The sequence below is a fragment of the Gigantopelta aegis genome, chromosome 7, assembly GCF_016097555.1.
Source record: "Gigantopelta aegis isolate Gae_Host chromosome 7, Gae_host_genome, whole genome shotgun sequence".
NCBI lineage: Eukaryota > Metazoa > Mollusca > Gastropoda > Neomphalida > Peltospiridae > Gigantopelta > Gigantopelta aegis.
The window spans coordinates 39,609,258-39,681,346 of NC_054705.1; the positions used below are offsets into that span (position 1 = coordinate 39,609,258).

At 39.8% G+C, this 72,089-nt stretch overlaps 5 protein-coding genes and 1 long non-coding RNA gene across 9 annotated transcripts in view; 3 read left to right on the forward strand and 3 right to left on the reverse strand.

The window, feature by feature from the left end:
- LOC121376742 (phospholipase ABHD3-like) overlaps positions 1 to 2,190 on the reverse strand; it is a 21,855-nt gene extending 19,665 nt beyond the window's left edge. Inside the window, exon 1 of the mRNA XM_041504508.1 lies at positions 2,058 to 2,190. Coding sequence (XP_041360442.1) covers positions 2,058 to 2,159 — 102 coding nt within the window. The 5' untranslated portion in view covers positions 2,160 to 2,190. The remainder of the gene's footprint in view (positions 1 to 2,057) is intronic.
- A 5,440-nt stretch (positions 2,191 to 7,630) lies between these two features.
- Positions 7,631 to 20,524, forward strand: LOC121376915 (proteasomal ubiquitin receptor ADRM1-like). Its single transcript, XM_041504709.1, has 9 exons — positions 7,631 to 7,857; positions 11,048 to 11,164; positions 11,932 to 12,052; positions 13,446 to 13,590; positions 14,770 to 15,002; positions 16,075 to 16,098; positions 17,941 to 18,101; positions 18,536 to 18,638; positions 19,697 to 20,524. Exons 1-9 carry the CDS (start codon positions 7,663 to 7,665, stop codon positions 19,792 to 19,794), a joined length of 1,197 nt encoding a protein of 398 aa, XP_041360643.1. The 5' UTR covers positions 7,631 to 7,662; the 3' UTR covers positions 19,795 to 20,524.
- Positions 17,002 to 31,688, reverse strand: LOC121376916. 4 transcript variants are annotated; one of them, XR_005958556.1, is made up of 7 exons: positions 31,559 to 31,688; positions 29,587 to 29,703; positions 27,312 to 28,315; positions 25,222 to 25,359; positions 22,873 to 23,154; positions 20,912 to 20,947; positions 17,002 to 17,601 (listed from the first exon to the last, which is right to left on the reverse strand). XR_005958556.1 is itself a non-coding variant. In XM_041504712.1 (5 exons), exons 2-4 carry the CDS (start codon positions 27,517 to 27,519, stop codon positions 22,901 to 22,903), a joined length of 600 nt encoding a protein of 199 aa, XP_041360646.1. In that variant the 5' UTR covers positions 27,520 to 28,315; positions 31,559 to 31,686; the 3' UTR covers positions 17,002 to 17,601; positions 22,873 to 22,900. The 4 variants fall into 4 exon arrangements, 2 of the variants coding, with proteins under 2 accessions (XP_041360646.1, XP_041360644.1); XR_005958555.1 differs by lacking the exon at positions 29,587 to 29,703 and having other exon boundaries at positions 31,559 to 31,686; XM_041504712.1 differs by lacking the exons at positions 20,912 to 20,947; positions 29,587 to 29,703 and having other exon boundaries at positions 31,559 to 31,686.
- A 1,723-nt stretch (positions 31,689 to 33,411) lies between these two features.
- Positions 33,412 to 38,703, forward strand: LOC121377086. Its single transcript, XM_041504957.1, has 3 exons — positions 33,412 to 34,232; positions 35,051 to 35,191; positions 37,719 to 38,703. The coding sequence occupies exons 1-3, from the start codon at positions 34,004 to 34,006 to the stop codon at positions 37,895 to 37,897; spliced, it is 549 nt and encodes a 182-aa protein (XP_041360891.1). The 5' UTR covers positions 33,412 to 34,003; the 3' UTR covers positions 37,898 to 38,703.
- A 7,483-nt stretch (positions 38,704 to 46,186) lies between these two features.
- Positions 46,187 to 53,725, forward strand: LOC121377357 (AAC-rich mRNA clone AAC4 protein-like; the record flags this gene model as incomplete). Its single annotated transcript, XM_041505318.1, has 3 exons — positions 46,187 to 46,582; positions 50,322 to 50,484; positions 52,636 to 53,725. Coding segments are annotated over 3 exons (750 nt in total), but the record flags the coding sequence as incomplete, so codon positions are not given.
- Positions 53,726 to 64,828: 11,103 nt separating this feature from the next.
- The window catches only part of LOC121377565, a 12,847-nt gene continuing 5,586 nt past the window's right edge, over positions 64,829 to 72,089 (reverse strand). Inside the window, exons 2-3 of the long non-coding RNA XR_005958631.1 lie at positions 68,557 to 68,720; positions 64,829 to 65,090 (exon numbers count right to left, since the gene is read on the reverse strand). This is a non-coding gene — a long non-coding RNA (uncharacterized LOC121377565). The remainder of the gene's footprint in view (positions 65,091 to 68,556; positions 68,721 to 72,089) is intronic.

Consider the following 72,089-nt stretch of genomic DNA (forward strand, 5'->3'; position numbering starts at 1 on the left):
TACTGTATGTATTCAACTGGAACATTAATGAAAGTGGGTGCTGTAAGGTTTCTTTATGTAGTGTGTGTATTAGTGATTATATTTTAATTAGTTTTTATCAGGGAGCTCGAAAATTATTGATGTAAAGGTATTTAACATCAAACATAGGATTGTTGTTTTCTCCCATCCCTAGCTATGCAAGACAGACCCATTCCATGACGTCAGCCCACATGCAATAAATCTGTCTTGCATGGGCTATGAGGTCATTGAATTAAACATTGGGAGTATTAATGGCATTGGTAACATATCATGTCATATTAATGCGAGTTGGTTAGTTTTAGAATGATATTTTGTTGTTAAAACCTTCATTATAAAAGCTGTCTTGTGTAATGTGTAGTGTTAACTTGTATTTAACACATTTAACACATGAAACAAACACGGCAAATATGATAGTGAAATTTATTTATGATAAAACGGTCAAATAAAGAAGTTACTTTTTCAGACATTTTTGTTTGTTCATGTAAAATAATGATTTATTTATCGAATGAATGGGGGGGGGGGGGGGGAGACTCCATCATATGCAGTTGTGTGGGATAGAAAAAGTAGACCCTCGGTGGTGGAAATTTCGACCACATCAGGGGTACTTTTTCTATCCCACATGACCACATATGATGGTGTCTATTAGTATTACAGCGGGAATATTTGACTACCGTTTGGTAGACAGTGATGACTACCACAGAATTTATACAGATTTGTCTCCCGATGGTGAGAGAGCATTGATAATTGTCCCTATGTCCGTCTAACTCTCTTACGGTCAGAATACTCGGGTTAGAAACAGGGCAGATCAAGGGGTGTCTGTGGAGCACATTACAGGTTCTTGAACAAACTTTCATGGAATTTTTATTGTCTGTCACTGTCAGGTACAGTTAAAAGTTTGTTTTGTTTAATGACACCACTTGAGCTCATTGATTAATTAATCCTCAGTTATTCAGGGCTAGCTCTGGCACTCGCCAAATTCGCCAATTGCGAATTTTTAAAACAGTTGGCAACTTTTATTTTCATTTGGCGAAATTATTTTTTGTAATAACTGAATTTTTTTTGTAAATAACTGTTGATTTCTGCAATTTTTGAAGTTTAATGGACAAGTTGGTGAAATATTTTGCTCACCCAGAGATAGCCCTGGTTATTGGATGTCAAATATTTGGTAATTGTGACTTGTAGTCATCGGAGGAAACCCACTACATTTTGTTCTAATGCAGCAAGGGATCTTTTATATGCACTTTCCCACAGACAGGAAAGCACATACCACGCGTCCTTTGTCCAGTTTTGGTGCACTGGTTGGAACGACTGTCAGGTACAGAGGTGCAGAAAAAAATATATATATCACTCGTCCATTGGACCAGAACACCCTAAAGATTATCAGTTCACCAGAATTTTGACTAGTCCATTATATAAACTGCAGGGCGAGACATAGCCCAGTGGTAAAATGCTCGCCGTATGCACGGTTGGTCTAGGAGTGATCCCAGTCAGTGGCTATTTCTCAAACTGAAGCTTGTGTTAATTTTATATTAATACTAGTACTAGTTTAAAATAAGTGAACAAATAATTTGTTAAAATAACAAAACTAAAAATGCATCTTTTTTTTTCTGGTCATGTCAGGTCATAGGGCTTAGTGTGCACATTCTGAGCAAGCTGTTGTAGCACACGCCTGCCATGCCAACTCCTCCGTCCAGGACTGTTTTGGGGCCTTAAATAGAGGCATTGCCCCCCCCCCCCCCCCCCCCCCATCACAACCTCTCCTACGTTCCTAAGGTATTGTTGCCCCCAAATTACATATGGTTCTAGTATGGAACTCTTTTATTAACATTTAATTTTGCATTCAAAAGAACTGTTTAAAACAAAATGTAAAAAAAATATATAAATAATCCCCGATTTGAGGGTTCATTTTCAACACGAACACACACACACCCCCCCCCCCCCCCCCCAAAAAAAAAAAAAAAACCCACACACAAAAACGCGTTTATGTCAAACCAACCCTTACAATGTCGGTGTACGAGACTCGGATTTTTTGTTTTTACCTTGACAACATTTAAAAGATAATACGCCAAGTATATCCCTCCTAGGGCACCCGCGACAGGAAGGGTGGGGGTTGTCTTGAAAAACTCAAATAATCGAGACATAACGATCGTCCCTCCCTTGTCAGTTCCAGCGTCTTCTGCGTTCAACAGTAGATGACCAAGGTCCGCGGTCGGATTCAACCAATCAGTTTACTGTTATCTGCCCGAGACGGTGACAAGGAAGTAATTAACTCAATCCGTTCCGTTACCCATGATTCGCTTTTCACGTCCGTTCGGTCTAAATCGCCCTGACTGGACGATGTGATAGGGTGTCCATTTATTTGATGCACATTATCATATACATGTTTATCAAAATGTCGTTAAGCTTTCATTCATGCATTCATTCATATGGGATTATCAATCAATCTGAAATCATTTATTTCCGTATATGAATTATACAGACATGACCAATAATATTGACAGCAAGAAAAGACAAAAAAGACATGTTACAATGGTTACAATATCCTAGCACAATTATAATGTATATACTATTATCCTGTTCAATTATTTAGACCCAAAGTTTTTTGCAAATGTTACGTTTATGTCCTATTCGATATTTGTTTTCTTTGCATTTACATGAAAACAAACCCAAACTCCGACAGGTTTTATATACAAATCATCATATAAAATGCACGAAGTTTACTTAATTCCACTTTTTAAAAATCTCTGTGTCTTTTGAATGCACGTTATTTCTCCTATAAATAACTACGGTCATTTGCATATCAAAAGCATCATTCTATAGTGCATTTCAAACTAATGTTCGGTTCTATCGTCCTATCCGCACAAATCGTAGTATGACCTATATTTAAGAAAATATCTGTAAACATGAAGCAGGCGCGGATTCAGGTGGGGAGTTCAAATGACAAAACCTCAGTTTGAAAAAAAAATATGTATCAAATATTATAATTATATTGTGGAATACACAAGCGCGCGCGCTGAAGGGAGAGACAGACAGAGAGAGAGAGAGAGAGAGAGAGAGAGAGAGAGAGAGAGAGAGAGAGAGAGAGAGAGAGAGAGAGAGAGAGAGAGAGAGAGAGAGAGAGACGTCATTTATGTAACGACGCACTCAACATATTTTAATCTATGGTTATATGGTTATAGGGAGAGAGAGAGAAGAATATGGTATGCATGCGATTGGTGGATGTGTGACCCTCTGCACAACCCCAACCCCACTTAAGGCTTTTTTTGTATATGGAGCGGGACGTAGCTCAGAGGTAAAGCGTTCGCTCATGGTAGGTCGACTGATCGATCCCACATGGTGGTCCCATTGGGTTGTGTCTAGTTCCAGCCTGTGCACCACAACTGATGTATAAAGGCTGTGGTATGTGCTATCCTGTCTATGGGATGGTGCATATAAAACGTCCCTTATTGCTTATCGGAAACATTGGCCCATGTGGCGGTAGCGAGTTTATTTCTCACTGTCATAATGCTCCTTAACCGTTTTGTCTGACGCCACATAAACGTATATCAAATGCGTTGAGTGTGTCGTTAAATAAACATTTCTCTCGTATGTATGTGTAGTCTATATGCATTTCTAGTCGATTAGTTTATAGGTTGTTAGGTTGTTTGATAGTGAATGATATGGAAATAAATAGTTTTTGGTGTTAAAGAGTTCATGCATACATTAAAGTAATACTCCTGATGGGTATGGAGAAATAACTTAATCAGTCGACGAACTCATTTCTTCATCACTATCTTCGTTAAGGGGGACTATCACAGGGGGTATTTTATTTCTTATAAAACTATTTTGTTTTCTAAAATCTTCTTCGATCTTTATTACATGTTTAACTGCGTCAGAGAAGTGTGTAGGTGTGACAGAGTTCAATGCATGTGCAAGTTCTATCCACACCGTGGTCATTTTACCATCATTATGACGAGCTATGTGCCCTTTGACTTCACTCCAGATCAGTTCTATCGGATTGAGTTCAGAATGTCTTGGCGGCAGTCTTAGACACAAGTGCCCATGGCGTTCAGCAATATCATCAGTAACAAATTGCTTTGCACATTTGTTACTTTTCACAAGTTCATAAAGAACTGGCTTTGTCATGTTACTCTCAAAAGGTATATTTTTGTTTCGTAGCCACGACTGAATTTCTTCCTTTTAGCGTTTAGTGCAGGACATCGTGTAATCTCAGTTAATTTGTTGTGGTACTTGCGTTATCCATGATGATAACAGAAGGTTCTGGAAGAGAAGGCATAAGTTGTTCTTCAAAACATTTGATGAAATTGTCATGATTCATCTCACCATGATAGTCTCCGTCTGTTTTTTTACCCTCAAAGATCAATTCACAGCCATCTATCAATCCATATTTATCACAGCCAGCATGACAAATAATAAGTCTTTTTCCCTTCCCAGTCACCGAACAGAGTTTAGGAACTCGATCAGCAGCGTCTGATTTCGGCAGGTGATTGGCGGTACTTGTGCCCGTGGGGATATCTGTCCAGTGGTGGGATGTTGTGTGGTTGACATTCACCCAGGTCTCATCTTGATACACTATTAAATACCCCTGTTCTCGTAAACTGGATATTTCATGGAGATAGGACAGTCTTCTGTTTGATATATTGGCGTCCTCTAAAATCACTTCTCCGGTTGTAGACATATGTTGGTATTTAAAATCGAGGTCATGGAGTGTTCTTCGTAAAGTTGATATGGATATGTTGATTCCACATTCCTCCCTTAAAGCCACGTTAATCTTATGTAATGTAGGTAATTCGCCCTCTCTATAAAATCTGTATACTCGTCGTCTAATAACATCTTTATCAAATAAATCGATGAGTTTTCGGTCGCGTTTTTTAACAGTGATTTCTGTGCTTGGATTCGTAGAGCTTAGATTTTTCACAGTTCTTTTTTATTGTTGAAATCGAAACTTTAAGTGCAGCGGCAACTCGATCGACAATTCGATAAGAAGCATACCTAGGTCTACCGCGCTGATATTAATCTTCAAAATAATCGAAAACGTTCTTAATACACGATTTTACATCAACTGAAGTGTTTTTCGATTTACCCATATTTTTCCTCAAATAACAATAACAAGAATGTCGACTAATAAATTTTCAATGAATTTATATACTCTACCTAACTTGTATTTTACGTGGTTTACACATTGCTACAATAGCACGTGCAGTCATAGATCGAAATAATGATGTTATTGACCAAGCAATGCTATCGTATTTTGAACATTCAGGGCTGTCTGCGGGATGAAAAAGTGGTTGAACCCATACGAGTCCGAACAATAGCCCTTTGGTTTTTCGCATTACAAATGTAACACCCAATCCCCAAACCCCAGCCCCTAGCACCACCCTAAATACTATATATATATATATATATATATATATATATATATATATATATATATATATATATATACACGTATGAGTTCCCAATTTAGAGGCAAATTAAATAACATTTTAATTATTATTTGATGTTGGTGGCCTTTGACATTTTATCCCCCCCCCCCCGGTCTTCTGGGTCCGGCCCTGCATTAAATTTATTTATAAATTTGGAAAGCACATTCCTGCGGTGTGTGAGGTGATTTGTGTTTATTACTGTGCTACACCTCAGTTGTGTTAGGTTAGGTATGGTATGCTAATATATAATTGATATAATAAAATAAAAATACATAATAATTTAGCTAAATTTATTAAATATAATGCACCTACAAGAAAGGGTTACATGTTCTGTTTGTTTACATCTATGTTTAACGTAAAGATTAGACAATGCTGTTACACACTACAAAACAATAATAACCTTGATTTAGTGAAACAAGCTATAATGGCCTTCACGTAGCCTCAGATCCCAATGTGTTGATATGCAAATGACCTTAGTTATTTATAGGAGAAATAACGTGCATTCAAAAGACACAGAGATTTTTAAAAAGTGGAATTAAGTAAACTTCGTGCATTTTATATGATGATTTGTATATAAAACCTGTCGGGGTTTGGGTTTGTTTTCACGTAAATGCAAAGAAAACAAATATCGAATAGGACATAAACGTAACATTTGCAGAAACCTTTGGGTCTAAATAATTGAACAGGATAATAGTAACAATATTTAACAAGTGACAATGTTATTAGGTAGGAAGTCTAGAATTAAAGTAGAAGACGGGATGGCAATAAGACTTTTAATTTAAGCCTAACTCCAGGGTAGGAAAAATTTTAAAGTTCGTTTTGGTTAACGACACAACTAGAACACGTTGATTTATTTATCATCGGCTATTGGATGTTAAACAGTTGGTAATTCTGACATAGTTTTAGAGAGGAAACCCGCTATATTTTTACATTAGTATAGCAATTAAGGGATCTTTTATATGCACCATTTGATTTGTCACATAATGACAGTAAACAGGGTGTTCACTTTCGATTCTTTTTGGACTTGCCATGTCGTACGAGTCCTGTCAGCACTTTAATACAATGTAACAAATGCGCGAAATTTCGGTCGCCAGACGGGCGACTGACGATAATGTTTTGACTTGCCCGACGTTCCTTTCACTCTACTCGCCTGGGGCGACCGGGCGACCGTAAAATGCACACCCTGCAATAACTGATTGTCATTTCAATTGATTTCAAGGATGTTATATAAACACGACAGATTAAGACCGCAAAAAGCCGAAAAATATTTGTAATGGCTATTCTGACCCCACCATTTCAGCACTTGTGGAAGATATGGAGGATACGCCCCGAGTGTCTTGTCGTATCATAATTTATTAGCACAAGTTGATAAAGATAAAAGTATGAAAACCGAGGCTTGCCGAGGATTTTTATACTTTTATCAAAGAGTGCTGATAAATTATGATATCACAAGAAACGAGGGGGTACGTATTCTTTTTATCATTTATGTTCATTCTTTTCATTTACGACCATTGTAAACAATGTCAGTAATGTGGTTTGAAGGAAGGAAATGTTTTATTTAACGACGCAGTCAACACATTTTATTTACGGTTATATGGCGTCAGACATATGGTATACATGTATAAGGATTTGTTGTTTAAAATTGCTGTCCTTATAAGGACCACACAGATATTGAGAGAGGAAACCCGCTGTCGCCATTTCATGGGCTACTCTTTTCGATTAGCAGCAAGTGATCTTTTATATGCACCATCCCACAGACAAGATAGTACATACCACGGCCTTTGTTACACCAGACCGACCGCGCATCAAGCGAAAGCTTTACCACTGGGCTACGTCCCGCCCCTTAATGTCGGTTGAATGTCACTTTGGCAGCGTAGACTCTTTAACTGGCAGAACGACAGTGGCGTAAAGTCATTAATGATAGCTTTAGCACTGAAAATTACACAGTGACTTAATAAAAATAGGAAAATATCGCAAATTATAGTGCCAGCGATATCTCCTACAAAAGCCTTTAATAGATGATAAATATACCTCACGGAAATGAAATACATTTTGTTTAATTTAAAATAAAATGACAACAAAATATTGGTCAGGTCGGCCTTGCTGCTTCCTACGGGTGTAACAGCGAGTCTAAAACAAAAATTAAGGTCTTGACGTCAGAAGACTCACAGGGTGCTCGTTAGATTCGTGAGGAATTTAACTAGCAACGGCAACTAACATGGCTGCACTTTTCGGGTCTTCGACTAATCGCTCCCAAAGTAAAAATTTGGTTGAATTTAGAGCTGGGAAAATGCACATGAAAGGAAACATGGTGCATCCTGACAAGAGAAAGGGTTTGGTTTATGTTTATCAGTCTGATGACTCGTTGATGCATTTCTGCTGGAAAGATCGCACGAGTGGGAACGTTGATGACGTAAGCATAAACTGGTGTTATATATTTGTTGCGCCTGTAATGATTTTTGTGCTGTTTGAAATATGAACAACAGTGTATCAGTTTATTTAAGTTTTTGCAGTCTCATTGTTATAGAATTTAAATACTTCTCCATCAACACTTTTTTATTTTTAATATGTTATTTAGAGTAAACAGAGATAAACAAATGAGACACGTTTACACTATGGGAGATAAAACTTTAGATTGGCTGTACAATCATATTGGAATCAAAGAAAGGTTAGTTCAGTCACCTCCACTCCAGTCTCCAGCCCTCCACTTACTGATATGTAGGGAAAGTAGCTTGAGTCATCTCCAGCCCTCCCCTTATTGATATGTAGGGGAAGGGTAGAGGAAACTCTTTCGTAATGCTTTGGCAATCGTTGACAACCAAATGGTCACAAGCTACTGTGTATAAAGTGCACATTTACCCCTAAATGTGATGCCTCAGAGCTTTAGTTTGATTATTCTCGAGTCTAGTCATGATATTAAACTTACATGTTGTTAACCAGTACCAAAGCTACACAAAGAATCCCGACACCTCTATCAGGGCAAGCTCTGGCACTCGCCAAATTCGCCAATTGCAAATTTAAAAAACAACTGGCAAATTTTATTTTAATTTGGCGAAATAATTTCATGTAATAATTGATATTTTGTTAGAAAATAACTGGGGTTTTGCAGTTTTAACAGATAATTTGACAAAATTTTCTGCTGACCCAGAACTAGCCCTGCTTTATGCAAAACGAACCAGTGCTGTACTTTCTTGTGGTTACATACAGCAAAGTGTGTGCCCATGTGACATGCTACTGATTAATCTTCTGATTACTGCAGGAAAAATATCTCGCCCGACGTTGACATACTGTACACTGTATACAGTGTGTTTCCCTATTCATATTTCCCACTGTTTTGCACACAACACTCACCGGAAACAATTATGTAACAGGAAATAGAAGACAACTCAATTTCCTGTATCTTTAGGTTTTCATTTTTCAGTGGAAAATAGCTTGGATTTTGAGTGCAAAAAGTGGTGTTTGGCAAGTATTTTTGCTTGACAACAATGGCGGCATGTCGCAGTCATTTTCAGGGACCGATAGCTGATTGTGACAGCTAATTTGATAACAAATTTGATCGTTTTACTAACAATGAAAATCACCAAATATTGGGGCATGATTCAGTTCTTTTTCTTTTTTCTTAATTCTGGTCAGAAAACCACTGTTAATGTTATTGGGAATAAGGCCGAAAAAAAAAGAGTTACTTGTTTCCTATTACAATTTACATGCTGGGAAAATATAGGGTAGGTAGGTAGGAAAAACATTTTATTTTGGAAAATATTTTTATTTATGGCTATTAAATAGAGTTGTTGACTATCGTTATCCAAATTAACCTCTGCATGTATACAAGTACATTACGCAAACCAACAATACCATTCATCATTGTCCTTTGAATCTGACTGGACAATCAAGAGGAAAAAGAATTTTTTTTTCCCGTCTTCGTGGTGTGGTGGTAATGCTATGGGCTTAAGACTGAGTAGATACTAGGTTCAAATTCCACACATTGGAAATGGGATTTTTAATCGCTGTACCTGCTCTAAAGCTAGTGAGTGTTTCACAAACCTCAATGGATAGGTGTAACCATTTACACCGACCAGTGTCAACAAGTTGTTTTGCAAAGGCTGTGGTATGTACTGTCCTATCTGAGGGAGAATGCATATAAAAGGTCCCTTGCTGTTTAGTAATAGGCAGCAGGTTTTCTCTCATACTAACACTAACTTCTGTCCTGGGTAGGCAGTCTGTCCAGGACAGACATGCTTGAACCTTAATTGGATAGAAGCATGTAAATAAGTTATAATGAATTTTTTTTTAAATGAAAACTAAAAAAGAAGGGTTCGATATTTATCTGTCCAATAATAACATTTAAAAAAAATTGTTATGAATATGCTCTTTCCTAGTGTATCTAAGAAATGGTAGATTTACAGAAACTTACTTAGATGAAACCAGCGAAGTTCCCAGTGACCAGTTAACAAAAATAATGAAACGACTGAGATTTTACTGACATATTTAATAATTTGATTTAGCAGTAAACTTCATCAGTATCGGTAAACTCCCCCTCCCCTAGCTTATAAGAAGGTCCCTAAATTTCTACTGGCCATCGCATAATTTTGTGAAGAAAATGTTCGTACAATCAGAACCCGAAAGTTACCGAACTTGTATTTCAGTTTGAAGGGAAGTAACTCAGTCAATCAATTGTTAGAATAAAACGATTGCGTGGCTAGTAAACAAAATTAATATAGAACAATTTGATTTATAACAACACCAAATTAGTGCTTGTGCTAGTTTTGGAATGTTTTTATGGAAATCGTTGTTATATTAAAAAACTATTTTGGACATACAAAAAAAGATTTAGGGTCAGCAGGTTCAAATTAGGGTCGGTCGGGTAACCGGAAACAAACAATATTTTATGATACGCCTAATGGACATAAATACTGGACAGCTGGCCACAAATGCCCATAAGTAAATGTGACTTTTTCAGCATTTTTGCCTAATTTTAATCAACATTAACTGATCTAAAATATATAAATTAGATAAACCCATGAAAATAATACTTATCGATTCAAATATGAACTTTATTTTATGTATACAACATTTAAGTGAATAGAGTAAAAGTTATAAACTTGAGCCCACTCAACGTGATTTTTGTCCAAATTTAATCCAGTAACTAGTCTAAAGATTTAATGTCATGACTGGACTCAAGAATAATCCACTGTCCTAGACAGACAACCCAGATAGCTGAGGTGTGTGCCCAGGACAGCATGCTTGAACCTTAATTGGATATAAGCACGGAAATAAGTTGAAATGAAATCAAGAATAATAAAACTAAAGTAAAGCTCTGTGACATTGGATTTAGGGGGTGAGAAAAGTATTTTAGACATAGTAGCTTGCACCCATTTGCTTGTTGTCGTTTGCCAAATAATTACGTAGAGTTTCCTGTAGCCTTCCCCTACATATTAATATCAATAATAGGGTTGGAGGTGACTCAGGCTAAGAAAGTTATGTGCATATTACCTGTTATATAATTCAGGGAACACTTTCAACTTCAGTATCGCAACACAAGTTTCAGAGATCGCTGCTCAATATTAACACATTAAAGTTAAACAGTTTGATTTTATTGTTTTCAGGATCTGATTATCTTTCCCGATGACATCGAGTTCAAGAGCGTCAAGCAATGTAAGACCGGCCGAGTGTTTGTCCTCAAGTTCAAGTCATCTACAAGAAAATTCTTCTTCTGGATGCAGGTACGAGATTCATTCTGGTCTCACAAATTTGTAAAGTCAGGTGCGCTGTTCATACTGGTCCCATAAATCTTGTAAAGTCAGGCACACAGACAGGGTAGTACATACCATGGCCTTTGATAATACCAGTCGTGGTGCACTGGCTGGAACGGGAAATAGAAGAAGTCGAAGTCACCGTAAGATTTTGGACCTAATCTGATTTCAAAAACGAAATCACACAACAGACGTCAAGATTCCGACTTGTTTATTGTCATAGCTCACTTGGCACCTTGTCGCCATATGTCGGACAGTGTTTTTAATTTAACGCCAGATTGTATCCTCGAGTAACCTGCATATTAATGGGAAATGGTTTTTGCGCACGCATATTGTAAGTGCGATTGATTTGATGAAATGTTTTACCTTCTTCAATTTATTATCAAAATCAACCCACAAATGTTAATACTCATGCCAGTTTCTGCTGTGAATAGATTAAATACATATTGCCGTCTAATGTTGACATTCTTCAGATACACCCGTAAAACAGGCTGTAGTTTTTCAAAGTGATGCGTGTCGCGTAGTGTGCTGTGACCAGTCAAGCGTTGTTAATCCTTAATAAATGTGCTCTAGTGGTGATGTTAAACAAAACAAACATTCTTTTCTTTGAGATTAAACAAACATTCCTTTCTCTGTTTTACTAGGAGCCAAATTCGGACAAAATATGACATATATGCAGTTTAAATGTGTTAGGGAGATGGGAGATTAACCAAACATTCCTTCCTTTGCTTTGCCAGGAGCCAAAGTTGGACAAGGATGAGGATTACTGTAAGAAGGTGAACGAATTTCTCAACAATCCGCCGACACCGGGATCAAACCGCAGTGGCGCCTCCCTCCCCTCGGAACTCTCGGGGCTAGGTAACTTAGACTGCCTTTTACTGCAGGTCATAGGGGCTCCTTCATTAACCTTCATTAGGCCTATAAAACAAATATATGTGTTTCCGGTTTCCTGACCTACCATTTATAACTGTAATGACCCTGAAATTTTATGAAGCAAAAAAAAAAATATATATATATTTTTTTTTTTTTTTTTTTTTTTTTTTTTTTTATGGATTCTCAGTTGCATTCAATTTTTCAAAAAAAAAAGAAAAAAGTCCTACCTACCCGATTTTTTTTTTCAAGGATGATGTCTGAAACACACATTTTGTTTAGGCTTTATTACCCAAAGAAAGCGGCATTAAAAATTCTCAATTTCTGTCCTAAAAATTCCCAATATATTTAATTATGTCTGTTCTAATAACTTAATTTAACACTGGTATACTGCATAATTCAGTGGCCTAAAACTTTTTTTTATCCCAAGTACGATTTATTTACACTAATGTTCCCAATCCTATCAAATATAGGACCCTGGCAAAAAATCCTGGATGAATCCCTGTAGCAGGTTTCCAGCCTTTCTCCGTTTGTCTCTCAACCAAGCTCGCTCAATGCGCAGTCGGTCTGTGATCGATTCCCATCGGTGGGCCCATTGGGCTATTTCTCGTTCCAGCCAGTGCACCACGACTGGTATATCAAAGGCTGTGATATATACTACCCTGTCTGTGAGATGGTGCGTATAAAAGATCCCTTGCTGCTAAGAGTAGCTCATGAAGTGGTGACAGCGGGTTTCCTCTCTCAATATCTGTGTGGTCCTTAACCATATGTCTGAAGCCATATAACCATAAATAAAATGTGTTGAGTGCGTTGTTAAATAAAACATTTCCTTCCTTCCTTCTCAACCAAGTGTCAAAATAACTCTTTTGGACACCATATAGTCCTGGTTTGAAATGTGCTGAGGTGTTGCTTATGATTTACATTCAATAGGCAGGGCTTGAAATAGCGGGCTGCAAAAAGCCATCCATTTTATAGACCAAGCAGGTGGAATAAAAATTCACCTGCTAAAACTACCCAAAAATCGAAGGTCATTTTTCAAGATCCAGAGGGTAAAACAGGTATGGCGCCATACCCAAAATTTCCTGCAGGTTTTTGTTTTTGAGTTAACCTTTTGTCAAAATTAATTACTCTTATCATTATTGCATGATTTTCTTAACCCTAACCCATAATGCTCTTTAAATGCATATCCGATGTCCTCATTTTTCATACACTACCCCCCTCACCCACACCTTACTTCATGCTATCTTAAATTCCAGCAGGCCATATGTTTTTTCTTAGCAGGATATATTTCCCTTGGCCTGCCATTTGTAAGACACAACAGCAGGGCGTATTTCACTTCCTATTTCAAGCCCTAATGTCATGTATAACGTCTGTGTTTCAGGTGACTCGGACCTGCAGAACATCCTGGGGGGGATGAGTCAACAACAGCTGATGCAGCTCCTGGGGGGTATGGGGATGAGCGGACCAGGGAGTCTCTCGTCTCTGATGGGACGTCCCGGCAGCGCCCAGTCAACTGTGTCTGAACCGTAAGTGTTTAATAATACAACCCAGTCAACCGTGTGTGAACCGTATGTAACAAATCAACAGTGTGTGAACTGTATGTAACAAATCAACTGAGTGAACCGTATGTAGCAAGTCAGCGTGTGTGAACCGTATGTAGCAAGTCAGCGTGTGTGAACTGTATGTAGCAAGTCGACCGTGTGTGAACCGTATGTAACAAGTCAACCGTGTGTGAACCATATGTAACAAGTCGACGCGTGTGAACCGTATGTAACAAGTCGACATATGTAACAAGTCAACCATGTGTGAACCGTATGTAACAAGTCAACCATGTGTGAACTGTATGTAACAAGTCAACCATGTGTAAACCATATGTAACAAGTCACTGTGTTTGAACCTTAGGGAATCGATCCCAAACCCACCGCGTGTCAAGCTAGTGCTTTACCAGTGTTTTACAAATCCATTAGTCTGACACCCGGGCTAGTGCATTTTAACACAGGGCTAGTGACAAATACAAGACGAGTAGCAGTGTATAAAAGGCTGTGGTATGTGCTATCATGTCTGTGGGATAGTGCATATAAAAGATCCCATGCTGATAATTGAAAAAGAGTAGGGAATGAAGTGGTGACAGCGGGTTTCCTCTCTCAGTATATGTGTGGTCCTTAACCATGTCCGACACCATATAACCATAAATAAAAGGGTATACATGTTTGTTTTGGTCTTAAATGCCTAAATATAAAATTTTAGCTTCATCGGACCAATACTTTTGGAAATATGACCCTTCTAAATTTTACGTGTTTGGTCAAAATGGACGTGACTGCCAATCTTTAGACCCCAATATTTCAGCAACCAGTAGGCCAATCTTCCTAATGTTGGTATTGCTGGAAAGGGAATTCCATAAGGAATTTTTGTATAGGACCATGTCAAGGGTTCATGACCTTTTGGCCTTTTGTTTGACCTTGTAGATCACATGACCTTGAAATCACCTTTAGTTCAGCCTTTTATAAAGTTTGTTGTAATTGATAAAAAAAAATTCAGGCTTGTGCTTTATTTTGTCAGGCTAGTGGAATTTAAAAACTCACTAGCCCTGAGCCACAGTGGCTAGCCACTTTTCAAACAAATTCTCATACCCTGGTTTTCCAACTGGGCTATGTGCCGCTCTGTGCCGATGCCGTCTGTAAGACAAACATTCCTTTCTTTTGCAGCCCACTGAGAGCTCAGACGACGACCGGAACCCGCACCACCAACTCAGGGGAGGTAACTCCCACACAGCCGAGACCGGTGACAGCGGCTGCTCTCCCCTCCCAGCCCGGCAGTACAACAACGACGGCAGTCACCACGTCTACTACCACGCCCACGCCGACTGCGCAGGCAGCAGCCGCCACCACGCCCCGCATACAGCTTAGTGACCTGCAGAACATTCTGTCCACCATGAACGGTAGGTCACGGTCAAATGATCTGCATTATATTCGAAATAAAACAACAATATGTGTGGTTCTGGTTACATGTAAAAAGGAACAGGATGTAGCTTAGTTGTAAAGCGCTCGCTTAATGGGCGGTCGATCTAGGATCGATCCCTGTCCGTGAGCCCATTGGGTTATTTCTCGTTCCAGCCAGTGCACCACGACTGGTATATCAAAGGCCGTGGTATGTGCGATCCTCTCTGTGGGATGGTACATTTAAAAGATCCCTTGCTACTAATGGAAAAATGTAGTGGGTTTTTTTCGAAGACTATGCCAGAATTACCAAATGTTTGACATCCCATAGCCAATGATTAATAAATCAAGGTGCTCTATTCGTGTCGTTGAACAAAAAAACAAAAAGAAAAGTGAAATAAATTAATCTTAGGAATCTATATGTACGTATTATTTGTATCGTTTGTTTAACGACACCACTTGAGCATCTTGATGAATTGAATAATCATCGGCAATTGGATTTCAAATATTTGGTCATTCTGACATGTAGTCATCAGAGAAAACCTGCTACATTTTTCCATTAGTAGCAAGGGATCTTTTATATGCACAACCCCACAGATAGGAAAGCACATACCATGGCCTTTGTCCAGTTGTGGTGCACTAGTTGGAATGAAAAAACCCACAATCAGTTGAATGCTTCCACATGAAAGCGCATCGGTTAATTTCTATATAAACTGGTTTTTTCGTACCACGCACTACATACATACGGATGCATCGCTTTAGGGTAGGTAGTTAGGCTATAACTTTTTATTCTATTCTATTGTTTTATTCCCAAAATCTGTCAAACTGGTCTTGACAAACAAATGTTACGTTCTGTAACTGTTTCGAAGTGCCGTGGAGAATGAAAAATTCTACGGCATTGTCCATTACCATGAGTAATTGCAGGGTTTGCCTAGTGATTTTCTCGAACAGATATCAAGCACTGGATAGGGAGGTAAAAGTTCAGTTTTAAAAGCATCATTCATTGTTAATCTTTCTTTTTTTTATGGTGAGTTGAGCCATTCATATTCGTGAATTTTTCTGTTTACTTTTCAGTTCCGTCGGACGCCCCAAAAGAAAGTAAGTACATGTATCGTCTATATGTAACACAGCATGAACCAGTAAGAGAAGTAACTGAGTGTCTGATACCGATGTTGTTGTTGTTTTCTGGGGGGTGGGGTGGGGGTTTATCCCACTGCCCCCTTTCGTTTCTCTCCTTGTGAACTCCAGCTCATTTGTTCCGGATCTGGCAACTCCTATCTTTCAACTTCTTTCACTGTCCACCTCCACATTTCAGGGTTTGTAGAATTTTCCAAAAATCCACTAGCCATGGTTAGAAATCAGCTAGTTCTACCTGTAATGTGGGGTGGACTGTGTCTCAGTGGTAGATTGGGCGCGTGAGGAGTGATGGACAGCAGGATCGATCACCGGTAGTGGACCCGGGGTTTATCTCATCCTAACCAATGCCCCACGACTGGTACATTAAAGACTTGTATTTACGTGGCCTCGTTTATGAAAAGGTCATATAAAAGATCTCTTGTTGCATTATTAATAGGAGTAACCCAACTGACTCTGTTGAACAAATGTAGAAATAACCATATGTTAGGCTAGTGTCAGACTACCAACTGCCAGCACAAAGTTAGCCATCTTTCTGCTCTCACAACTGTTCAGTTGCTAGTTTGAGCACTCTTAGAATGCTATTCTCTAGTGCTGCAATGATATACCAGTATACCGTGATAATTGATCAGCTCGATACGAACCGCAGTACTGTTTTGTGTATCGCGATTTTTACATGCTATTTTTTCTTTGTATCTTATTTGACTTGAAATAAGTAAACAAACAAACAAACAAAAACACCATTTTATTAATTGGTGATGACAGGAAATGTTAGAATCACATCAAGCGTAGTCGGCTTACTTTTTGGCATACGAAGTGATAGGTCGTTATACTTGATTCTAACTTCTAAACAAAACGTGTTAAAAGTCCAATAAAAATAACAAGTTAACGATAATTACAAATAAATGTTTTGTTACTTACACATTATTATTCATTGTTCATTTACATTGGAATACGGCTATCGTTTTTAAACAAAATCAACCAACAAGTGAGAATCACACTTCACTGTTTTTTCCCGAACTCTGAATACTTTGGCCGATCGTTCAGAACACCTCGTCCAATAACCGCTGGCTCGGTTGATGTGCCGAAATATTGCGACTCAATATGTACATTTCCGTGTCAAGCGAGCAGCAATGGAAAAGCCCAATAGTAAGGATTTCCAAATGTGACAATTTATAAATAGTTTGATATCGTCACACTGGTGTTCTAGTATTGTGTTAAAAAATTAAAATGACATTATGCTACTAATATATGTCGTGGTTTATATAATCATGTAGGTCAGTTTTCCATTCTCTCCCGGTTAGCAAGGAAACGGTTGTGTATTCCAGTAACATCGGTACCATCAGAACGTGTATTCAGTACAGCTGTGGACATTGTAACAGCACAGAGGGCCGCACTCAATCCTGAAGTAGTAGATATGCTGATATTCTTGAAGAAAAATATGGCCTAAAACATTTAGCCTGACAGCTGAAAATAATAAAGATCATTCAAACATTTACGTCTTCTGCTTTCATTAAAAAACCCACAACCCATAAATGTTAAATTTAAATAATATCAGCTATATTGCAATACGATTTCTTATATCGCAGTACGGTTTTGACCGTATAGTTAAACCCCTACTATTCTCACCCGTTGTAAGTTGTGAGTTGGGGAAATTACAACGCAACCGTCGAGGTGGCCAACTTAGTCATAACAGTTGACAGTCTGAGCCTAGCATTAAAGATATACACCAAATAGCCGTAGTTTATAATATGCTGAGAGTTGTTGTTAAACTGACATTCCTTTGTTTTCTCTCTAATTTTCCAGGCATTGACTTGTCTGTAGCACTAAGTCCGGAGTCAATGATTCCCATTCTGGCTAACTCGGAGATCCAGGCCAAGTTGATTCCCTTTTTACCCGAGGGGGAGTCGCTACCAAAGACCGAGGCGGAACTACGCAACACCATCCAGTCACCCCAGTTCCAGCAGGTAACCATGGAAACCATTACCTCGAAGCAGTGACAATAATACGTGTGTGAATTCGTTGAGATCATGCTGTGGATCTCACTGCATTAGTATCGGGCTTGCTGTGTGAAGTTGAAGGGTTTTTTTGTTGTTGTTTAATGACACCACTAGAGCACATTGATTTATTAATCATCGGCTATTGCACATGCATTTGGTAGTTCTGACATAAAAGCAGGCCTTACGGATTCTGTTTGACTGGCTCTAAGCTATGTGCCATTGTGGTGTCTGTAAACAATGTTTGAATCTTTGACAGGCTTTAATCTGTGCTATAGTTGTGTCTGTAAACAAGACTTCAACTCTTTGACAGGCTTTAATACAGTGTTTTAACTCCTTTACAGGCTTTAATACAATGTTTAACTCTTGACAGGCTTTAATACAATGTTTAACTCTTTCGACAGGCTCTAACGTCATTCAGCGCTGCGCTCCAGTCAGGTCAGCTCGGACCGCTAATGAATCAGTTCAACCTAGGGGAGGACGTCGCCAACTCGGCAGCCCAGGGCGGTACGTATAAAGAGGATTTGTCACGAGTATTTTTTAATATGGAAAATATCAACCGAGTCTACGTTAATTGGTATTTGTCAAGGCTGTCCCGCGACAAAGACCGATTAACTAGACGAGGTTGATATTTTACATGTTAAAAAACATGAGTAGTGAATTCTGTTTATCCTATAACACTTCTAAAATAACTTTTTAATTCAGTGTTCATGAATTCAAAGTTCTTAAGTCACCTCACCAGTGACTTGACTCCTCGCGATTACCACAAATGCAGATTAACATCCGCACTTTTGCTAAATCTCATCGGAACGTTACACCCTGGTTACAGTCCTATTGGCTGTAAACAAATGACCCATTGACAGCAAAATATTATGAACAGAGTTAATAATGGAAATTATTACCCATATGATTAAAACTATCGTGGTACATATCAAAGTGATATGTCCCAGTAGAACGCCAAGTGGGATGTAACACTTCGACATCTCACGATGATGTCATCAATTGGCACACTACAACCTTACAGGAACGTCAAACAAGTTAAGTGATATAAATTAAGATCGGTTTCGGGTAATAAATAGGATATTAAACTTGCTACCATTTCGTATCATATTTATTTTCCTTGTGAAATAATTTTCAGTCTCTCGCTAAAGCTTGTGACAGTAGAAACTATTTCACTTCGGACATAAACATGGTTAGAAATGGAAGCTCAATCTTTTAAATGTGACATCCCATAGACAGGATAGTACATACCATGGCCTTTGTTCCACCAGTTGTAACGAGAAATAGTCCAAAGCAAAGGTGTTGGGGCTTCCATTTTTGAAAAGGGGGCAGGCTGATTTTTGCCCGAATATGATGAAAATGCCAGAATCTGGATTTAACATTTATTTATATTAGCATCACTGTCAAACAGCTATATAGGTTTCAATTTTTTTTCACATGAATTATAACGAAATACTGTGGTTAGAATGATGGAAATACATGGTGAAAACGTTTCAGGCTAGCTCATTTTGACATGGATATTATAGGTAAGTTACAGGATAAATATTATTATATTTTTATTTCAGATCTTGAAGCCTTTGTTAAAGCTATGCAAGAGGAGATGAAGAAAGAGGGCAGTAAGAAAGAGAAAGCCGACACTGACGATGAAAAGATGGAGCATTAATACACAGCACTTAACAAGTTAACCAGATGGAACAACATTAATACTAAACTTGATGAAAATTGATCGCTAATAATATTTTAAAGTTTAAATAGATAAAAAAATTTGTGTGAAGATGGCATGTTAATATTCACTAGTTGAAATGACGAAACATTAATATCAATAAGTTTACAAGACGATAAAATTTAGTTTGAAGAGGGAACATTAAGTTTAAAAGCTGGGACTTTATATTCTAATATTAACCAAATTGAACATTAATATCTTTAAGTTAAGAGGATGGAAAAGTAATTTTATTCGTTGATAAAGTGAAAAATCAACTTTTTAAAAGTTGACAATGAAATATTCATTAAACTTTTCTGAAGATAAAATATTAGCCTGGTTTTTGTGTTGTATATTTGTTTTAATGGAACATTACTTCATCAAAAGAAACAATTTAAAATAATGGAACAATTAATAAATGTTATTGGATAAAAACAGAATAATTAAAAATAACATCAAATTAATATTAAAATGTTACAAAATTAAAAACAGAAGAGTTTGATTTCTGGATTGATTTTTTTTCAGCGATATAGTAAAAGCTGAGTTGGATTTGCTTGTTTGTCTCGTGATGACACCATTAACACTGGTTATTTCCTGTTGATATTAACACACTAGTAACTCAGTCTTAAATTTCATTCACTTTTGCTTCTTTGTGGTTTGGTTTATGAATGGAGAATAAACGTTTTTCTTTTCATACATGAGTTTTGTCTCATTTGTGGTTCAGACCACTGGTGTGACCATCATCTCATCAATAGAAGAAAGGAAGGCAATGTTTTATTTAACGATGCACTCAACACATTTTATTTACGGTTATATGGCGTCGGACATGTAGTATAGGACCACACAGATATTGAGAGGAAACCTGCTGTTTCCACTTCATGGGCTACCCTTTTCGATTAGAAGCAAGGGATCTTTTATATGCACCATTCCACACACAGGATAACACATACCACCGCCTTTGATATACCAGTCGTGGAGCACTAGCTGGAGTGAGAAATAGCCCAGAGGGCATATCAAGCGAACGCTTTACTATCAGTTATGCAAGCATGTCTTAATTTATACAAGCTTGCTACATACATACCTTCAACTATGCAACCTTCCTACAAGCAGTTCATCCCTTGTGGAAAGAAAGAAAGAAATGTATTATTTAATGACACACTCAACACATTTTATTTACGGTTATATGGCGTCAGACATGGTCAAGGACCACACAGATTTTGAGAGGAAACCCGCTGTTGCCACATAGGCTACTCTTTTATGACGCAGCAAGGGATTTTTTATTTGCGCTTCCCACAGGCAGGATAGCACAAACCATGGCCTTTGTTGAACCAGTTATGGATCACTGGTCGGTGCAAGTGGTTTACACCTACCCATTGAGCCTTGCGGAGCACTCGCTCACGGTTTGGAGTCTGTATCTGGATTAAAAAACCCATGCCTCGACTGGGATCCGAACCCAGTACCTACCAGCCTGTAGACCGATGGCTAACCACGACGCCACCGAGGCTGGTCACTTGTGGAAGCTTTCAGTAAGCATGTCTTCATTTTAAGCTTGCGCAAGGTTCCAAAAAAAGTATGGAAACCATAGCCTCTCCTCCCCTCCCCCTATATTTTTTCCTCCCCACATTTTATATTTTCTGGCACATTTTCACCATGTATTTCCATCATTCTAACCACAATAGGACGGGATGTAGCACAGTGGTAAAGCGCTTGCTTCATGTGCGGTCGGTTTAAGATCGATCCCCCGTCAGTGGCCCCATTGTGCTATATGTAAAGCATGTAATTATTATTGTCATAAACAGCACTCCTCATAACGATAACAGACTGGTCATGATCAAACCAGGAAAATGTATCCAGTGTACAAGTGTGCAATAAACAAGTCGGGGAGGAAAATTTAATCTTTTATTAATTTTCATGTAACCTTTTGACAGTTGTAAAAAAAAAAAAGCGCGTATGTGCACACATGGACTTGTTAAACATTTATTCATTCATTCATTTATAAACGCACTATACAATACAATTCCAAAAATAATAGTTTAGGTTCTATGGAGAATATTTCATGACGGAAGTGAAACATGTTTCATTCATGAACGAGTTTGGTAGATTTTGTGTCTGATTTTCTTTACAAAATTCACAAATATTTTGACTAAAATTTCATATTCCCAACTCTGCACTATGACTAGTAGTCGGGGAGGGGTAAGGGACAACCTTCAATGTGTGGGGGAAGGGGGGCGCAAGCCATATTTGTGTTGCCTTTATTTATAGGCCTAAAGAGTAGGACCAAAAAAAACCCTACATTTTCGTCCTACGAACCTGCTATGGTAATGGTTACAATGGGGACATGGTTTATCAAGCTCTAGCGCCCCCCACCCCCCATAATTCTGAATAAAAAATATTGGTAGTGAATCCACCTAGAAATTCGGGCGCTTTTGCATCCTCGATTTATATAATTTCTGGAACATTGTGACCATTTATTTCTAGGTTGGTGATCAACGAGTTTGTTTCTAGGGACTGAAACCACGGGCGTCACCAGGCTTTCAAAATGGTCAAACGCTAGCCCAAGTACTCTAACCATAAAGCTAGATTTATACTTCACCGCCGACTCAAGATTGATTGTTGGCGAATAGTGGACTCGTCCAGTCCTGCTTCTGTTGAAACCTAATCATCATTTTCCAGTCAATTCAGGATGATTTTAACACTGTTTATATTACATTTTAGTGCGCATTCGTTCAATGCTTTTCAGTTTACCTAAAAAATTTTTTTTTAAAATTCAATTCCGCAAGAGGTCGGCAATCAATGTATGACTTGACCTTTAGAGAGCAAGACGGACATTTGGACGGTTATAACGAGATCATCACAACTGTCCTAATGTCCACCCTGCTCTCTTGCCGTCAGAGTTGGCCTACTCGGGCTAGGTTTAACTGTGCCTGAAAACACTTTGTTTCTAGTCACTTGTTTGTTGTTGTTGTTTTTTTTGTTTTGTTTTTTATGGGGGGGGGGGGGGGGGGAGGGGATGTAGCATAACTTGCTTATTATGGATTTTACCTCAGTTTCTACTGGGTCAAAGCACGCGCTACGTAAGTAACTGGTACGGTAAAATCGTTGGCGGCGTCACGCGTCTAACACTCTCCCAAACAAAGAAAATGGCCGCAACGCAGTCCAGTCCGGACGACCCCATGGCCAATCCGAACGCCCAAGACAACTCGCTTTGATATTCTGTAATCTGGACGAGGATTGGACGCGCTGCATCCAAAGTTTGCACGAGATTCCATTCCGGGTAGTTGGTTCTTTGCGTGTAAATAATCCCACCAGCTACGTTTAAAAGACCTGCAAATATATTGAACAATTTGTTTTTAATATACAGTGAAACCCCTCAAAACCGGACCCTGTGTAAATCGGAATTCCCCTAAACCGGACAGTTTTCACGGTCCTTTTTAAAAAATCGATACAAAACTTAACCTCTCTAAACAGGATACCTCTTAATGCCGGACATTTTATTTGGTCCCGAGGGTGTCCGGTTTATAGGGGTTTCGCTGTATATATATATATATATGTGTGTGTGTGTGTGTATGTATGCATGTGTGTATGTATATGTATATATGTGTGTATGTATGTGTGTGTGTATCTATATATATATATATATATATATATATATATATATATATATATATATATATATATATATATATCTTACATTTTCAGTGCAATCAAAGTATGTGATATTTTTCAGATCACATACTTTGAGAATTTGATAACTTTGATACATATACATAGAGAGAGAGAGAGAGAGAGAGAGAGAGAGAGAGAGAGAGAGAGAGAGAGAGAGAGAGAGAGAGAGAGAGAGAGAGAGAGAGAGAGAGAGAGAGAGAGAGACACACACACACACACACATATACATTATATATATATATATATATATATATATATATATATATATATATACACACACACATATATGCACATATACCGCTGACATTCAACCCACATTACTGACATTGTTTACAACTGTCGCAAATGAAAAGAATGATAATGGATGATAAAAAGAATACCCCCCTCGTGTCTTGTGATATCATAATTTATCAGCACTCGTTGATAAAAGAATAAAATTCTCGGCAAGCCTCAACTCGTGCTGATAAATTATGATATCACAAGACACTTGGGGACTATCCTCTATATATCGTCCATTAAAGGCTTTTATAGGTTCCATTAGACCAAATCAATTCCTATTGCCGATAATGTTAACGTTTACTAATAAAACTGATATAAGCAGCGTTTCAACACACCCAGGAAGTACAGCAATAGAAAGTGTGGCACCTCACATCTAATCTAGCTGCAAGAAAATGGGGGGTCACGTATCATTTAAGAGATTTAATTTATGTTTTTAATAGCAACCGTCATTTTTGCTGAAAATTGCAGTTCCATTTTTGGGGGTACCCCGCATTAGTTTCAACCTCTGGTATATACTGCATAACAACTGTATAACAAATAAAAGTGTATTTATTTATTGTCAATGGATAATAGTATTTGCACAAATAATCAATGTCACATATTACTACCAATCACACCCACAGCTGCTTTTACTCCGTAAATATTTGACGGTGCACGTCGAACTTTGACACGGTACTCTCTTCTTTGGTACTATGCAACCTATAGGTGATATCGCTGGCACTATAATTTGCAATATCTCCTGCCATATTCTCCTAGGAGATGTCGCTTTCTTTTGTTACGTCACTGTGTATGTTTCAGCACTAAACCCAATGACGTCAAATAAACTTGAGTTTATTTTTACAGAAAAGGGTACAAAATTGTAATGTTGTGACACAACAATATATACTTTGAAATATAATCAAAGTATTTTATTTTAAATTTGGAGACACATAACTTTTAGGCTGAATTTGCCATTCCCATGATGCTTTCCCGCACCTGCTATTGTCCGACTTCCGGTAGTAGTTGCTACACGATAAACCTAATAGTTTCTATAGCGCTTTTTATTGAAACATATTTAAAAAATATAACTTCAAAGGGGTTGCATCGTAAAAAAAAAAATATCGGGTTACTACGATTTGATATCGTGGTTAGCTCGCCTGTTACACAGTTATCTAAAGCTCGCCAAATAATCACGATATCATAACGTAGTAACCTGATACTCTATATTTATTTGGTTCTTTTTTTTATCTTAACACTTCAATACAACAATTTATAAATAATGTTGGCCATTATGTAACTTTGATTTAATTACATCATTCCACCAAACTGGATGAATTCTGAAATAACTTGAAGTTCGTTTGTATCAGATCCCTCTTACCGTGCGGTAACATTACTATTGTTTCTCGGTATCCTTCGCCCCCACCCAACACACACCCACACCCAACATACACACCCTCCCCCAGTTACCTGCGAAGACGCCAAAGAACTGACAGAGCCAGTTGTAGTAGGTTGCTCCCTTGCAGAGATAACACACGACTACCACCATGGTAACCAGCTCACAGAGACCGCCTAGCAACTCCAGCGTCTGAACACCATGGAACCACACTGTGCGTTAAAGGTACATCATCGTTTTAAAACATTACACTGAGTGTTAAAAGTACGTCATCGTTTAAAAACATTACACTGAGTGTTAAAAGTACGTCATCGTTTAAAAACATTACACTGTGTGTTAAAAGTACGTCATCGTTTAAAAACATTAAACTGGGTGTTAAAGGTACGCCATCGTTTAAAAACATTACACTGTGTGTTAAAGGTACGTCATCGTTTAAAAACATTACACTGTGTGTTAAAGGTACGTCATCGTTTAAAAACATTACACTGTGTGTTAAAGGTACGTCATCGTTTAAAAACATTACACTGTGTGTTAAAGGTACGCCATCGTTTAAAAACATTACACTGTGTTAAAGGTACGTCATCGTTTAAAAACATTACACTGTGTGTTAAAGGTGCATAGTCTTTTAAAAAAACATTACACTGAGTGTTAAAAGTACAATGAGTTAAAGGTGCATAGTCTTTTAAAAACACTACACTTAGTGTTAAAAGTACGTCATCGTTTAAAAACACTACACTGAGTGTTAAAGGTACGCCATCGTTTAAAAACATTGCACTGAGTGTTAAAGGTACGCCATCGTTTAAAAACACTACACTGAGTGTTAAAGGTACGCCATCGTTTAAAAACATTGCACTGAGTGTTAAAGGTGCATCATCGTTTAAAAACATTACACTGAGTGTTAAAGGTGCAAAGTCTTTTTGAAAACATTACATATGAGTGTTAAAGGTGCATAGTCTCTTAAAAACATTGCATTGAGTGTTAAAGGTGCATCATCATTTAAAAACACTACACTGAGTGTTAAAAGTGCATATTCCTTTTAAAACATTACACAGTCACAGAATTAAAGGTGCACATTCTTTTTAAAACATTACACGGAGTCACAGTGTTAAAGGTGAATATTCTTTTGAAAGAAAGAAATGTTTTATTTAACGACGCACTCAACACATTTTATTTACGGTTATACGGCGTCAGACATATGGTTAAGGACCATACATATGTTGAGAGGAAACCCGCTGTCGCCACTACATGGGCTACTCTTTCCGATTAGCAGCAAGGGATCTTTTATTTGCACTTCCCACAGGCAAGATAGCACAAACCATGGCCTTTGTTGAACCAGTTATGGATCACTGAGCCTTGCGGAGCACTCACTCAGGGTTTGGAGTCGGTATCTGGATTAAAAATCCCATGCCTCGACTGGGATCCGAAACCAGTACCTACCAGCCTGTAGACCGATGGCCTAACCACGACACCACCGAGGCCGGTATATTCTTTTGAAAACATTACACTGAGTGTTAAAGGTACGTCATCGTTTAAAACATTACTGAGTGTTAAAGGTACGTCATCGTTTAAAACATTACTCAGTGTTAAAGGTACATAGTCTTTCAAATACATTACAGTGTGTTAAAGGTACATGGTCTTTTAAAAACATTACAGTGTTAAAGGTACATATTCTTTTAAAAACATTACACTGTGCGTTAAAGGCACAAAGTCTTTTAAAAACATTACTGAGTGTTAAAGGTGCATAGTATTTAAAAACATTACACTCATTGTTAAAGGTGCATACTCGTTTAAAAAACATTACAGAGTGATAACTGTGCATAGTATTTTAAAAACATTATACTGTGTGTTAAAGGTACATAGTCTTTTTACAACATCGCAGTGCAGTGGTAAAATACTTACAAAGAGGATGTTTTGTTGTCTAGCAGAGCCTAAAACAGCTTGCCCGATTAGCACGATCGTTTTTGCCCGAATTTTTGTATTTTCTACAGAACTGGGACGGGGACACTAGACCCAACCCAGCTCCCGACCTCCTCCCGTTTCGTACGCTTATGGATATAACCATCGGTCTCGGTAACTTAAAAGTGTCGCCATTTCTCACAGAAAACAGCTAAAAATGGTCATATTAATTGTGTGATTTAAAATATCTCTATATCCATATGCTCACCGGGATAGCTTGACGGGATCTGATGACATTGTCCTGAACCAGACGTCTTGTTTGACAAACATATTTCCCACAATCCCTCGTGCAAAGCTATGTCTCGATACGTCAAGTGGAACCAATAGGGACATGCAATGGCTGCCACGTGTATAGCTGTCCCGAACATAAGGAAGGCAGTTCCAATGGCAGCTCTGAAAGACACTGTAGAAGGCATTGGATCACGCTGTGCGCCTGCGCAGTCGTGTTTCCTGTAAGATGGCGGAGTATTCCTTTTCCCCTTGCGATATGAGCTCTTAACGTTAGTCACGGTCTCGTCTTTGTTGAATTTACCAGCATGACATAATCATTGCTTTTCGAGACCAGAAGAGTGCAATGCGAATTCTGACGTCGTTAAGACTCTTTGTTTTCTTTTCTTTTTTTATCTTTCTTTCTTTTTAAAACCTCTTTTGGCGGGAAATCTCGGTCAGTTTTAGCGGTACGCTAATAGTTGAATACTGTTACTGGTACTATAACACGATGTACCGCTAGCTTCAACTAGCATATTTTCTCGACACTCGGAAGTTGAAGAAGACCACACACATAGAAAATTCGACTAGATTATCGACAAAACACGACTAGATGATCTGTTGTCTTCTTTATTATTAAGCATTTTCCCGCCATTGCTTTAAATCAGACGACTTCCTTTGGCCTGATATCGGTCGTACATCTGACGTCAGTATCTAGGTCAGTATCCAGGGCAACGTCAGATATTGACAGTCAACGACGCTAATGTTAACTAGCGATCTCGCTGGTTCCACGCGTGATAATTCGCTTTTGTGTCATGTGCAAGAACGTGTTCCTGCTCTGTTTGACTGAACTCAGCCTCGGTAATTTCCTTCAGATGAGGATGATGCAATGAAGACCTAGGTCAGTCAGGTCATGATGGTCTGGGGAAGAGAAGTTTATCCTAACACAGGTCCAGTTTTCTCGGGTCGTTGGTGTTTTTATACTGTAGGGCCATCGTCTGCTGTCTAAAATAGAGAAATAATTGTTAAAATACAGATTTGTTTCTTCATCACGATATGATTCGCAACCCACACTACGTATGTATGTATGTGTGTATGTATGTATTGATGTATGTATATCTGTATATTGTATGTATGTCAAGGTTGACTGTTACATACATAGATATTAACGCACTGGTGCAGGGGATAATTAAATCCTTTCAGGTCTCACAAATTGTCCCATGCCGTTGCTGGGACTCGAACCTTTTGCACCGAATCGCCCGCAAATTGTTGACTAACCACGATGCGTTCTGAGCTATCCAGGCATCCATGTATGTATGTATGTATGTGTGTGTGTGTGTGTGTGTGTGTGCGTATGTGTGTGTGCGTGTGTGTATGTATGAATGTATGTATGGTTTTATAAAATTTAATAGTTTTTGAAAAAAAGGTTTGATGGGGGGGGGGCATGGTCCCTGCGCCCCCATCTCCACCCCAACCCCTCGCTACACCACTGGGATGAGTAGAACATTCCACGAGATCGGTGTCGTGACCGCAGTGACTCGTCATACTATATCACGCTGTATTCTCCACACTGGCAGATCCTGTCTCACTCAAAACGGATGTATCATCATATACACAACATGTCAGGGTTTGTTTGCAGTCTCCACCTTAAAGGCCCAGTGGTAAAGCGCACGCCTGATGCGCGGACGGTCTAGGATCCATCCCCGTCGGTGGGCCCATTGGGCTATTTTTCATTCTAGCCAGTGCACCACGACTGGTATATCAAAGGTCATGGTATGTGCCATCCTGTCTGTGGGATGATGCATATAAAAGAGTTCTTGCTACTAATGGAAAAAAATGTAGCGGGTTTCCTCTCTATGACTGTGTCAAAATGACCATGTTTGACATCCAATACCCGATGATTAATAAATCAATGTGCTCCAGTGGTGTCATTCACTTCATTTCAACTTATTTTTGTGTTTATATATCCAATTAAGGTTCAAGCACGCTATCCTGGGCAAATACCTTAGCTACCTGGACCGTCTGTCGTGAACAGTGGGTTAGGTGTTAGTTGTTAGTGAGAGAGAAGACGGTGTAGTGATCTTACACCACCTACCTATGACATTCATTCAATCATTCAATTCAATTTATTTTTGTGCTTATATATTCAATTAAGTAAGGTTCAAGCACGCTGTCCTGGGCACACATCTCAGCTGCCTGGGCTGTCTGTTTCAGGACAGTGGGTTAGTGGTTCATTGCTAGTGGGAGAGAAGTCGGTGTAGTGGTCTTACACCTACCTACTGAGTCGTTAAAACTCGCTCTGGGGTACCAAAAAGGGCACCTGCAGTATTCCAAAGTATACTACCAGCACTTTCACTTGCCCGGTCTATTTTCACTTGCCCGAATAATATTTTCTAAAAAAACAACAATATTGCAACAGATTATAAGAGAAAACATTTATTTTGAGTATTTTCCTGCACTCAACCAACCCATTCTTTAAATAAATAACAGACATGCCACTGTGACTCCCCACTGTCACTGTTGACACCTACTTAGTATTCATGAGACGCGATGAGCCACGAGTGGTAAACACGAACTATGCACGTGATGGGTCACGAACTATGCACGTGTTAGAAGTTAGAACATGAGCTACGCACGTTTTAGGTTTGCGAAATCGCTTACCCTTTCATATTAAATTAGATAATAGGATTATATAATTCCCGATTATATAATTTCCTACAAACAAAGATGCTTGCGTTCACCAAACGTTGAGCATTGGTATAATCGACATAACTTCCTCCTACCACCCCATCTCAATGAAATAATAGTGATTTTTAAAAACCCCTAAAATATAATGTTCAGTGGATACGATCTATGACGTGTACACATAACCATATTGGGCATATGTTTATATGTAAAAGCAGACCTACACTTTTCCATGGTGCAAAGTAGGCTACATAGCTGTACTTTTATTTATTTATTAATTATTGTTTTGTTTTGGGGTTTTTTAAAAAAGAAAAAAAAAATCCGTCGCCAGGCGGGCAACCTTACTATGGGTTTTCAGTCGCCCGTCGTCGTTTTCAGTCGCCAGGGGCGATCGGGCGGCCGTTAACTTCGAACCCTGGGCTCCAATATAACAGCCTATCTTATCGCAATTTCAATTCATGGCCACATTTCGTAATGGTACACTTTTAAATTACACAATTTGGTAAAAACACAGTTAGATACGTTAACAGCAATTTTGCACTTAAAATTTTCTAGCGTGTCATGTATCGTGTCATGCACCCAGTTATTTTATTGCAGGGAGATGCAAAGTGACGTCATTCGAATACCGACGTCATTCTAATTACAAACCCACGTCAGTCTGCGCGTGCCAATATTACACTAGTTAGATACTGAGTAATTGTTATGACATGAGCAATATCTTACACTGGTGTGTAATAAATAATATATATGATCTACTATCTGCAGTTTGTCTGCGTAGCGTTACAAAACTACCAGTGGTCAGGTTTTGGCGTTTATTGTAATGAATCAGACAGAAATTAACCTAGTTCATCAAGATTAACCTCGAGTGCAAGCGCTTGCGCTCGAAGTTAATCTTGATGAACTAAAATTAACCTAACAATTGCTAGAGCTCGCGACATAACCTATATGCACTGAACGCAGCATCCATAACGATAGGTAACGATAAATCCGCCAAGCAGTCAGTAACAAAGTCGACAACCTATTTTTATTATTATTATTATTATTTTATTTTTTTTACAGTGCAAAATGAGCCCCAAGTTCAACCAGCCGTTTTTCGCTAGCGTTTGCGAACTATTTTCACTAGTTCCCGAAATCGTCATTCGGTTTACTGCATAACGTAAAACCCCAGTTTCACAGCGAACGTTAGTGACAAGTGGTTGACTGAACGACCCCGAGGGTGTCCAGGGAAAATGTAAACAAAAGGGTCTGCTATGTTCATGTTCGACATCCCGACCCCGGCCCCACTCCGGCTACGCTCCTGACCTACATATATATACACAAGTACCAACACTTCTTCATTGATGGACAGCCTACCACAACAGCGTGACACTAGGTAGTTGAAATAGCCCGAGTACTCTGACTGTAAGAGAGCTAGACGGATATTTGGACAGTTATACGCTCTCATTATGTAATGAGAGCGTAATAATGAGAGCGTATAACTCGAAATGTCTGTCTAGCTCTCTTACAGTCAGACTACTCGGGCAAAGTGGTTGATAACGTAGTCTACGATGTATTTCACCTTACCTGCATATGTTGCGGTTTTCGGGCACCTGTCGGCTCGAGAATACTTCTATCGACGTCTATATGTACAGGTGTGTCGCTCATTAAAGCGCTTGTCGGTTCTAGTCGTCATATATATGTCTTCCGCTTTGTGTGTACATCACGTGGTGCAAGTCCTGTTATTAATACGATGTACTAATATTAGCGTGACCCAGTTTTAACTGTCTTTCCATTTCATTGGCCCTCCACGGATAAGAGCCAGAGCGGAGAGGGGGGAGGAGAGGGGGAGGTTGCGTGCGTGTTCTGTCGAGAATATTAATTTAATGGAGACTTCAGAAGATTTTAATACGATACTCGGTGATGGATGTGGTTAAGCTGTCGGACATAAGGCTGGTAGGTACTGGGTTCGCAGCCTGGTACCGGCTCGAACCCAGAGCAAGTTTTAATGACTCAATGGGTAAGTGTAAGACTAGCGCGAGTACTCTGACGGCAAGAGAGTTAACAGGGCCGTAGCTAGCGGGGGGGGGGGGGGGGGGGGGGGGGAATGGGGGCGGGTGGGGGGGGGGGGGGGGGGGGGGAATTCGGAAAGCATTATAGAAACTTAAAGAAAAGGAGTTTTAGACTATTAACTACTCAGTTGCCCCCCCCCCCCCCCCCGCCCAAACAAAACATCCTAACTACGGCCCTGGTTAGACAGTTACTAACGCTCTCTAACTGCCAGATAGCGTTCATAACTGCCCAGGTGTCCGTCTAGCTCTCTTACCCCTGCGCGTGCTGTAACCTCGCCGTTGTGCAGGGGTGTAACATTCTCTTTGAGAATGGCCAGTACAGCACAAATTGAAATTTTTAGTAAAAGTCAGTATCTATATGTGATATTTGTATTTTTGCACAGTTCTTTACACTGTTTTTATTTAAATCTTGAATTTTTATATTGATGTTGATCATCACCTTATTTGTTTGCATTACCATAGTTTGACACCCAATAGCCGATGTATTTTTCGTGCTGGGGTGTCGTTAAACATTCATTCATTCATTCAGCTCTCTTACCGTCAAACTACTCGAGCTAGTGTGAGACCACTACGGCGACTTATTCTTTCTTTGTGTATCATCCATCCATCTCTCTCTCTCTCTCTCTCTCTCTCTCTCTCTCTCTCTCTCTCTCTCTCTCTCTCTGTGTGTGTGCGTGTGTGTGTGTGTCTGTCTCTGTCTTTGTCTCTGTCTCTCTGGCTGCAACTAGGGGATGACCAGGTCACCAATGCCATACCACCCAGTGGATACCATTTATCTTACAACTCGTTGTTTAAGAACGTATGCAACTCGCTTTCGCTCGTTTGATTGCAAACATATTTTACTGTACAAAGAACAAAAGAATTGGGCACAAGTTTGACAACTTACGAGGCCCTCCTTTATATTCATGCAATATACTTGGCGACCTATATTACATAGCTGCAAATATAAACTAAATAACCAGTGGAAGGAAATGTATTATACACAAAAGAATGTGAGGGGGGAGGGGGGGGGGGGAGGTTTTTAAACAACTCTTAAAATAAAATTATGGTATCTTACGGCCGCTCATATAGTATTCTCTATCTAAAGCCAGTGACGTAGACACTATCTTATCGTAGCTGTGTATACAGGCCCGTAGCCAATGGGGGGGGGGGGGGGGGGGGTCCGGTGTGTGTGTGGACCTTTTTTAAATATTCGTCAACGCAAAATTGCAACTCGTGCCTCACCATAAGCCTAAACTACCCCCACCCCCCACTCTCAAAATCCTGGCTACATGTATTATTATTATATTTTGAGCACACCTTTGAATTTCCCACAATAATTTTTCTTCCGGGTCACTGTGTAAAGTTTCGGTACCCGGCTTAGTGACGCATATTATATATGCAGTGTGAGAAAATGGCTACCGGTACACGTTTTTCGATTCCTCGAACATGGAAGTGTTAAATGGCTTCGTACCTGTGTAAAGTGTAACAGGCTTGACCGAGTGAGGAGCATTCGGTTGTTACTTCACCTCAAGAAAACACGCACACCGTGCACAACCAGTTGTTGGGAACTTTGTAGACTGGTTTTGAAAATAGTCCGACACGGTGGTTTCGACTTCCCGGTTTGTGAATGAACTTGTGAAACTGTCGCCATATTCTGTTTACACAGAAACAACAACAACATACGTGCTGGGTGTCGGACAACACACGTTTGTAGTGTGATCCAGTGTAGGTTTACAGTTACCGGTTAAAGCACGGTCTTCGTGGACATTTGTTTACTTATAAAAAAAAGAAAGAAAGAAAGAAAAAAAAAGGTCTACTAATTATAATAATATCTCTAATAATTATAATAATATCTCTAAAAACAAGAAAAGAGGGGAAAAAAACACCAAACGAGCAAATCACACACGTGTGTACGACATCAACGAACTCAAACACTGAAAACTTTGCGCGTGCACTTCTGCTTCTAACGTCATAGCTAATGTCAACTATGACTTTAGCCGACCAGACGACATCTACGTCACGCCTTGCCATGGTGTCGCACATCGCAGGGTTGATGTTGCAGTGCACGAGTTTGGGTATGCCGTACTGGAAGGTGTTCCCGGCGGCGGGGGGTAATATCTTCCAAGGTCTCTGGCAGACGTGCTCCACGTCACGACTTCAGGGAACAGACGTCTTCTGTGAGGACAGCGTCCTGCTGGCAAACCCAGGTATGAAGGGAGAGAGAGAGGGGGGGGGGGGGAATACAAAGAAAGATAGAGTATCGAGATTAGAGGATTGAGAGACAGAGAGAGAGGCGTCCTGCTGGCAAACCCAGGTATGGAGGGAGGGGGACAGAGAGGGGGAGAGAGAGACACAGAGAGAGAGAGAGAGAGAGGGGGGGGGAGCGAAAGAGACAAAAGGAGGTAGAGAGACCGAGAGAGGGGGAGGGGAAGAGAGCAAGAGAGAGAGACAAACGAGGTGTAGAGAGACAGAGGAATACAAAGAATAAGAGACAGATAGAGATTAGAGAGAGATGGAAGAGCAAGAGAGAAAGGAGGGGAGAGCGAGAGACAAAAGGAGGTACAGGGAGAGAGAGAGAGATTAGAGAAAAAGGACGGTGAGAGAGAGGCTCGTTGTCCGTACCTGGAGTGGGAGGGGGCAGTCTGTAGGAGGGTGGGTAGCTGGGGGGTGGGGGTGGAGGGACACAAGCAGAAAAAACCCGTACATATTCCTCATCAACTGGGGGTGGGTGGGTGAGGTGGTACATGCAACCAACCCACCTTGTTCCTATGGGCATGAGAGAGAGAGAGTAAAAAACAAGAAAGCACAACAAACAAAAACCGGTGGTTCTTGATCCGCGTTTTGCGCCCTGTTCAACTTTTAATATAAAAGATCCCTTGCTGCTAATCGAAAAGAGTAGCCCATGAAGTGGCAACAGCGGGTTTCCTCTCTCAATATCTGAGTGGTCCCTAACCATATGTCCGACGCCATATTTAACCGTAAATAAAACGTTCAACTTTTAAAGTTGTATGCTTCTTTATTTCAGTCTTGCTGCACGTTGTTCGCGGGCTGGAGGTGTTGGGACTTGCGCTAGAAGTTGCAGCGTTTGTCATAATTCTGTGTTACGTCACCGGCTGTTCCAACAAACGGAATCTCATCACGTGCAGTACGTGCTGTCTTCTGGCGGGTAAGTTAAAGGCGCTCTGTCACGGATAGTTGACCTAATTAATGACCTAACAAAGTATTATTTTAAAATATATACATTTGATTTGTCGCTAAAAGTACTTTATTTAACCATCTACATAACTACCATAACCCACGAATTACTGATATTTTGTAAAAATAATTGAATTGTCAACGGTCCATAATTCAGAGGTGTGACGTATTATTTTTGTAGTCACGTGATGGGCAACCCCCGAATAACTGCAGTGTCAAAACGATTTGCCAAGCTCGTGTAACGATAATGCTTGACTGTCCTATAGGGTAAATCGAAATAAAAAACACTGAAAATAAGTTATAAAAAAAAATATATAAACATGTACTGAATGATAATAAGCTTATACATTAATTTATTTTAGCAACAGAAGCATTCTAAACGGCGACGATCCGACTAGTTAGGCCTTTGTATGTAGGCCTACAGATAAATCTATCATTTGTTGTTCGCGGAAAAATCTAAACACCTAAACACCACATTCATTTTTCAGTTTGTCAAATTTATTACTATATAAAATATGCCATAACCCCATGGGTAATTACAGCTGGTTTGGAATATGATTTATTACATTTTTAAAGAATACTGTGAACTAGACAGTGTTTATATACGAAGTGGCTATATATACGACGGCCGTGTATATGGCCTCCGCTGACGAGGGCAATCTGATTTAAATTAGCTCTACTGGTCTGCCAGTAGATCTAACAGCATTGCGTGGACTCCGATGTCCAGGTGACATTTCATCTATAAATAACAATTTAAATATCGACCAATTAGACTACGCCTTTTATAACGTTATTCGGGAGCATACAAATTCTAAAAATATCGGGCGAGACTATTTATGTAATAGGCGAACTTGTTGGTATATTTCAACATTACAAAACAGGGGGAAAAGTGTAGTATTAAACTCTGGATTGTATACTAGTATAACAGATTTTATGGCTATACTATCACAGGTGGGTTTTTCGTCTTGAAACGAAATTTATATAAAATTTTATATTGAAATTAGTTTCCGGCATACTTCGTAATTCACCCGAATTAATGCGTATACCCTCTGCATAATCCCGAATTTTTTCAAATTCTTTTCAAATCACTGGCATGATTTTGCAAGTAAGGTTTTGATTGGTCGAATGAAAGGTCAACTGGACATGAGCTGCAACGGGTTGCTGTTAGATCCACATGTAATAGTGGAGCTCAATTTAATTAGATTGTGACGAGAGCTGCCTATAAACACAGCAAAAATGTATATAGGCGGTAAATAAGTATTTGATTGATCCATATTGCCGAACCACTTGGAAAAAGAGGAATACATACTAAGTACAAACAGGGGAATGGGGGTTGAATATGAATCTAGCGGACATTTTTGTGTACGTTTTCCATAGACACCTACCCAGTGTTTCTGCCGGAAAGAATTTTTTTGGGTATGACGCTATGAAATTAAATATTTACAATGTGTTTGCTGAATGCAACAGCAGTCGATAGGGGGTATGGGGGGCCTCCCCCAGAAATAATGTGGGTACGGTGTAGGGTTAGGGTTATGAAAATCACACAGTAATAATAAAGAGTCATTAATTTTGTCAAAAGGTTATCTTTAAAAATTTTAATCTGCAATCAAATTTGGGTATGGCGCCATACCTATGGAAGGAAGGAAACGTGTTATCTGTTTTCGAACCGTCAGTGTGCCATTATTGTTACAGATAAGCATAAATAATAACTATGATTCGGTAACAGTACTAACAGTTTAGCTAGTTTCGCAGATCGGTACCGTTAGTGACTTAAATATGGCGGCATTCTCAGAAGTATTATTATTATTATTATTATTATTATTATTATTTTAAATTATATATTAGCCGTTTAATCGTAAACAACTGGAAGCAAATTGCTAGTGCGTCACCAACTACACTCGAATTGGTGACCAATCACTATCCGTATAGTAACGGTATAGTTGAGAAACCTCTCTATAATATTTGTAAATACCTGCAGATAATATATATATATATATACACACACACACACACACACACACACACACACACACACACACACACACACACACATATATATATATATACATACATATACATATATATATATACGGGAGGGGGCACAAGCCATATTTTTACGTTCGAAATTTGATAACTACAAATTAGATGTACATAATGAGGTCAATGAGGTAAATTTTATTGACACGACATTGTAAACAACGTACTAGTAAACAAATAGACAAGGCTTCATTTTCTAGTAATGCAGGACATTATGTTGTGTATTAATCAAAAATTATTGTGTCACAATGTTTGTTCGAATATTTTACATGAAGGCGAGATAAATATAATACATTCCTTGCTGCTGCTTTTCCCGAAGCAGTAATCAGTGAAAATGTTACAAAATGACGCTACATGATTTTATACAATTTGTGACTGTTATACATCGATAAATTCACAAAAACAACAACAAACAAACAAACAAAACACAATTGCTATATGAAAATATTCTGTCCTTGCAGCCACGTCGGTTATCGTTGGAAGCGCCATATATGGAAACACGGACGCTGCCTTGTTTCCAGGCAAGCTGACGTGGGGGTACTATCTGTCGTTTGCCGGAGCCGCCTTCTGTGTTCTGTCCGGAATCCTGTTCATTGTGGAACATGTAAGACGAAGACAGGGATACACACCTATTGCTTGAAAATACACACACGGGGGTGGGGGGGGGGGGGTGGGGGTGGGAGAGACAGACAGACAGAGACAGACACATACAGAGGGGGAGAGAGAGACAGACATCGAGAGAGAGAGAGAGAGAGAGAGAGAGAGAGAGAGAGAGAGAGAGACGGACGGACGGACGGACGGAGAGAGAGAGAGAGAGGTGGGGGGAGAGAGAGAAGGAGACAGACATCGAGAGAGAGAGGGGTGGGGGAGACAGACAGCGAGAGAACGTGTGATGGAGAGAGATATTTAAGAGGGAGAGACAGACAGACAGACAGCGAGAGAACGTGTGATGGAGAGAGAGAGAGAGAGAGAGAGAGAGAGAGAGAGAGAGAGAGAGAGAGAGAGAGAGAGAGACAGACAGACAGACAGACAGACAGAGAGATTCAGACCGAGACAGAGAGACGGGGTGGGGTAGAGAGTGAAAGGGAGGTAAAACGAAATTAAAGCGAGGGGAGACAAATGGGGATATGGGAGTGCATTTAGTGGTGCCGGTTTGTGTGTAATAATGTACGTACGTACATGTGTGTGCGTGTGTGATGATAAGACCTTTTGAAAAACAATCTGAGATGACAATGTGGACCATTGCTGAAATATGTCTCAAAATTAACTGAAGATACATCATCATGACAACCTGGATACCAGTTGGAATCAATTGACATGTGTCGGACCAATGAGTACGCTGTATATTGACAACTTGAACTTGAACTTAAATCATTAAAAAAGGCTGCCATTGTAACATGGTTTTGACTAACAGATCCTATTTAATCAATAAAATTCCATAATTTATTTTCATCTTTAGAATATTAGACGGCATAACCGGTTGACTGTAAATATAACGATAACGTTTCCACTACAGCATGGCGTTGAAAAAAAGATACAAAACTTTCTTTTATTTAACGCCACCAGTGGAACACTTCGGCTTTTGGATAACAAACATTTGGTAATTCCGACATATAGTCTTAGAGACGAAACCTGCTACATTTTCCCATCATTAGCACGGGATCTTTTATATGCCCATGCCATGCCAGAGACAGGATAGCACATACCAGTCGTGATGCACTGGCTGAAACGAAAAATGGCCCAATGGGCCCACAGACGGGGTTCGATCCTAGACCGACCATGCATCAGGCAAACGCTTTACCACTGGGCTACGTCCGGTCCCTGAACGCAGTCGAAACCGACAATTGATGCGCCCTATGAAAGTCTTTCAACATAAAATTTATGATAAATTGGTTTTTATTTCTAATGCACAAAGAAAAGATTTGCATCCCCATCCCTGCTCAAGCATATATATATATTTATTTTTCGTTATGTTTCTTGGGAAGCATGACTCAACTTCCCCTATAAACGTCGCTTACCATAGTCTAGACCCCCCCCCCTCCCCCGCCCTCCAGCATAAAACCCTGCACACACGCCTGCACCAGTATTGTTATTCAACAAAATAATAATTGTGTCAAGAACCCCATACGATTAGGTTTTTGCGTGTATTAAATCCTTGTCATTAAATGTCTCGACACTTGTAAACGCTTTGATTTAGTTCAGTGAGTGCCCTACACCACATCCTTACAACTATTCTAAAATATTAGATGGAAGTGTTTAAAAATATTGGAGACCGGCCTCGGTGGTGCTGTGGTTAAGCCATCGGACATAAGGCTAACAGGTAGGCCTACTGGGTTCGTATCCCGGTACCGGCTCCCAAACAGAGCCACGTTTCAACTACTCAATGGGTATGTGTAAGACCACTACACCGACTTCTCTCTCACCAACCACTAGCCCACTGTCCTGGACATACTGCTCAGATAGCCGAGGTGTGTGTGCCCAGGACAACGTGCTTGAAGCTTAGCTAGATATAAGCAGGAAGATAAGTTGGAACATTTGGTAATTTTGATATATAGTCTTAGAGAATAAACCCGCTACATTTTTCGATTAGTAGCAAGGGATCTTTTATTTGCATTTTCCTACAGACAGGAAAACACATACCAAGGCCTTTGACCAGTTGTGGTGCACTGGTGGAAACGAGAGAGGGGGAAAAAAGCCCCAATCAGTTGAATGGATCCACCGAGGTGGTTCGATCCTGCGACGCAAGCACCTTAGACTGTTTTATAGAATATCCCTATAATTGGTATCAATATTATTATTTATCATCATCATCATCATCATTATCGTCGTTATTATTATTATTATTATTGTTATTGTTATTGTTATATAAAATTAAAGTCCCAACCAAAAAAAAATTATCAATTAAAAATTAAACAAAATAAATTTATTAAAAAAATAAAACACTACAAAGCAAAAAGTAAAAAAACAACAAACAAACAAACAAAACAAACAAACAAACAAACAAACAAAAGGAATTAAATAGAGGATAATAAACGAGTTACCAGTTATGAAATTTGACATACATTTGATAATAACTGGTACCGAGTTTGTTATTCTATTTATTACCTCAGCTATTTTTTCTCTAATACTAATAGCCTTTATTTTCGACGCACATGCACGAATGCCAACCTGTATAGAAACGATGTAAACCACTTTACGCACTGTTCTGAGAATTGCTATAACTTTGTAATTTAATAAAGTTCATAGATAATTTTCAAAAACAAGAGTTCTCTTTTTCTGCTACAAAATCTATAAGGAATTTCATTAAAATGACATTTTATTATAAATTTAACACAAAAAACGGAGAGCCGTAAATGCAAAATCTTTAAACTACATGACGTCATATTGTTTGCCAAATCGTGATGACGTCATATTTAGTACCGACAAGGTCACTGGTTTGTAAGCGTCAAATTGTCCAAAAAGTATTGTTCGTTAGACCAATGCAGAATATTTCTCACTGAGAAAATAATTATGGAAAATAGTTTCCCTGTTATGAGTGACCGCTGGGGTAATAAACAGAGATTATTATACGAGCTTGTGTGTCGTACTGATTTTACGAAACGAGTGCCATGAGTTTTGTATTGCCCGAGCGAGAGCGAGGGTAATACATAAATCCTGACACGAGTTTTGAAAAATAAGTACGACACACACGCGAGTATAATAATTTCTTTATTATCCATATTATTATTGTTATTTGTTTATGAATAACAAGGACCGTCTCAAAATGTTTCAACCACAACTAGAAGGAAACGACGAAATGACGTCATATTCCATATGCAAACTCTGAGCTAGGACTGGAGAAAACAACGTCATGTTATGACGTCGCTTCCCATAATTACGTCATCACACTTGTTATTACACGTGTGCTTCGTATGATTATTATTAACTCGGTTATGTTTAACCATGTGGATAATAAACATCATTAATAACCTCTCCCCTCGCCTCCCAAAAGAAAAAGAAGAAAGGAAAGAAAGAAAACAGATAGATAAAAATGCAACAAAAACACAACCCAAACAAACTATGCACATAATCAATATCAATTCAATCATTTATTTCTGTATATGAATTATAGAGACATTAATAATAATAATAAAAAAATACATGTTACAATGGTTACAATATTCTAGCACAATTATAATTTTTTTTTTTAATTTTTTTTTTTTACTATTCCCATTTTTATTGACATAATATCCACACACAGATGTATACAGTACATATAATAAACATATCCACATGAAAAAAATCCGAAGTAACTAAGGAGATATTTAACTGAGATCAGATATATGTGACTGATAATCAGAAAATACATGTATGAAAAATTCAAATGGAGACTAAGGACATAATAAGTATCCAAAAAGAAGAGAAGAAATACAGTCTAGGTTTTAAATATATTGTGACAAATTGACCAAAATTTGGTGAATTTATCATAGTTGCACACGGAAAAAGCCGCTGCTTTTGTAACATATATTAATAGTACTCAGTCAACTCTTTTTGGATCCATTTCAAACTGGGTACATATGCATTAAAATGACTTTTAAATATTACGTGTTTTGTAACGAGTACAATGACATTAATGGGATCATTATTTCTGGTTTTAAAGCCAAAAATTACATTTTCGTTATTAAATTTAATATTGCTACCCGTTTTTACATAAATCCATTTCTGAATATCATTCCAAATTGAGTTGACTAAAGTGCATTCCCAAAATAAATGGGTAATTGTACCAAGTTCTAAATTACAAAAATTACACTTCGAACAAGAAATATAACCAATTTTATATAAGAAGGTATTAACAGGAAGTATATTATATTATAATTAATATACTATTATCCTGTTCAATTATTTAGACCCAAAGTTTTTTGCAAATGTTACGTTTATTTCCTATTCGATATTTGTTTTCTTTGCATTTACATGAAAACAAACCCAAACCCCGACAGGTCTTATATACAAATCATCATATAAAATGCACGAAGTTGACTTAATTCCACTTTTTAAAAATCTCTGTGTCGTTTGAATGCACGTTATTTCTCTTATAAATAACTAAGGTCATTTGCATATCAAAAGCATCATTCTATAGTGCGTTTCAAACTAATGTTCGGTTCTATCGTCCTATCCGCACAAATCGTAGTATGACTTATATTTAAGAAAATATCTGTAAACATGAAGCAGGCGCGGATTCAGGTGGGGAGTTCAAGTGACAAAACCTCAATTTGAAAAACAAATATGTATCAAATATTATAATTATATTGTGGAATACACAAGCGCGCGCGCTGAAGGGAGATACAGACAGACAGAGACAGAGAGAGAGAGAGAGAGAGAGAGAGAGAGAGAGAGAGAGAGAGAGAGAGAGAGAGAGAGAGACGTCATTTATGTAACGACGCACTCGACATATTTTAATCTATGGTTATATGGTTATAGGGAGAGAGAGAGAGAAGAATATGGTATGCATGCGATTGGTGGAGGTGTGACCCTCTGCACAACCCCAACCCCACTTAAGGCTTCTTTTGTATATGGAACGGGACGTAGCTCAGAGGTAAAGCGTTCGCTCATGGTAGGTCGACTGATCGATCCCACATGGTGGACCCATTGGGTTGTGTCTAGTTCCAGCCTGTGCACCACAACTGATGTATAAAGGCTGTGGTATGTGCTATCCTGTCTATGGGATGGTGCATATAAAACGTCCCTTATTGCTTATCAAAATTGCTTATCGGAAACAGTGGCCCATGTGGCGGTAGCGAGTTTCTTTCTCACTGTCATAATGCTCCTTAACCGTTTTGTCTGACGCCACATAAACGTATATCAAATGCGTTGAGTGTGTCGTCAAATAAACATTTCTCTCGTATGTATGTGTAGTCTATATGCATTTCTAGTCGATTAGTTTATAGGTTGTTAGGTTGTTTGATAGTGAATGATATGGAAATAAATAGTTTTTGGTGTTAAAGAGTTCATGCATACATTAAAGTAATACTCCTGATGGGTATGGAGAAATAACTTAATCAGTCGACGAACTCATTTCTTCATCACTATCTTCGTTAAGGGGGCCTATCACAGGGGGTATTCTATTTCTTATAAAACTATTTTGTTTTCTAAAATCTTCTTCGATCTTTATTACATGTTTAACTGCGTCAGGGAAGTGTGTAGGTGTGACAGAGTTCAATGCATGTGCAAGTTCTCTCCGCACCGTGGTCATTTTACCATCATTATGACGAGCTATGTGCCCTTTGACTTGACTCCAGATCAGTTCTATCGGATTGAGTTCAGAATGTCTTGGCGGCAGTCTTAGACACAAGTGCCCATGGCGTTCAGCAATATCATCAGTAACACATTGCTTTGCACATTTGTTACTTTTCACAAGTTCATAAAGAACTGGCTTTGTCATGTTACTCTCAAAAGGTATATTTTTGTTTCGTAGCCACGACTGAATTTCTTCCTTTTTAGCGTTTAGTGCAGGACATCGTGTAATCTCAGTTAATTTGTTGTGGTAGCTTGCGTTATCCATGACGATAACAGAAGGTTCTGGTAGAGAAGGCATGAGTTGTTCTTCAAACCATTTGATGAAATTGTCACGATTCATCTCACCATGATAGTCTCCGTCTGTTTTTTTAGCCTCAAAGATCAATTCACAGCCATCTATCAATCCATATTTATCACAGCCAGCATGACAAATAATAAGTCTTTTTCCCTTCCCAGTCACCGAACAGAGTTTAGGAACTCGATCAGCAGCGTCTGATTCGGCAGGTGATTGGCGGTACTTGTGCCCGGGTGGATATCTGTCCAGTGGTGGGATGTTGTGTGGTTGACATTCACCCAGGTCTCATCTTGATACACTATTAAATACCCCTGTTCTCTTAAACTGGATATTTCATGGAGTCTCCTGTCCGATATATTGGCGTCCTCAAAAATCACTTTTCCGGTTGTAGACATTATGTTGGTATTTAAAATCGAGGTCATGGAGTGTTCTTCGTAAAGTTGATATGGATATGTTGATTCAACATTTCTCCCTTAAAGCCACGTTAATCTTATGTAATGTAGGTAATTCGCCCTCTCTATAAAATCTGCATACTCGTCGTCTAATAACATCTTTATCAAATAAATCGATGAGTTTTCGGTCGCGTTTTTTAACAGTGATTTCTGTGCTTGGATTCGTAGAGCTTAGATTTTTCACAGTTCTTTTTACTGTTGAAACCGAAACTTTAAGTGCAGCGGCAACTCGATCGACAATTCGATAAGAAGCGTACCTAGGTCTACCGCGCTGATATTCATCTTCAAAATAATCGAAAACGTTCTTAATACACAATTTTACATCAACTGAAGTGTTTTTCGATTTACCCATATTTTTCCTCAAATAACAATAACAAGAATGTCGACTACTACATTTTCAATGAATTTATATACCCTACCTAACTTGTATTACGTGGTTTACACATTGCTACAATAGCACGTGCAGTCATAGATCGAAACAATGATGTTATTGACCAAGCAATGCTATCGTATTTTGAACATACAAGGCTGTGTCTGCGGGATGAAAAAGTGGTTGAACCCATACGAGTCCGAACAATAGCCCTTTTGTTATTCGCATTACAAATGTAACACCCCACCCCAAACCCCAGCCCCTAGCACCACCCTAAATACTATATATATATATATATATATATATATATATATATATATATATATATATATATATATATATATATATACGTATGAGTTCCCAATTTAGAGGCAAATTAAATAACATTTTTATTATTATTTGATGTTGGTGGCCTTTGACATTTTATCCCCCCCCCCCCTGGTCTTCTGGGTCCGGCCCTGCATTAAATTTATTTATAAATTTGGAAAGCACATTCCTGCGGTGTGTGAGGTGATTTGTGTGTATTACTGTGCTACACCTCAGTTGTGTTAGGGTAGGTATGGTATGCTAATATATAATTGATATAATATAATAAAAATACATAATACATTAGCTAAATTTATTAAATATAATGCACCTACAAGAAAGGGTTACATGTTCTGTTTGTTTACATCTATGTTTAACGGAAAGATTAGACAATGCTGTTACACACTGCAAAACAATAATAACCTTGATTTAGTGAAACAAGCTATAATGGCCTTCACGTAGCCTCAGATCCCAATGTTTTGATATGCAAATGACCTTAGTTATTTATAGGAGAAATAACGTGCATTCAAACGACACAGAGATTTTTAAAAAGTGGAATTTAGTCAACTTCGTGCATTTTATATGATGATTTGTATATAAAACCTGTCGGGGTTTGGGTTTGTTTTCATGTAAATGCAAAGAAAACAAATATCGAATAGGAAATAAACGTAACATTTGCAAAACAATTTGGGTCTAAATAATTGAACAGGATAATAGTAACAATATTTAACCATGCACACAAAGAAGACAATCAGTGAATAAATAAATTAATTTAGAAGCACTGGCGTCATTATTAATAGAACGTTATGTCCAGTGACACTACATACTACACCAGACATTATTTATATATCGGTTTACGGCGTGCAGTTTGTTCGGAACAAAATCAATCTTGTCCAGATTGGTTTTGTATTGGCGTGTTGTTCACCAGATATCTTTAGTAATGACATAATTTTCAAGATTTTGATTGGTCAACACTAATACAGAAGGGAGAACACCCAATTTTGATTGGCTTTTATATTTACTTATCTATATTTAGCACCTTAGCTAACGGGGGAAGTCGTCTGGTATAAAAACACATTGCGCCACGCATAGACAATAATTATTATAGAGCTCATGAGATAAATAACAGAAAAAGAGAGACGATATTGTGAATCCAATACACGTGAAAATAATAACTTCAAAAAAAAAAAAAAAAAAAAGAAAGAAGAAGAAAGAAAATGGCACGAACGATAAACCGAACGGGAAACTCTTGTTCCTCGCAACAGGATTCCTCGTGTTCGACGAAGCGGCGGGTTTTCTCCCCATGGCGCCGGCCTCAACAAGAAGAGAGGGGTTGTCTCAAACTCTACTTGTGGGGAGATATCAGTGACACCGTTTAACATCTACATCAACAAAAACTTCTTAGTCCGACAGCAACAGTGGTTCAAGCTTTTACATCTTATAAACGACTCGCACTTTGGGGGGTTAGTTCAATGTGATTTCTTGCCTCTAAGGGCGGTCAACAAAATGGATTTAACGGATGGTGCCGAACGAATCCGAAATGTGCCGAACGCTGGTGGAAGTTCGGTGGTGTCCGAGGCGTTATCTTTCGAGTTGCTGGGCAGGTGTTTCGGAGCCAAATTGTTAAAGGTAAATAAATAAATAAAATAAAATAAGTAAATAATAATAAAAAAAATAAAAAAATCGAAAACATTATTCATTGGTTGATTAGCAATGGCGGATCCAGAAAAATCATGGGGGGAGGTGGGGTGGGTGGGCAATGACATGTGACCGAAGACCACAAACATTGCCGAAACGATTCCTCGGATTCTCCAACGTAAAAATTAAAATATATATAGATATATCTGTTGCAAATTGGGGGGGGGGGGGGGGGGGGGGGGGGGGGGGACGACACCTTACTAAGGACTCGAACTTAAGAATTTGTCTCCAACGGCAATTTTTAATAGAATTGCCATGGGTGAAACAGCCCACCGATGGCAATTTTGAGCCTGCCTGTGTCATTTGCAGAAAATAAATATGACCAAAAGGTTATTTTGCTATATGTAGACATATTTCAAATGTGAAAATGTTAAATATTGCCATCGTTAATGCTCTCTACCTACGGCAATTTATATCTTAGCGACGGCAATTGCTGTCGTTAAGTTCGAGCCCTGTGCCCCCCCCCCCCCCCAAGAAGTTCAGATCCGTCACTGATTAGATACATTAATAGGCAGACATCCAGGCAGTAAAACCAAACGGTAAGTTAATCTTATAATTATTATGTGTGTATATTTGGGGGTTGGGTTGGGGTTTTTTTACAGGGGGGGGGGGGGGTGCAGTCGCTCTCATTTTCCGACGACGATTATAAATTTTGTTTTGTTTAATGACACCAATAGAGCTGTGATTTATTCCGAAGGGACGTATTGACTTATACTATTTTAGCACGAGTACTCAGACTGTGTAGGACTAGACGAACATTTGGACTGATATTGAGCCCCTGGGATCTTTTATATGCATTTTTTCACAAACAGGAAAGCACATACCATGGTCATTGACCCCAATCAGTTGAATGGATTCACTGAGGTGGTTCGATCCTGCGACGCGAGCACCTCAGGCGAGCGTTCAACCGACTGAGCTAAATGCCACTCCTAATGGGAAAGGGTCGCCCATTGCGTCACGGCAGCAGCGGATTTCCCCTCTCATCTATCTGTGTGGTCCTTAAGGGTGTATACTACCAAATCAAATCCCATAGACGACAATAGTAACATATGTGGCTAAAACTCCTATCTGCAGCGTATCAATCGACATAAACACCACGGATATAAATACTACCACCCCTCACACTTAAAGTGAATCAGAAAATATTGGGGGTCAAGCTGCTCGTTTCTGAGATAACGGGTAGCGTCTATGACTACCCTAGTTCCGCACAAAATTCGAGTACTTTTTTTTACAGGTACCCCATATATGTTTCAAGCACAAGGCTACTTGACACGTTGGTACTAGATGAAATATAATTGCATATTTTTTTACCCAGATGAAACTATTATTTTTTACAACCAATACACTCACGTTTATAACCAATCACAGGACTTGTGGTGTTCACTTCCCTATCAAAAGTTGGGTGCACCTCGAACTTTGACCCAGCCGGACGTTATTTGGTTTAGTACTACCTTAAGGGCGCAGACCCGTAAAAATGGACACTAAGTTTGGTTAATCTACAAACCTGTAACACATTTGGATAAAAGTTACAACGGAACCGGCCTCGTGGCGTCGTGGTTAGGCCATCGGTCTACAGGCTGGTAGGTACTGGGTTCGGATCCCAGTCGAGACATGGGATTTTTAATCCAGATACCGACTCGAAACAATGAGTGAGTGCACCGCAAGGCTCAATGGGTAAGTGTAAACCACTTGCACCGACCAGTGATCCATAACTGGTTCAACAAAGGCCATGGTTTGTGCTATCCTGCGTGTGGGAAGTGCAAATAAAAGATCCCTTGCTGCTTGTCGTAAAAGAGTAGCCTATGTGGCGACAGCGGGGTTCCTCTAAAAGAAAGTGTCAGAATGACCATATGTTTGACGTCCAATAGCCGATGATAAGATAAAAAATTAATGTGCTCTAGTGGCGTCGTTAAATAAAACAAACTTTACTTTTTTAAAAAAGTTACAACGGAGTCCGAGTGAAACAAGAGTCGTTGTGACGTTGAAGCAGTGAAATACCCCCTTTAAAATGGACTAGACTACTTTACTTTGTTTTATATTGATACCATCTCGTATCCTCCGGAGTCGGGCCCGTCCGCCCCACTATACCAACCTATGACGACTGGACTATACCCTAGTCTGATTATCTCCCCCCCTCTCTCTCTCTCTCTCTCTCTCTCTCTCTCTCTCTCTCTCTCTCTCTCTCTCTCTCTCTCTCTCTCTCTCTCTCTCTTTCTCTCTCTCTCTATATCAGTGTGCGTGTGATCTCTTTCTCTCTGTGTCTCTGTCTCTGTCTCTCTCTCTCTGTCTGTCTCTCTCTCTTTCTCTCTCTAAGTGTGCGTGTGATCTCTGTCTCTCTATGTGTGTCTCTGTCTCTCTGTCTCTCTCGCTCTCTCTCTCTCTCTCTCTCTCTCTCTCTCTCTCTCTCTCTCTCTCTCTCTCTCTCTCTCTCTCTCTCTCTCTCTCTCTCTCTCTCTCGTTCAGACGTATCCGGCTTCTCAAGATCTGTATTTCAGCACAGCACTACACCTTCAACGTCTAATGACTGTCAATTTAGGGGTTTTCTTGACGTTATGCAACCCATCTCGTCCCTACAAGCTGTGCACCCTAACGGCCTTAACGAGGCCACTCACGTGGACATATAGACCGGACTTTAAACTTTTAGACCTTCGTTCAAAATGTTATGTCGAAATTACTTTCTTTGTTTAATATTATTAAATAGTCCGATCCTCTCTTTTTGTCTCTGATTTATTTTTGGACTGTCCTTCTAAAATGCTCCATCTTATATAAATATTCGGCCGAGCAGTCAATTCTTTTTGATTTTTGGCTTGTAACTTCTTCTTTTTTTCTTTTCTTTTTTTAAATTCTATTAACTTTTTTACTACATGTAATTGCTATTATAAACATTCTGCCCATTTTCAACTCTACTTCCTTTCTGTCCCGGACCCAGTCACTGGCGAAGTCAGAGATTTGTGCCCGGGAGAGACGTGCTTGAGCCTTAATTGGATATAGGCACGTTAATATGTTATCCAATCCAATCTAATCTAAAATAGACTAGAACTCTACTCCATAACCGTTTCGTCTCAGACGCACGTGCGTTTTTAAAAATATGAAAAATGCTCCTTTTTTTTACACCAGGTTGACCAGAAACACTTTGGATGTAAGGAAATGGATAATCTAACAATAAAATCTATGTAATGGTTGATTTCAGTTATCAAAAACGGCTCTTATATTAAAAACATGTTGTAGTGTTTAGAAACTAGGGTCTGTCTCTTTAACATACGGTAGGCGTATATATGTCCGATGCCATATAGCGTAGCTCGAGACACCTCCAGCCATCCCTTATTGATTACTGATATCCCCTACATATCAATATCAATAAGGGGAGGGCTGGAGGTGACTCGAGCTACTTATAGCCTAACCAGGGCCGTAGCTAGGATTTTTTGTTGGGGGGGGGGGGGGGGGCATGGGGGCAACTGAGTAGTTAATAGTCTAAAACTCCTTAAACAGTTAAGAAGATAATTTTCTTATGAGTTTCTATAATTTTTTCCGGATTTTTGTTACTGCCCTGCTAACTATAATCAAAATGTGGGGTTTTTTTTTTTTAATAAGACATTCCTTTCTTTCATTATCATGTATTTATTATTTATTTATTTATTTATTTATTAACCTGTGTATTTATTTTGTTTAGACTGAGATGGAAGTTTCGTATTTCCCATTTGGCGGTTCTATCACCGATTACGTCTGCTCCATGTTCGGTGCCAAACTGGGGGTGTCTGTGACTCGCGCTATGAAATACAAGGGAGACTACTCCGACGAGGATGCTGCACATCTGTTGAACAAGAAGTTGAAAGGTATATATATATATATATATATATATATATATATATATATATATATATATATATATATATATATATATATATATATATATATATAATTATCTGGTATTCAATATCTGATGGTTGGGTTGGGGTTTTTTTTTGTGGGGTTTTGTTTTTAGGGGGAGGTTGTAATCATGTGTTTAGTAAGTAAGGTAATTTATCATTCATTCATTCATTCATTCAATTATTCGTTCATTCATTCAGTCAGCCATTTGGGTAGCTATATCCCATTTACCCATCTAATATTAATCCGCAGCATCAGGGCCGTACCCTCGGGGGTGGGGGTGGCAGTTGCCCTCCTGAGAATCTCACTTTTTTTTTTGCTCCACAAAATAGCATACACAACTCAGGGTTTAATTTGTATAGTGTTTCATTTGTTTATAAAAAGTAGTGCCGCCCTCCCCCCCCCCCCCCCCCCCCCGGATTTTTATCAGGGTACGGCCCCGAGCATTACCTTCTCTATACACCGGATTACAGCTGATTACTGACTATACACAGGCCTACCCTCTCAGGGCTAGCCCTGGCACTCGCAAGATTCGCAAGATTCGCCAGTTGTGACTTTTAAAAGCAATTGGACAATTTTAATTTAATAATGTGCATAGTGAGCAATCCTGTTTATAGAGGGTAGTCCTGTGTATAGTCAGTAATCCTGTGTATAATCCGTAATCCTGTGTATAGTGAGCAATCCTGTTTATAGAGGCTCTATAAACATGATTGCTCACTATACACAGGATTACGGACTATACACAGGATTACTGACTATACACAGGATTACCATTAATATACGCAGTTATCCTCTCTATACACAAGATTACTCTACTCGCTCGATATTCAGCATTATCCACTCTACACATGAGTATATCTCTATACACAAGATTACTCACTCTATACACAGGGTTATCATCTCTTTTCACAGGATTACTCACTCTGTACACAGGATTACCAGCTCTATTCACAGGATTACTTACTCTATACACACTGAGCTGCCTAGGACTAATTTTATGACCAGTAAAAACCATTCGTGTCCACACACTGGTGTAGCCATGGGGGCCCATGTCTCACCCACGAACACCTCCTCTCCCCTCTCCTCAATCGCACCTCTTCTTTTTTCACATCGTGGGTCCCTCCCCCCTCCGCATGTGAATCCTTCCCCAATATAAAACCATGGCTACATATTTTTGAAGGTATCTTAGTGTAACGATATCGTAAAACCATCATAAACTATGACGTCACTATAACACTCACTATAGCCTACGACGATTTCAATCTGATTAAAATTAGCTCTACTGGTCTACCAGTAGATCTAAAAGTATTGCGTGGACTCCCATGTCTGGAACATCGAAGGCCGTGGTATGTACTACCCTGTCTGTGGGATGGTGCATATAAAAGATCCCTTGCTGCTAATCGAAATGAGTAACCCATAAAGTGGCGACAGCGGGTTTTCTCTCTCAATATCTATGTGGTCCATATCCATATGTCCGACGCCATATAACCGTAAAATACAATGTGTTGAGTGCGTCGTTAAATAAAACATTTCTTTCTTTTTTCTTTCCCATGTCCAGGTGACATTTCATCTATAAATAACAATTTAAATATCGACCAATTACACTTCGCCTTTTATAGCGTTATTCGGGAGCATATAAATTCTAAAAATATCGGGCGAGACTATTTATGCAATACGCGAACTTGTTGGTTTATTTCAAGATTAAAAAAAAAACAGGCGGGAAAGTGCAGATCTTAATACTTCTTGTCGACAGATAATGGGTCTGTTCGTTGACCTTAATACTGCTTGTCGACAGATAATGGGTCTGTTAGTTGACCTTAATACTTCTTGTCGACAGATAATGGGTCTGTTCGTTGACCTTAATACTTCTTGTCGACAGTTGACCTTAATACTTCTTGTCGACAGATGATGGGTCTGTTCGTTGACCTTAATACTTCTTGTCGACAGATGATGGGTCTGTTCGGTGATCTTAATACTTCTTGTCGACAGATGATGGGTCTGTTCGGTGATCTTAATACTTCTTGTCGACAGATAATGGGTCTGTTCGGTGATCTTAATACTTCTTGTTGACAGATAATGGGTCTGTTCGGTGGTCGTAATACTTGTTTTATTTCCAGGAGTCATTCAGTCGAGTAGAAACACGCTGGAGAAATGGAATAAACAAATCCTGCACGTCTGGGCGACGTCACAGCATACAGCCAACGTCATCGCGCATGCGTATGACAGTATCCCGGATGAGGTCAAGGTCAACACCCTCGTTCTCGTTACAACAGCCTCGCGCTCTGATTTTATTTTCAACGATAGATAAAATGATTTAAACAAACAACAACATGACACTCTTTTTTTTGGCCAAAATGTCGCTGGTGATGTTAAAACATCTGTTACTCAACATGTGGTCTACAACTGTAGTAGACGTATGTTGTAGTGCTTGTACGTACAGCACCTAGTGGGAATTTCACCGTTAATCAGCTGATAGAGTGCTAGAGTTTCGCACCAAAGATCCTTGGTTCGATTACCCCATTTTAAAAATTAATTTACCCAACGCGCCATTTCCTGTTCATCGTGTCACACATAGATATATTACACCACGTGACTCAACAACTGGCATACAACACCTGATGTACAAAATCTAAGTTCTTACACACAATGTGACTCAACATCTGGCATACAACATCTGATGTACAAATCTAAGTTCTTACACACAACGTGACCCAACATCTGGTATACAACATCTGATGTACAACTCTGAGTTCTTACACACAACGTGACTCAACATCTGACATACAACATTTGATGTTCTAAATCTTATAATTTCTTACACAACGTGGATTCTGAAAAATCGATGTTAAAGATGGAGACATATTTTATTTCTTTTACTTATTTTCGTGCTAATATTCAATTAAGGTTCAAGCACGCTGGCCTGGGCACACATCTCAGCTATCTGGGCTGTTTGTCCAGGACAGTGGATTATTCTTGAGTCCAGTCATGACATTAAACCTTTAGACTAGTTAGTGTTTAGTAAGACATATTTAGTTACTTTCATCGCACTCTTCTGAATTGTCTCCCCTTTATGTCAGTTCAATATCACACCCCGCACCCCACACCCCACCGTCCACAATGATGTCGGTTACTGACGTAACAAAAAAAAAGACAACAACAGTTTTAATAAATGTATATATTGAAAATAATAAAAAAAAAATTTTTTTTTTACTATACTGCAGCTTGTCGTTTTTTTAATCCACAATGTTCATTTAGTGACTATCTTCAGCTGTAGAATGTATTTGCCTGTACACGATAGTTTATTGACGTCTCTGTTCCGTCGTCAAATCAAGGGTATCCTGCGTGACCACCGTTTCAGCCAATGACAGTATAAACTATTCCCCGTGACCAGTTTCAACCTATCACGATACCCTTTGCGCCATCTTTATCCTGAAACAAATAGGAAATGATTAGTCAAGTGAAGCATTGCATCGAGTCTCCCCTGGAATGTCATGCCACGATCTGAATAGATCAGACCCTTTTAAGGGCCCTTATGGGCAACCTAGGGAGACATATCAACATCAGCTACGTCTAATTAACGAGCTACTCTCGGCTTACTAAATTCCAAAACTATGCGTAGCTCCCTATCTTTATCTTTTGGCTGACCGTTCAAAAATGCGCCTAACTTCCTTCAACAAAATGCGCACCCATTCCCTTTGGCTTAATCCTACGGGACATTCCAAATTCTATAGCACCATACCACCCTCCGCCTGTTACCGGCTACGGTCGGACTGCTGGTGCTCCTTTGCCTCTGCCAGTGCAGGCGGTACCCCCTCCAACCCACCCCACCCTTTCCTCTCCAGGACGGAGGAGCCGGCCGAGGCCGACACCTGTGCCCAGGACACATTTTGGATGTCAAACATTTGGTAATTCTGACACGTAGTCATCAGAGGAAACTCACTAATGCAACAATAGATCTTTTATAGGCACTTTTACCACAGATAGGAAAGCACATACCACGGCCTTTGAGCAATTGTTATGCACTAGTTGGAACGAGAAAAAACATTATCAGCTGACATGTATTATACAGTTGAAAACATTCTCGACAATCCCAATGAAACAATTAGTAATAAGCACTGAGAAGGTATCGTCTCATCGAAACTTTCGCAAGATCCATCGAATGTCATGTCAAGACCTTAAAATATTATTTTCAAAGTTCATACTGTCCCCAAAATAGTCTACAGTATATTAAACTGAGGGTGGGGGTGAGGATGTTATAAATATAGCTAATGATTACTAGTGATAAAGGTGGGCAGATAAATACTTAGTGAACCAGATGCATATTCCTGTTAGGTTTTCTAATCAAACACCTCACTCTGGTCGCACTCTGGTCCCACGCTGGTCCCACTCAGGCCCAAGGCTTCTAGCACGGGTAGTTCTGGTAGCCATAGAAAGCCTGGTTTTTTCTTAAACGCAGATGTTTAAGCATTGTAAAGGAGTGTAGTTACATGCAAGTAAGACAAAAGCTCAAAAGAGGATTTAAGAAAACATAGATAAAAATATATATAGATAAATAAACAGGTGTTCAAATAATAGAATGAAAACAGGGATCTAGCTGAGCATTCGGCTGATGTTCTGAAGTCGTAGAACTGAACACCCTGAACTGAATTACCGATAATTACTTATTAATCAATGTGCTCTAAAGGTGTTTTGTGAAGAACAAACTATGTTCCTTGTTTTTAACCTCAATTATTCTATTTCACCATTAAAGTTTAATTACGGGGTTTTGGGTAGACCAGTATTGATCTTAAGTTAAAATTAATTAATTCAAATCGGACGGGGCTTTTTCGTCTGACTCTCGAACGATGCGGTTGTATTCCGAGAACGTGGTGATTTCTATCCCCCCCCCCCCCACCCTAGGGGCTGTGTTGCGTACGCTTGGGCCTTTGTCCAAGTATCGCATAGAACACGACGGCGACTCAGCGACTGTCACGCTAATCTACGGCGTGGACAAGAAGCGACGCTCACCTAGCAGAAGACGGAGGAGGCGACCTAAGACTACCCAGGGGGGACCTAACTTGGCGGCTCAACCGCCAGGGGCGGCCCCTCCTTTTCCGAAACGGAGGACGAGACCGACAGGGGCGGTGCAGGGTAATCCAAACCCGGTGGCTAAACCACCGGGGGCGGTTCATTCTGCGTTGTCGCCCCCAGCTACTCGACCAAAGCACTCGCCAGGAGCGGCCCATGGGGGGCCAAAGCTGTCAGCTCCACTGACAGTGGCGGTCCCTCCTGTAGACGTACCAACGCAGATGGAGACGGGACATGTGGTCATTAGTGACCCCCCAGCCAGCTCATCAGCGCCTCCGGAAGTTGTTGCGGTTCCAGCGGCAGTCCAGCGGGAGTCCAAGAGGAGGAAGGTGTCTGCGGCCACCATACCAAAGACATCCGACCAACCCGATTGGACTCTCGTCTGCGGCAAGCTGCCAGCTAAATACCGAGGAGCAGTCTACGGCGACTTTACCGATAGCGCTCTAATCAAGGGCCCTTGGAGAGAAGATCATTGGCGCCAACTTCCAACTGGACAAGGGAAGTACCAGCTACAAGGAGCCCTTCACTCGGACCAACTCTACGTGACGGCACAGCAGGACGGACTGTACAGGCAGGGGCTCCTGATGCCATCGATGCCCAACGCAACCATCCACCGCATCTTGAAGATGGTACTGCGGGACATCTATCCAGGAGCCATCAACAGAAAGATCGCCATGTTGACTGAAGGACTCCCCAACTTCAGGCCTGAACAGTCCATCACTTCGCCATGAGTCCTCCTTTTTTGGGCTTAGTTGGACTTTAAAAAATTTCGGCCGCAGCTCAAAATTCTTGTTTATTTTTTTTTATAAATAGTCCAACGCACTTTACTTTGGTGCCCAATCAATTGCTCAAATCATTTTAAAACCTTTTAGGCCGAGCAGTCAAAAAATCTTTGGATTTAAATTCTTAGTCCAGACATGTGTAGAAGTGTAGAATGTCGTTAGGATTTTAGGACTTAGGTCTTTTGACCGACCACTAAATTTTTTATTCCAAATTCTGCCCACCTTCAACTTACCCCTCCCCCCTCCTGGCCCGGACTTAGTCACTGGCGAAAGTCAGAGATTAAGCCCGTGACAGGCGTGCGTGAAACCTTCGTGGTATATACGCACGTGTAAAAGCTTTCACTCACTCACTCAAATCGGACATGTACGTCCGTCACACGTTTTATGTATGCCCGTCACAATATTTACCATGTATCAATTAGGCCCAGTTACTTTATTAAATTTTGAATATGCAGTGATGCTTTTCACTGATGTTCATACTGTATGTAGAAACATAGGAATTAATTATGTGAGTACTAACAATTCACAGAATTTTGACAATATGTTGATGACACTGGCTTTTAACTAATTCTGCATGTACGTCCGTCACACGCCTTTGGACTACCATTTCACAGTTTCTATCAAGACAAATATATATTTTAAGGGGTTTAATATAAAATTCCAACTAATGGTTAAATGAAGTCATTAAAAACTTTTTTCCAATGTGTACGTCCGTCACAATGGAATTGCCCTGAAGTGAGTATAACTCTCTCTCTCTCTCTCTCTCTCTCTCTCTCTCTCTCTCTCTCTCTCTCTCTCTCTCTCTCTCTCTCTCTCTCTCTCTCTCTCTCTCTCTGTCTCTCTCTCTCTCTCTCTGTCTCTCTCTCTCAATCTCGGTTCTCTCTCTCTCGGTTCTCTCTCTCTCTCTCTCTCTCTCTCTCTCTCTCTCTCTCTCTCTCTCTCTCTCTCTCTCTCTCTCTCTGTGTGTGTGTGTCTATATGTCTCTCTCCCTTGCTCTATCTCTCTCTCTCTCTCTCAGTGTGTGTGTGTGTGTCCGTACCGTAGAGATACAGCACTGTTCACTGACTGACGACTCGCTGATGTTCATCGGAGGCGAGTCCACTTTGGCTGACGACGGCGGCCCGGCGGAAGAAGACGAACTAGACCCCCCAGTTCCAAACCGATACGAACTGGATCGGGTTTGACTGTTGCTGTTACCCATTAGTACTGGAAAGAGAGAGATTTATTACCAGAGGCGTATCTAGGGGGCCCCAGGGGCCCGTCCCCCAAAAAACCAATTTGCGACAGTTATAATATTATATATTAATTTTAAAAAAATTTACGTTGGAGAATCCGAGGAACTAATTGGTTATTGCGGCCCCCCCCCCCCCCCCCCCCCCAATGATGTTCTGGATCCGCCACTGATGACGTGTTAATAGTAATGGAAAACAGCATGGGACGTTACTAAATACACAATCAGTATTTACCAAACATTTCATCATTTTGAACGTTGGTAATTCGGTATTATTTAATTTTTCATGTCATTTTAACTTATTTTTGTGCTTATATCCAATTAAGCTTCAAGAACGCTGTCCTGGGCACACACCTCAGCTATCTGGGCTGTTTGTCCAGGACAGTGGGCTAGTTGTTAGTTCGTCAGTGGTTAGTGAGAGACAAGAGGGTGTAGTGGCCTTACACCTACCCATCGAGTCCTTAAGAACTCGCTCTGGGTTGGAGCCGGTACCGGGCTGCGAACCCTGTACCTACCAGCCTGTAGTCCGATGGCTTGATTTTTTGGTATTACGACCATACCACTATTAAGACCAATTTTAATAACTCCCGTCGATGGTCGCAATACCTGGGTTTCACTTGACATTGGTAAAAATAATGCTATCGGATTATTTTTACAGATTCAAAGACATCGTAAAGATAATCAAGTTAGTGAGCGAATGGTGATGCAAAAACACTAGAAAACACGTTCGATTCGCATAAACGTAGCCATAGTCAAAGTTTGTACTGAAAAACGCAAAAACGCAACCCTCAGAGAAGCACGTGCATCATGAAGTTCTGTAACTTTGCATCCCCAACCATCCGTTGTTGGGGCATAAAAGGCCACATCTGCAGTAAATCAAACAGACTGCATAATGGCACTGTAGGTAATGCAATAATGCCAAGATGGACGTCAGCTCAACACAATAATGCCATTGGGAGATTCCAAGCAGGGGCAATTCAACAAGCTGTGTCAAGGCACTTTTGCGTCTCCAGACAGACCGTCTCTGCTTTGTGGGCACGGTACAACACCACTCAAAGTGTTAATGACAGGCCAAGGCCAGGTCGTCCCAGTGTAACCCCTGCCGCTCAAAATCGATACATCCGGGTGTGTCTTCTTCGAAATCGAACAACAACAGCAACAACCACAGTGACACAAATCCCTCGACTTCAAAGAATTTCTGACCAGACAGTTCGTTATCGGCTGAGGGAGGCAGGAAGTTTCCCTAGAAGACCAGTGCAACGTAACGTTTTGACCCCACCTCATATCTGCAGTGGTGCCAGCAGAGGGGAAGATGGACACGTGCCAGGTGGAGGACTGTTTTGTTCTCAGATGAGTCTCGTTTTCTCCTGCCACGTGCTGATGGACGCACACATGTCTATGGACGTCGAGGGGAACGTTATGCTCCAAACCGTGCAACAAGTCGACCGTTTGGGTGGTGGTAGTGTCATGGGGTGGGCAGGAATCGATCATGGTGGTAGGACGGATCTTGTGCATGTGGCAGGTGCACTGACGGACATCAAATATAGAGACGACATCCTGCAGCATCACGTCATTCCGCTCATGAACGTCAACTGTGGAATGTTTCAGCATGACAATGCCAGACCACATGTTGCACGTGTCAGTAAGGAGTTTCTGCAGCACCACAACGTCCAAACATTACCTTGGCCTGTCCGTTCGCCAGATTTAAACCTAATAGAACATCTATGGGATACACTGGATCAGCGTGTGCGCCGGAGGAATCTACAACCCCAGACACTTCCGCAACTTCTTACGGCACTGCAGCATGAGTGGCAGAACATTCCACAAAGTGTTGTGCAACGTTTGATTGCTTCCATGCGTCGCCGTTGTCAAGCTGCCATCAGGGCTCGTGGTGGTCATAACCGATACTGGCATTTTGCCCACCCCTATGTCACACATTTTCCTGTGTACATGTTTCAGGTGGATTCCCAGATATACTGTTTCGGACATGTACAGAGTAATCCCCTTCCCACGGCGTCTTGATCTTTGGTTGCTTGTATCATGTCTACTAGGGTTTTTTAATTAAACTTTGAAAATCAATGTCAAGTTTCTTTAACGGGCGCAGCCATTTTGTTCCATTGCATTGAATACGCCCTCTGGCGAGCTGGTGGTTACTTAACAATTAACGCGTAACGTCAGGAATGAGCCTTAGAACTAGAGAAACACAGTCTACCTGGTTTTCGCGAGATGATAAATAGTTATACATTGCAATGTTCTGTAATAATATACATCCCAGTAAGCCAGCAATAAGTATATCCAGCAATATATAAATATATATATATTATTTTTCAATACAAAATAAAACACAATTCTCAAAGTGGCTACACAACAAGTCGAAATAAATAATGTTTTGTCCATGCATTAACCTACGTACTGAAATGCTACACGAAGTGTTTTCTTAGTTAATTGGTCTATGCTGTTAGTTGCTTCTACCTGTGATTCCTGATTGGCAGGTGTGTATTTGATTGGTAACCAGACGAGCCAATTAATTGATGCTGTCTAGACACAAACATACATACCGGTATTGTGTAATATTACCTGTCGCCCCTAAAATGGTAATGGACATGGTTTATTACTGTAAAACTATTGATTAAGTAGACTTTTCCATCTAAAACCACAGAACTGACCAATTACGTAGTCCCAAACACACACAGACACGACTGTGCCCCTCCACACAGACTGTGCCCCCCACCCCCAATATCGTTCCTACGGGCCTGATTATAATATTTTATAGTAGCTCAAATTCCATACGTATCAATTCATTTTTCTTCAAAATACTGAACAAAATTTTAAATAATTGGCTAAAACGATATCAAGACAAAAATCCAGAATATAGTTATCCGTATGATGCTTTATAAATATTTAAATCACGTTAAATACGATAAATATCTGCACAGACACACACACACACACACACACACACACACACACACACACATCATTTCAGCCCATATCCGATATTTATTGTATACGAATCAGAACCGATGGCGTTAACAACAAAATAAAATAAAATCGTGATAAGCAATAATACTCAAACGTCATCAATAAGTATTTGTTGGATGTTTACAGACGTTTTGGGTTCCTACTGATACAATATTGTGTGGCCTTCCATTGTCATGTCCCCCAATTTGTAGAAAGGGCTATTTTTACGAGATCTCGCGTCAGTTCACGACTAGCGTCCACCAGTTGCCCCGCTACGCGCACATACGCAGTGGAATGTGAGAGAGGTCTATTACGTAGTCCCAAAGAAAAGGAAATTATCACTTGGGCATCGTGGCTTGTCGTTTTTGCTCCAACGATGCATATCAATAGGCCTAATAGTGTACATTTCTCCTTTGGATTAGATAACAGAGAAAAATACTATAACCCCGTTTTGTTCTGTTAATGCAACTTGAAATATATTTAATTGAATAGTGTATTATATTATCTCGTCATTTATGTTGTTTTACAAGTCAGATTGATCAAAGAGAAGCGCCTTGTCGAAAATTACTGCGTTTGTTTACACTGTACATACAGGAGATGGTCAGGAGCTGACGTCACTTTGCCCCAAGCTAGCTGTCCCGGACGCCTCGAAAAGAAAACAAAATGGCTGCCCCCAGTTAACAGGAATAATCACGGGTTTTTTATTAACAATAAAGTTACGCTTTTTTCATTTGTTAAAGTGTCAGTATGTGTTGGTGGTTCGGGTATGCATCTTTCCAACACACAAGGCTCATGTTGGAGTTTACTCTCCCTTTAAAGTGTCAGTATGTGTTGGTGGTCCGGGTATGCATCTTTCCAAAACACAAGGCTCATGTTGGAGTTTACTCTTCCTTTAAAGTGTCAGTATGTGTTGGTGGTCCGGGTATGCATCTTTCCAACACACAAGGCTCATGTTGGAGTTTACTCTCCCTTTAAAGTGTCAGTATGTGTTGGTGGTCCGGGTATGCATCTTTCCAAAACACAAGGCTCATGTTGGAGTTTACTCTCCCTTTAAAGTGTCAGTATGTGTTGGTGGTCCGGGTATGCATCTTTCCAACACACAAGGCTCATGTTGGAGTTTACTCTCCCTTTAAAGTGTCAGTATGTGTTGGTGGTCCGGGTATGCATCTTTCCAACACACAAGGCTCATGTTGGAGTTTACTCTCCCTTTAAAGTGTCAGTATGTGTTGGTGGTCCGGGTATGCATCTTTCCAACACACAAGGCTCATGTTGGAGTTTACTCTCCCTTTAACCACGACACCACCGAGGCCGGTTGATATATCAAAGCCAAAGGTCATGGTATGTGGGATGGTGCATATAAAAGATCCCTTGCTACTGATGGAAAAATGTAGCGGGTTTATATGATACAAAAACTAGCATATCCAGTGTAATCAAAGTATGTGATATTTTCCAGTGTAATCAAAGTATGTGATAATTTTAAGAAGTATGTGATATTTTTAAGAAGTATGTGATATTTTTAAGAATTTGATAACTTTGCAAATAAGCTGTAAATTAATCGAGCTCACGGCACTACGTTTATTGACATTTAAGCAAACGTACTACGGCGACACTCCAGAATTGACGTATGCATCAACAGTCGTCAAACAGAAACATGTCAATAGCAACTTTACATCCGACGTCGTTCCCATTCAAAACGACACCGCATCATGTATTCATACTTCACTGAATATCGATCGATGGCCAACTAGAATTAAAGTTGCATATACAGTTTACAAAAATACGCTGTATTAAGTTTGAGATTATAAGATAAAGAGATGATTACACTCTTCTTTTTTTCGGTATCGTTAATATCATCATATATTAGGCATTCAAATAACGCATTATGCTCGCATAATACAATTTTTATTCCTCATATATGATATTGACGATACCGAATCACACGAGGGTAATAACATCTGCACAGACACACACACACACACACACACACACACACACACACACACATTTAATGGCATTCACTATCTACATCACACATGGCGTGTAAACACCGTTGACCTAGTTTGATTACACCTGTCTACCAGTGTACAGTAACACATCTGTAATAACATTAACACACACATTTAGACATTCACTATCTACATCACACATGGCGTGTAAACACCGTTGACCTAGTTTGATTACACCTGTCTCCCAGTGTACAGTAACACATCTGTAATAACATTAACACACACACACACACACACACACACACACACATTTAATGACATTCACTATCTACATCACACATGGCGTGTAAACACCGTTGACCTAGTTTGATTACACCTGTTTCCCAGTGTACAGTAACACATCTGTAATAACATCTGTACACACACACACCTGCAATAACGTACCTGGGTTGTGATCTACGTCGGTCTAATTCAAGTTTTAAACGAGTTGTCAACCCCTACAGGAGATGGTCAAGACAGAATATAACCAGTGGATTCTCCGTCTCAGTGGCTGCTCGAGGTATAAGAAAGTCACGGATGAACGAACAAGATGACCGAAGTGATGGCTAGTTTATGGGACCAAAGTTCCCTGTGTGTATCTCGGGAAGCGATTTGGCTCAGTCGGTAGAGCGCTCGCCCGAGGTGCTCGGGACGTATGATCAAATATCAGCGTAACATATTTGGATTCATGAATGAATGAATGAATATTTAACGACACCCCAACACACAAATACACATCGGCTATTCGGTGTCACAAATGGTAAATATATGAAAATATTATTTAAATATATTTATGTAAAACCATGGTGTAAATATTTGGATTCCCAGACACACACCAGTGGTTTGTGCTGTTTTGTCTGTGGGAAAGTGCATAATATAACACATTTTGTTACTAATGGGGAAATGTAGTTGGTTTTCTCTGGTTTACTCACAACAAACAGTATTTCCCACTCTATTCAAAGGGTTACTCACTCTGCACACAGGATTACCATCTCTATTCACAGGATTACTCATTATATACACAGGATAACCCACTCTATCCACAGGGTTACTCACTATACACAGGGTTACCCACTCTATACACAGTATTACCAACTCTATCCACAGGGTTACCCAATAAACACAGGATTACCCACTCTATTCACAGGGTTGCTCATTATACACATGATTACCCATTCTATTCACATGATTACTCACTATACACAGGATTACCCACTCTATCCACAGGGTTACTCACTATACACAGGATTACCCACTCTATTAACAGCGTTACTCACTATACACAGGATTACCCACTCTATACACAGGATTACCAACTCTATTTACAGGGTTACTCGCTATACACAGGATTACCCACTCTATTCATAGGGTTACACACTATTCACAGGATTACCCACTCTATACACAGGGTTACTCACTATATACAGGATTACCCACTATACATATGATTACCCATTCTATTCACAGAATTACCCACTATACACATGATTATCCACTCTATTCACAGGGTTACTCACTATACACAGGATTATCCACTATACACATGATTACCCACTCTATTCACAGGGTTACTCACTATACACAGGATTACCCACTCTATTCACAGGGTTACTCACTATACACATGATTACCCACTATACACATGATTACCCACTCTATTCACAGGATTACTCACTATACACAGGATTACCCACTCTATTCACTGGGTTACCCACTATACACAGGATTACTCACTATACACAGGATTACCCACTTTATTCAAAGGGTTACCCACTATTCACAGGATTAACCACTATACACAGGATTACCCACTCTATTCACAGGATTACTCACTCTATGCACAGGGTTACTCATTATGCACATGATCACCCACTATATACATGATAACTCACACAGTGTGACTCGACATCTGACACAACATCTGATGTTCTAAATCTTATAATTTCTTACACAACGTGGATTCTGAAAAATCGATGTTAAAGATGGAGACATATTTTATTTCTTTTACTTATTTTCGTGCTAATATTCAATTAAGGTTCAAGCACGCTGGCCTGGGCACACATCTCAGCTATCTGGGTTGTTTGTCCAGGACAGTGGATTATTCTTGAGTCCAGTCATGACATTAAACCTTTAGACTAGTTAGTGTTTAGTAAGACATATTTAGTTAATTTCATCGCACTCTTTTCAATTGTCTCCCCTTTATGTCAGTTCAATATCACACCCCGCATCCCACCGTCCACAATGATGTCGGTTACTGACGTAACAAAAAAAAAGACAACAACAGTTTTAATAAATGTATATATTGAAAATAATAAAATAATATTTACTATACTGCAGCTTATGTTTTTTTTTAATCCACAATATTCATTTAGTGACTATCTTCAGCTGTAGAATGTATTTGCCTGTACACGATAGTTTATTGACGTCTCTGTTCCGTCGTCACATCAAGGGTATCCTGCGTGACCACCGTTTCAGCCAATGACAGTATAAACTATTCCCCGTGACCAGTTTCAACCAATCACGATACCCTTTACGCCATCTTTATCCTGAAGCAAATAGGAAATGATTAGTCAAGTGAAGCATTGCATCGAGTCTCCCCTGGAATGTCATGCCACGATCTGAATAGATCAGGCCCTTTTAAGGGCCCTTATGGGCAACCTAGGGAGACATATCAACATCAGCTACGTCTAATTAACGAGCTACTCTCGGCTTACTAAATTCCAAAACTATGCGTAGCTCCCTATCTTTATCTTTTGGCTGACCGTTCAAAAATGCGCCTAACTTCCTTCAACAAAATGCGCACCCATTCCCTTTGGCTTAATCCTACGGGACATTCCAAATTCTATAGCACCATACCACCCTCCGCCTGTTACCGGCTACGGTCGGACTGCTGGTGCTCCTTTGCCTCTGCCAGTGCAGGCGGTACCCCCTCCAACCCACCCCACCCTTTCCTCTCCAGGACGGAGGAGCCGGCCGAGGCCGACACCTGTGCCCAGGACACATTTTGGATGTCAAACATTTGGTAATTCTGACACGTAGTCATCAGAGGAAACTCACTAATGCAACAATAGATCTTTTATAGGCACTTTTACCACAGATAGGAAAGCACATACCACGGCCTTTGAGCAATTGTTATGCACTAGTTGGAACGAGAAAAAACATTATCAGCTGACATGTATTATACAGTTGAAAACATTCTCGACAATCCCAATGAAACAATTAGTAATAAGCACTGAGAAGGTATCGTCTCATCGAAACTTTCGCAAGATCCATCGAATGTCATGTCAAGACCTTAAAATATTATTTTCAAAGTTCATACTGTCCCCAAAATAGTCTACAGTATATTAAACTGAGGGTGGGGGTGAGGATGTTATAAATATAGCTAATGATTACTAGTGATAAAGGTGGGCAGATAAATACTTAGTGAACCAGATGCATATTCCTGTTAGGTTTTCTAATCAAACACCTCACTCTGGTCGCACTCTGGTCCCACGCTGGTCCCACTCAGGCCTAGGCTTCTAGCACGGGTAGTTCTGGTAGCCATAGAAAGCCTGTTTTTTTCTTAAACGCAGATGTTTAAGCATTGTAAAGGAGTGTAGTTACATGCAAGCAAGACAAAAGCTCAAAAGAGGATTTAAGAAAACATAGATAAAAATATATATAGATAAATAAACAGGTGTTCAAATAATAGAATGAAAACAGGGATCTAGCTGAGCACTCAGATGATGTTCTGAAGTCATAGAACTGAACAACCCCCACCCCCACCCCCGTGGATCTTTATTTTTCCCTCTCCAACCAATCCCTCGCGATATGATGTATATTAAAGGCCATGGTGTGTCTGTGGGAAGTGGATGGGGAAATGTAACGAATACCCTCTGAAGATTGTTTTAGAATTGTCAAATGTTTGACATCCAATTACCGACAATCTAATTAAAATTAGCTCCACTCATTAATTACTATTACATGTGGATATAACAGCACCCCGTTGGAGCTCATGTCCAGTTGACCTTTCATTCGACCAATCAAAACCTTACTTGCAAAATCATGCCAGTGATTTGAAAAGAATTTGAAAACATTCGGGATTATGCCAAGGGTATACGAAATGATTCGAGTGAAAAACTAATTTCAATATAACATTTGATATAAAATTCGTTTTAAGACGAAAAATAAAAAAACGGTGATAGTATAGCCATAAAATCTGTTTATACTAGTATATAAACAAGAGTTTATTACTGTACTTTTCACCCTGTTTTTTAATGTTGAAATAGACCAACAAGTTCGCCTATTGCATAAATAGTCTCGCCCGATATTTTTAGAATTCGTATGCTCCCGAATAACGCTATAATAGGCGAAGTGTAATTGGTCGATATTTAAATTGTTATTTATAGATGAAATGTCACCTGGACATGGAAGTCCACGCAATGCTGTTAGATCTACTGGTAGACCAGTAGATCTAATTTTAATCAGGTTGAATTACCGATAATTACTTATTAATCAAGGTGCTCTAAAGGTGTTTTGTGAAGAACAAACTATCTTCCTTGTTTTTTTCCCTCAATTATTATTCTATTTCACCATTAAAGTTTAATTATGGGGTTTTGGGTAGACCAGTATTGATCTTACGTTAAAATTAATTAATTCAAATCGGACATGAACGTCCGTCACAATATTTACCATGTATCAATTAGGCCCAGTTACTTTACTAAATTTTGAATATGCAGTGATGCTTTTCACTGATGTTCAGACTGTATGTAGAAAAATAGGAATTAATTATGTGAGTACTAACAATTCACAGAATTTTGACGGTATGTGTCTCTCCCTTACTATCTCAACAGAAAGATCGCCATGTTGACTCTCTCTCTCCCCAACTTCTCTCTCTCTCCTCTCTCTCTCCATCACTCTCTCCATCTCTCTCTGAGTCTAGTCTCTCTCTGTTTTTGGTTGTGTAGTGTGGTGTTTGTGTGTGTGTGTAAGTCTATATGTCCAAATTCTTGTTCTATCTTTTTTTTATAAATAGTCCAACGTCACTTTACTTTGGTGCCCCAATCAATTGCTCAAATCATTTTACAAACCTTTTAGGCCTCTCAGTCAAAAATCTTGGATCTAAATTCTTAGTCCAGACTGTTGTAGAAGTGTAGAATGTCGTCTAGGATTTTAGGACTTAGGTCCTTTTGACCCTCTCCACTAAATTTTTCTATTCCAAATTCTCCCACCTTCAACGTACCCTCCCCCCTCCTGGCCCGGACTTAGTCTCTGGCGAAAGTCAGAAGATTAAGTGTGTCATGCGTGCGTGAAACTTCGTGTATATCGTGGTATATCCACTTGCTGTTCTCTCTTTCTCTCGTCTCACCAAATCGGACATCAATATTTAACGTCCAGGTCACTCTCTCTCTCTCTCTATGCTCTCTCTCTCTCTGTTGAATCCATGTGCTAATATGTCCGCTCCCTTGCTACTTATGACACTGGCTTTTGAATCTGTACGTCTCTGCTCTTTCACTCCCTTTCATACTCTGTAAGAAAATAGGAATTAATTATTATGTTTATTCTAACATTTCACATGGAATTTTGGGGTCATTAATATGTTTGATTTCTGGCGTTTAAACTAATTCTGCATGGTATTGTCCGTCTCACGCCCTTTGACGACCATTTCTCAGTTTCTCTCTCTCTCTCTCTATCTCTAAGGGGTCTCATATAAAATTCCACTCTCTCAAAGAAGTCATCTCCTCTCTCTCTCCTGTCCTCTCTCTCACAATCTCTGTGCCCTGAAGTCGAGTATATTCTATCTCTCTCTCTCTCCTCTCTCTCTCTCTCTCCTCTCTCTCTCTCCTCTCTCTCTCTCTCTCTCTCTCTCTCTCTCTCTCATTCTCTCATTCTTTCATTCTCTCTCTCTCTCTCTCTCTCTCTCTCTCTCTCTCTCTCTCTCTCTCTCTCTCGTCTCTCTCTCTCAGTGTGTGTGTAGTGTGTGTCCCTTGTGGGCGGGGGTGTGTGTGTGTGTGTGTGTGTGTATGTCCGTACCGTGGAGATACAGCACTGTTCGTTGACTGACGACTCGCTGATGTCCATCGGAGGCGAGTCCACTTTGGCTGACGACGGCAGCTCGGCGGAAGAAGGCGCACTATACCCACGGTACGCACTGGATCGGGTTTGAGGCGTCTGACTGTTGCTGTTACCCATTAGTGCTAGAAAAAGAGATTTATTACGAGGTGCGAAATTTTTCAACAGTTATAATTTTATTATATATTAATTTTCATTTTTTTTTACGTTGGAGGATCCGAAGAACAACTAATAAAACGGTCTGGTCATTTACCCCCCACCCCCCCCCCCCCCCCCCCCCCCACCCCCCCCCCCCCCCCCACCCCGCAATAGATTTTCTGGATCCGCCACTGATGACGTGTTAATAGTAATGGAAAACAGCATGGGACGTTACTAAATACACAATCAGTATTTACCAAACATTTCATCATTTTAAACGTTGGTATTTCGGTATTATTTAATTTTTCATGTCATTTCAACTTATTTTTGTGCTTATATCCAATTAAGGTTCAAGCACGCTGTCGTGGGCACACACCTCAGCTATCTGGGTTGTTTGTCCAGGACAGTGGGTTAGTTGTTAGTTCGTTAGTGGTTAGTGAGAGAGAAGAAGGTGTAGTGGCCTTGCATCTACCTATTGAGTCCTTAAGAACTCGCTTTGGGTTGGAGCCGGTACCGGGCTGCGAACCCTGTACCTACCAGCCTGTAGTCCGATGGCTTAATTTTTGGTATTACGACCATAACCACTATTAAGACTAATTTTAATAACTGCCGTCAATGGTCGCAATACCGGGGTTGTACTTGATATTGGTAAAAATAATGCTATCGGATTATTTTTACAGATTGAAAGACATCGTTAAGATAATCAAGTAAGTGAGCGAATGGTGATGCAAAAACACCAGAAAACACGTCCGATTCGCATAAATGTAGCCATAGTCAAAGTTTGTACTGAAACGCAAAAACGCAACCCTCAGAGAAGCACGTGCATGAAGTTCTGTAACTTTGCTTCCCGAACCATCCGTTGGTGGGGAATAAAAGGCCACATCTGCAGTAAATCAAGCAGACTGCATAACGGCACTGTAGGTAATGCAATAATGCCAAGATTGAAGGTTGTTTTGTTTAACGACACCACTAGAACACACTGATTTATTAATCATCGGCTATTGGATGTCAAACATATGGTCATTTTGACACAGACATAGAGATGAAACCCGCTACATTTTTCCATTAGTAGCAAGGGATCTTTTATATGCACCATCCCACAGACAGGATAGTACATACCACGGTCTTTGATATACCAGTCGTGGTGCACTGGTTAGAGCGAGAAATAGCCCAATAGGCTCACCGACGGCGATCGATCCTAGACCGACCGCGCATCAAGCGAGCGTTTTCCCACTGGGCTACGTCCCGCCCTCGCCAAGATTGATGTCAGCTCAACGCAATAATGCCATCGGGAGATTCCAAGCACGGGCAACTCAACAAGCTGTGTCAAGGCACTTTGGCGTCTCCAGACAGACCATCTCTGCTTTATGAGCACGGTACAACACCACTCAAAAGTGTTAATGACAGGCTAAGGTCAGGTCGTCCCAGAGTAACCACCGCCGCTCAAGATCGATACATCCGGGTGTGTCACCTTCGAAATCAAAATACAGCAACACAAATCCCTGGACTACGCAGAATTTCTTACCAGACAGTTCGTAATCGCCTGAGGGAGGCAGAAATTTTCCCTAGAAGATCAGTGCGACGTAACGTTTTGACACCACATCATTTGTCGGAGCGTCTGCAGTAGTGCCAGCAGAGGGTGAGATGGACACGTGCCAGGTGGAGGACTGTTTTGTTCTCAGATGATTCTTGTTTTCTCCTGTCACGTGCTGATGGACGCACACGTGTCTATAGACGATGAGGGGACCGTTAAACTCTACACCGTGCAACAAGTTGACTGTTTTGGTGGTGGCAATATCATGGTGTGGGCAGGAATCGATCATGGTGATAGGACGGCTCTTGTGCATGTGGCAGGTGCACTAACAAACATCAGATATCGAGACGAGATCATGCAGCATCACGTCATTCCGCACATGAACTTCAACGGTGGAATGTTTCAGCATGACAATGCCAGACCACATGTTGCACGTGTCAGAAGTTTCTGCAGCACCACAACGTCCAAACATTACCTTGGCCTGTCCGTTCGCCAGATTTAAATCTAATAGAACATCTATGGGATGCACTGGATCAGCGTGTGCGCCGGAGGAATCCACCACCCAAGACACTTCCGCAACTTCTTACGGCACTGCAGCATGAGTGGCAGAACATTCCACACGTGTTGTGCAACGTTTGATTGCTTCCATGCGTCGCCGTTGTCAAGCTGTCATCAGGGCTCGTGGTGGTCATAACCGATACTGGCATTTTGCCCACCCCTATGTCGCACATTTTCCTATGTACATGTTTCAGGTGGATTCCCAGAGATACTGTTTCGGACATGTACAGAGTAATCCCCTTCCCATGGTGTCTTGATCTTTGTTTGCTTGTATCATGTCTACCAGGGTTTTTTAATTAAACTTTGAAAATCAATGTCAAATTTCTTTAACGGGCGCAGCCATTTTGTTCCATTCCATTGAATACGCCGTCTGGCTAGCTGGTGGTTACGTAACAATTATTAACGCGTAAAGTCAGGAATGAGCCTTAGAACTAGAGAAACACAATCTACCTGGTTTTCGCGGGATGATAAATAGTTATGCATTGCAATGTTCTGTAATAATATACATCCCAGTAAGCCAGCAATAAGTATATGCAGCAATATATATATTATTTTTCAATACAAAATTAAACATCATTGTCAAAGTGGCTACACAACAAGTCGAAATAATTAACAATGTTTTTTTCCATGCATTAACCTACGTACTGAAATGATACACGGAGTGTTTTCTTAGTTAATTGGTCTATGCTGTTAGTTGCTTCTACCTGTGATTCCTGATTGGCAGGTGTGTATTTGATTGGTAACCAGACGAGCCAATTAATTGACGCTGTCTTAAGACACAAAAATGCATACCGGTATTGTGTAATATTACCTGTCGCCCCTAAAATGGTAATGGACATGATTTATTACTGTAAAACTATTGATTAAGTAGACTTTTCCATCTAAAACCACAGAAAGGACCAATTACGTAGTCCCAAACACACACAGACACGACTGTGTCTCTCCACACAGATTGTGCCCCCCCCCCCACCCCCAATATCGTTCCTACGGGCCTGATTCTAATATTTTATAGTAGCTCAAATTCCATACGTAGCATTTTATTTTTCTTCAAAAATACTTAATTTTAAACAAAATTTTAAATAATTGGCTAAAACGATATCAAGACAAAAATCCAGAATGTAGTTATCCGTATGATGCTTTATAAATATTTAAATCACGTTAAATACGATAAATATCTGAACACATACATACACGCGCGTACACACACATTATCATTTCAGCCCATATCCGATATTTATTGTATACGAATCAGAACCGATTGCTT

What these genes read in the sequence shown, in the direction of transcription:
- LOC121377086 (XM_041504957.1), top strand. Translation starts at nt 34,004, where the DNA reads ATGTCAACTATGACTTTAGCCGACCAGACGACATCTACGTCACGCCTT. An exon ending in CGTCCTGCTGGCAAACCCAG is followed by an intron (nt 34,233 to 35,050) that starts GTATGAAGGGAG and finishes TCTTTATTTCAG; the next exon opens with TCTTGCTGCACGTTGTTCGC. An exon ending in TACGTGCTGTCTTCTGGCGG is followed by an intron (nt 35,192 to 37,718) that starts GTAAGTTAAAGG and finishes CTGTCCTTGCAG; the next exon opens with CCACGTCGGTTATCGTTGGA.
- LOC121376916 (XM_041504712.1), bottom strand. Translation starts at nt 27,519, where the DNA reads ATGCCTTCTACAGTGTCTTTCAGAGCTGCCATTGGAACTGCCTTCCTT. An exon ending in GATCCCGTCAAGCTATCCCG is followed by an intron (nt 25,360 to 27,311) that starts GTGAGCATATGG and finishes TTTAACGCACAG; the next exon opens with TGTGGTTCCATGGTGTTCAG. An exon ending in GTTCTTTGGCGTCTTCGCAG is followed by an intron (nt 23,155 to 25,221) that starts GTAACTGGGGGA and finishes ATATATTTGCAG; the next exon opens with GTCTTTTAAACGTAGCTGGT.
- LOC121376915 (XM_041504709.1), top strand. Translation starts at nt 7,663, where the DNA reads ATGGCTGCACTTTTCGGGTCTTCGACTAATCGCTCCCAAAGTAAAAAT. An exon ending in CGAGTGGGAACGTTGATGAC is followed by an intron (nt 7,858 to 11,047) that starts GTAAGCATAAAC and finishes TATTGTTTTCAG; the next exon opens with GATCTGATTATCTTTCCCGA. An exon ending in CTCGGAACTCTCGGGGCTAG is followed by an intron (nt 12,053 to 13,445) that starts GTAACTTAGACT and finishes TCTGTGTTTCAG; the next exon opens with GTGACTCGGACCTGCAGAAC.